At 30.3% G+C, this 72,089-nt stretch overlaps 2 protein-coding genes across 2 annotated transcripts; both read left to right on the forward strand.

Moving 5' to 3' along the window:
* The first annotated feature begins 16,959 nt into the window (after nt 1-16,959).
* On the forward strand, nt 16,960-41,442 carry LOC147810099 (beta-ureidopropionase-like). Its single transcript, XM_087164976.1, has 12 exons — nt 16,960-17,215; nt 19,128-19,222; nt 19,855-20,016; nt 22,327-22,381; nt 24,823-24,937; nt 27,719-27,800; nt 28,714-28,745; nt 29,303-29,329; nt 32,221-32,279; nt 39,600-39,726; nt 40,646-40,734; nt 41,382-41,442. Exons 2-6 carry the CDS (start codon nt 19,130-19,132, stop codon nt 27,744-27,746), a joined length of 453 nt encoding a protein of 150 aa, XP_087021102.1. The 5' UTR covers nt 16,960-17,215; nt 19,128-19,129; the 3' UTR covers nt 27,747-27,800; nt 28,714-28,745; nt 29,303-29,329; nt 32,221-32,279; nt 39,600-39,726; nt 40,646-40,734; nt 41,382-41,442.
* Nucleotides 41,443-44,813: 3,371 nt separating this feature from the next.
* Nucleotides 44,814-56,647, forward strand: LOC147810100 (histone deacetylase 7-like). The gene is made up of 8 exons (XM_087164975.1): nt 44,814-44,917; nt 45,318-45,451; nt 46,819-46,869; nt 46,974-47,041; nt 47,725-47,882; nt 48,487-48,542; nt 49,727-49,814; nt 55,032-56,647. Exons 2-8 carry the CDS (start codon nt 45,369-45,371, stop codon nt 55,044-55,046), a joined length of 519 nt encoding a protein of 172 aa, XP_087021101.1. The 5' UTR covers nt 44,814-44,917; nt 45,318-45,368; the 3' UTR covers nt 55,047-56,647.
* The last annotated feature ends 15,442 nt before the right edge of the window (nt 56,648-72,089 follow it).

Below are 72,089 nucleotides of genomic sequence, written 5' to 3' on the forward strand. Positions count from 1 at the left end.
TAACCGTCGTTGAACAGCCGACTCAATTTTATGGGTTTACGACAACTAATTTTCAGCTCCGTAGTCTTGTAATTTTGAACCCAATCCAGAAGACAAGGGAACTTCTGGATCGAGTATTGGGAGAAATTTGCCTTCGTTGAGGACTTTTGACGGAGTTAACCCGCTTTTGCGTTTCAGGAACAGGAAGACCACGAGAACCTCCCATGGTTAGCCTGACGGCCAGGGGGCTCTAACTCATGATCCGTCTACCACTGAGGATATTTCACGTCAGCACTGTGGTCGGTGCAAGCCGGATGTGGAGTTCGTGTCGACTGGGATCCAAACCCGGTACGCCTGATTGGAAGGCGAACGATCTATCCCCTGTGCCATCGCGGCTCTCTAAGCTCAATTTAAAGCGTAAGTCGGTGCACCGGTATAGCAGCCATCATCTTGATGCATCGGAACTCTGATTAAGCAGCCAACATGAAAAGACGCACACCATGTAACGATATAAGGGTTTAACTTTTATTTTTTAAGTTTTTATTTTACTTTATAACGGAAAATTTCAGATAACCAATTGGTCTATTGTGAATTTTTTAATGTATATTAATATATATACCTGGTAGCATAGGTATATATGCTATGGTGGACAATTTAAATCTTGACAAATAATAAAAAATGACATTTTTGAAATCTCGTTGAAAAGTGGTAATAACTGCTTAAAAGTCATTTAAATTTACGATAACACCAGAAAAAACTCGTGAAAAAGCTATTATTTAAAATCACGTGGAAAAGCGTAGAAATAACTATTTGAAAAAAATCCTTCATATTAACGATGAAGCTTACAAAGAAAGTGTCGTGAAAAAAGATTATTTAAATGTGTGATTCAACTTCAGGATTAATAATATTATCACATTAAAAATTTCAAGATTTTTAAAACTTTGCGAAAATACGCTGTTATAATTATCGAATAATCCTGAGATATTAGATGAAATCGACAGAAGTAAATCGCGTCAAAAAATGATTTATCAAATATGCGATCAATAACTCACTAGTCAAAATATCGTATTAAACCTTATGGGATTTTAAAAATTGCAACGACATAGGTAGCTGTAACCGCCGAAAGAACGATAGAAACGTCACTTGAATTTACGATGAATTTTTTTTATTTTAAAAAAAAGCTAGTTTAGAAATGATTACTGAAATTTAAAATTCGTGTGTCATACTATCGTTTTAAAAATATTGGGTATCTTTAAACTGAGCTGAATTCCGTACAATAACCACACAAAAAGTGATCGAGAAATTAAAAAGATTTTCTATAGAATCTGTGAATATTGAGCACGTCAAAAACTGATAACTCAAAAGACCAATTTAAAATTTTCAATATTTTTTTAAAACATTTTGGAGAAAAAAAATTTTTTTTTGCATGCCTGCCAAGTCTTCTGCACACTTGATTGACCCATCTTCACTTGCTGTTTGGTGAACCCCCTCCTCATTGCAATACATGCAACGTTTTACTCACCATCTATCGCATTTTAATTTCTTGCCCATGTTTTAACCGTCATCGTCTTACCTTTTTTTGCAGTTCTATTTTATGCATAAGAGATTTGTTAAATAAAGCTCATCATCCTAACGTCTTTGCATTTCTCTTCGCGATTGGTATTTTATATTGTATGTAATTGCTTTTACCCAGTTTTATTCGCATTGTATTTTATTAGAACATACCGTTTCAACCAGTTTTATGCAATTTTAATCAATTTGCACCTTTGTCTGATTTTATTGACTTCTGAATGTTTTGCGTGTCATGTATAGTTTTAATAATATAATGTATTTTGGCAAAATAAATAAGCTTTATCTTACATTAATTGGAGAAAAAAACCGTTTGTTTGGCGCAGCGTGTCCTTCTTTGGAGCTTGTGCCATTAAATCCTAAATTGAACGCCAAGTCTCCTGTTTGAGAACTCCTGTGTTTCATAACTGTTTCCTGTTTATCAGTATATTCTCAAATTTCTCCGTATTTGTTGAAGAAATTTTAAAAAAAATTGGCGATAAAATATCTGCTGGTAGCTTCTCTCATTCCTCAACAAATAGTGCTATTGCCAGTACTGCAGTATGTTGAGTGTTAATAGTTTAAGTAGTTATAAATAATGGTTTAAAAAATCTTCTTTAGATTAATATTTATATACATCTATCTATCTATATTATATAAAACGCTAATACGTACGTATGTATCAATAAAACCGATGATATTTCTTTTCTCGCGTTGGCAACAGTTTTCATCTTTAATTGATAGGCTTCGGCGCGCAAGAGCACGTAGTGAGCATCATATGGCTAATCTATATTATATAAAACGCTAATACGTTTTAATTGATAGGCTTCGGCGCGCAAGAGCACGTAGTGAGCATATCATATGTCTAATCGGGTGAATTCTCACCGAATTATCAAAAAAATTCTCACAAAATTATCTTCATCGAAGCCGATGCTTTACATCCGGCTTTCAGTACTATTTCATATTGTTTTACAACACATGGTTTTAGCCCTCTGGTGGGAAAGACTTTAAAACAAAACTTGCAAAAGTTACTTTTCTCAACAACTGAAATTTAGAATAGTGTGATTAAGAAAAATATGTGAACTGTTTGCTATTTCAAATTAATATTGAAATGCACAGGTTTAGAATTTTCCACAGTTAAAGTTTTCGGAACTTCAGTGTTCAAAAAAGTATACAAAAGCTAGACGTTAAGAACGTATTCAATGCGCGAGCAATACGAGCATCGGATTGCGAAGCAATCCGAAATGAACTGCGAAAGCAGTTCCGGGGGTTGGTGAGAGCCAGCGAGCAGGGGGCGAAGCCTCCTAGTATTTTTTACTTCACTAAATGTAAGTGTTTATATTATTTCCAATTTTGAATTTCTCTTTTTCAATTACATGATTATGCATGATGTATCAAAACTTTACTCATAGCCTAAAAAAGTGTAGCTACAAAATCTCCGTAATTTTTTTTCTCCAATGTTGGCAGGTATGATTGTGTTCAAAAGCTTTCGCAGGCTGCACATACGCAGTCGGTGGGCCGCAGATTGTGCACCCTTATGGAAAAAAAGCATCCAAATGTATTAAACTTTTCCAATACTTTTCCAATACTTTTCAATTCATTCAAATGCTTACAAATGAGCTGCGATGGCTCAGGAAATAGAGCATTCGCATTCCAATAAGTTGAACCGGGTTCGAATCCCAGTCGAAACGAATTCCGCATTCGGCTTGCACTGACCACAGTGCTGACGTGAAATATCCTCAGTGGTAGACGGATCATGGGTTAGAGTCCCCTTGCCGTCAGGCTCACCGTGGGAGGTTCTCGAGGTCTTCCTCTCCATGTAACGCAAATGCGAGTTAGTTCCATCAACAAGTCCTCCACGGAGACAAATTTCTCGATTATTAGAATTAGATAATTTTTTTGTAATTCCTAGAATATTAGATGTTCGAATAATTGTATCTAGCACTGATGTTATTCATTCTTGAACTATTCCTTCATTAGGAGTAAAAGTAGATGCTATTAATTAAATCAGTTATTTAATATTTTTAATCGAAATGGGTTATTTGTAGAACAATGTTCAGAGATTTGTGGGGCTAATCATAGATTTATGCCTATTTCAATAATTCCTCAAATTGAATTTATGAAAATATGATTATGAAATAGTGGCCGAATTTAGGCGATAGTCTCTTAAATTAATTATGTAATGAGTAGTTAAATTAATATCAGTTTATCAAACTAAAGATGATTTTTATTCCACAATTAATACCTTTATATTGAATTATATCTTTTATTTGTAGTTTTGTTATTATTATTATTTATAAGAATTTATGGTAATTATTTAAATATAAGAAATTTTTTGTATAATATAAAAGGATTATAAACAGAAAAAAACACATGATATTGATAAATTTATTTTCTGTGTCTGATCCGACATCATATTTTGGTATTTCAATTAATTGAATAATTATCATATTAGTATATATAATTATATTTACTAGATTTCTTAAGATTTATTGAATATATTTAATTAGAATAAAGAAATTTTTAGCGAATGTAAGGGAAGTATTTAAGAAAGTAGCTGATTTAAAAAAAAATAGTGCGTGGAGTCCCTCCGCGCTGAAGAAGTGAAACTTCGTAATGTGGAAATGAAAATAAGAAGGGGTAGAAATTTATTTTTAGTGAAATCATATTGTTTCTTTAAGACAAACTTTATTAACAATGCTTACAATTCACAATTGATCGCATCTTTTAATTATCATTTTCGAGTGGAGAAATATCCAAATCTATAACATTTACAATAGGATTATGATAACTAAAGTAAGATACGAAATGTTTGAGTTCTATTTTTTCCATATTTCTTGTAAAAACTGCATCAATGGTAGTTGGTTGTTGGATCATTCCTACCATTTATCATTTCCAATCCAAATTTGTCTTTAAGGAAACTTCAGGTAACGAGAAATTCACATTAAAATCTCCTGCAAGAATCACCGTCCGCTCACAATAAACTTCTTCACCAGTAACGTCTGCCAGAGCTTGTGAACACACAGTGGATAGTGGCAATAAAGATTTTGCAATAAATAATTTAATATCCCTCATGGCTGCATTTGGTGAAATATAAATGGCAATTAGAAAAGAGAAATCCTAACAATCAATTGATATTCTGAAGAGACGTACCTTGACATAACCTTAAATCCGTCGCATTGTCCGTGGGATTGTTTTCACTCATTTTTTACAATTGTTATCCACTAAGCTTGAAAATAAAAAATACTACCCTATTAAATTATATGTGTATCAAATCAAACTGAAATATTTATAGAAAAACAGTACTTTTATGACTTCTATTATTTTTATGCTAGTCAGAACCAAGACAATATGGAAATGAATGAGGGAAAACTGAGTCCTACCACGTGATTTCCCGGCCAATAAAAATGTAGCGTTAAACGTTTAACGCAACCTTGTTGGAAGTCGCATAAGAAGTAACACTTCAAAAATATTCTGGAATTATTTGTGTAAGATTAATTAGCTTTATGTATTATATCAAATTTGATAGGTTTATTTCCATTTATTTTTACTGGAACGGCTCATGTTATATTTACAATAGGACCAGGAATTGTAATATGAATAAGCTATTTTATAATAGGATGATTTAAAAATTTTATTTGTAATGCGGCTCATTTAGTTCCTGAAGAAAGTCCTTTGCTTTTATCGCCTGTATTGATATTAATTGAATTGATTAGACATTTAATACGATCTTTTACTTAATCTATTCGACTAACTGCTAATATAATAGCTGATCACTTAATTATTGGATTGTTTTCAAGAATCAGATTATTAGGGTCATTAGAATTAATTCCTTCCTTAATTTTTCAGAGATTATTATTATTATTATTAAAATTTGGTGTAGCTATTATTCAAGGATCTGTATTTAGAATTTTGTTATTATTGTATGCTTTTGAATATAATTAATTACTGGAAAAGCATTATCATCCTTACCATACATTAAATATTTCTCCTTGACCATTATTTATTGGAATTAGAATTTTATCGTTTATATTAGGAAAGGTAAAGATATTAATATATATATAGAATATAATTTATTAATAGTTAGATTTATAGTAAGAATAACAATTTCGATTTTACGGTGACGAGATGTAGCTCGTGAAAGAACTCATTTAGGATATCATTCTAGAATAGTATTGAGAGGACTTATATTAGGGATAATTTTATTTATTATTAGATAAGTATTTTTTTTAAATTTCTTTCTTTTGATCATTTTTTCATTCAAGATTAAGACCTACTATTGAAGTTGGTTCATTTTGAACTCCTACTGGAGTAGAAACATTAAATGCTTTTCAAGTTCCTCTATTGAATACTGTAATTTTATTGACTTCAGGGGTAAGAGTAGCATTATATCATCAAGCTATTTTAAATGAAAATTGAATTTTGTTAAAAATTCTTTATTAGCAACTTGATTATTGGGAATTTATTTCTTGATATTGCATGGATTTGAATATATAGAAACTTTATTTGGAATTAGAGATTCTGTATTTGGCTCAACATTTTTATGGCTACTGAATTTCATGGATTTTATGTTATTGTAGGGACTTTATTTTTAATTGTAATATGAATACGATACGAGTAACAAAAATTCATTTTTGTAGAAGACATCATTTTGGGTTCGAAGCTGCAGCTTGATATTGACATTTTGTTGATGTAGTGTGGTTTTTTTGTTTTCTGTAGTATATTGATGGGGTTCATAAATAAATAAGTATAATATGTACATTTAATTTCCAATTAAAAGGAGAATACTAATAATATTAATTATTATAATTGTTGTAAAAATTTTAATCATAATTGTATATATATTATTTTATATCATATAAAATAAATTATAGAATAGAATCATCTTCAGGATATGAATGTGGATGTAATTTTATATCTAAAACTCGAGTTTCTTTTTCTTAACGATTTTTTTTAAATGGTATTTTATTTTTAATCTTTGATGCAGAAATTGTATTATTATTATTATGTTTTCCTTTTTTAATATATAGAATGATATTTTCAAGAATATGAATTATATTTGTATTTATCCCAATTATATCCCAACTACTCACCACCAAGCAGGTCACCCACTAAAAGAAGAAAAATTTAACAATGAAATAAATCGAGATGCTTACATTGAATAAAGTATTTCTAAAATCGCATTTTTGAAAAACGAATTAAGTAGTTTTCTTTTTATTTTCTTCAAATATGTGATGATTTTAAATTTAACGCTCGAGATTTATTGAATTAGTTGGTATTTCACCATTGTGAGAAGAGTCATTAGGCAAAAATGCCGTTCGACAACCACTTTCGGCGCGTTTTTTTTTTTTAAATCGCCAAATTTGAGAATATTTGCGCTGCGTTCCTGAGAGTGATTTATTGTATTAGACTTTTCTCAGAGAAACAAATTAGAAATAAATACAAACAAAATTTTCTTATTTTTATTTAATTTGTGACATTTAAAGTAAAAATAATGATACCTTATATTGTCACATATCAATTTAATATTGATGAAAAGCTTTATAACACGATAAATTACGAATAATTGCATTTTAATTACGAATAATGACGCGATAATTTACGAATAAATGCATATTATTGTATATTCTATCACTACTTTTTTCTCTATAATTACATATAATTAAACATCTGATCCCAATGGTGGGGTTTAATCACAATCCTTCTGAGTTATCAAAAGTTTATTAGTTAGAATGTAATGAATGTAAAATTTACCAAAGTTGCTCAAATTTAAGATTTCCTACCTCTATGAAACAAAATATTAAACGAAGTGGTTACTCTTGAAGAATTAATATCAAAGTTTTACACAATGCTTTCCGGTTCATTTTACTTCAAATTTCATTCGCGATCGCAACGAACTATAGGGGGCGTTGTTGTATGAGACGCTTACCTGCGATTTCCATATGAACCGTCATTCAGTTACTCTGGAGACGTCGTTAATGTAGCGTGTAGCATTGCAACGTTCCTTCTTTAATGTGGCTTATTAAATTTAAAAAAGAAAAATGCTTGATCTTCTTTCTTGTACAACCGAAAACAAAATGGTATCTCTTTTTATTAGAGAAGGAATATCCAAAACACATCGGAAAAATATTTGTACATTAACAGAAAAAAATATGTATATTCTTATAAGAGTTAAAACCTAATGCCCGAGAAATAGTTTTACTAAATTTAATGATATAACATGAAAGGCCTATTTAAACTTTACATTCCATAGTTTTAAGAATCATATTACTTCAAAAATTAAAATGAACAAAAAAGTATACATAAGCCTCATAATTTTATGAAATTTAATTTAGTAAACAAAGTTTTTTGACAACAATTTTTATCAAAAAATTTCAAGTTTCAATAAAAATCATTATTTAGAAACTAAGAAACGTAAAATAAAGAATGCTGACGAAACAAAAACAAAAAAAAAACAATTCTTTTTTGTCGCCATTTTTAGTGCTACGAATATTCGTCTTTGGGATTTGCCAAAAACAAAACAAGATGCAATTTTATTTTTTCAGGAGGGAAATATTTTACCGAAAAAACGAAAATGTACCAATTCCCACAACATAAAACTTTATCTTGGCAAACGTACGTTTTGGAAATGTTATTTCATTTGGAATCTTATTCATCAGAGTTCATATGGCGATATGATTGTTTTGAATCTATGCTAAACTCTATATCGGCTCATTTTCCATCGAAATCCAATTAACTATTTTGATTTTAAATAAAGTGTTTTATTTTATGAACTGTCGCAAAAATTTTAAGTGTAGATTGGCGGCACTTAAAAACCGCCAAATCTGTAGCGGCGGTGGCGTTAATACGTCGTAAGTACCGAATTTTTATTCCATACTTTTCTGAATCATATTATTTCAAACATTGGAATATACAAGAAGTATACATAAACACATAATGTTATACCATTTAATTCTTCAAAAGTATTTTGAGAACAATTTTTATCAAAAAATTATAAACTAAAAAACGGAAAATAAAGAATTCTTAGGATAAAAAAAACGATTTTAAGAATTATTAACATTGAAATAAAAACTTTCATATTGTTTCTTTTTTTATTATTCTTATAGTTCTTAATCAGACGTAAAAAACCATTCTGTAGAGAACCATCATCAAATGAAAAAAAAATATTTACAAGCAAATATTTTATTGTAAAAATCATTGCACTTACCTGATTTATGATTCCCGGAGAATTCCAAAATGATAAGTTCCTTGTTTGAAAACTTTATTCTCAAATAATAGATACATAGTTTATACCTTCATTACTTTTAGATAACATACTACACAGCAAAATTTTATAATTGATATGAATTTGAATATGTAGCTAAAAACAGAATAGCTGAATTCTAGTTGAACTTATTCTTTCAAAATTAAAAAAAACTTACCAAGAAAACGATTTAAATTAATTAAGAATCAGCACAAATGGCACTATTTCAAGTAACTTGGATAATTTTTTATTGTTGTTTTCCGAATTATATGGATACAGAAATATATACTATTCTATAACGAAGAAGAATATGCTATAACTATTACAATTCTGTATGTTCTGAATTCATATTTATTCACTGGAATGACGAAATGCAATGTTGACTTCAATTTAATTCGTAATGAATTGAAGACAGAAGAAATGCATTTTACCTTAATACACACATCTGTAACAGTATCCGAAATCGGAAGTCATCAGTTGCAAGTTTGTTGATAATAGAAATTAAAAATAATTGAGGAATTTTTCTTCAAATGTTTGGCGTGTTCTGTTCCTGAAAGATTTACTAATATTCTGGAGATTTTTTTCAAGTTCTTCGGCCTTTTCCTTAGGGAAATTTTGTTTCTTATTTGCTGCTAAAAAATGGCGTCTGATTCAGTCAATGACTTTGATGGAACTAAATGAAAACGTGATAAATTAATGTCCGATATTTACAGGCTCCCGCTAGACGGCGTACTCGAGCGTTGCGATCGCGAATTGCAAGAATTGGAATTTATTTACCGTTGAATGCGGATATGAAAAAAAAATCCAAACCTGTTTTAAATACCCTAAAATGCGTTGAAAATGTAAATATAAGAAACAACTCCAATACTCATCAGGTTATAAAACTGGTTTTGATGTCTGATTCGTAAGATTTCGATACCGTTTCAATTTTTCTTAACACAATTATCAATTTCGGATTCCCCATGTAAAGTCTAAAAATATTAAAAAGATAATTGGTTGGCAAAAGCATAAATTAAATAAATAAACACATAAAGAGATAAATTTAAAAAAATAAAAAACAGACGATAAAATTAGAACACAAAAAGAAAGTTGTTGATTATTTTTAAGATTAGTTTTATTGTGGAATTTGAGTTTCCGTATATCCCGTTACGGGGTTTTCTAGTTGTTTATGATCTTGTCACTATCCCGTTACGGGTACTGTATATTTGTTACTGTTTGTGTTGTTTGTTAATAAAAGTTTTTTATAATAAAAAAACTGAACAGTTCTTGATATAGCTTATGATACGTTACAGCTATATTTAATTGGTGGCAGCGGTGGGATTGACTTACCATTTGATTTAAAGGAATTGTGCTTCAAATATTATTCTTTATGGCTTTCTTGGGACGAGCAAAGAAGTGTGATTTGGTAGAATTATGTAAGGAATTGGGTGAAACTATTATTGAAAATGTTACAGTATGTGAGTTGATAAATCTAATAAAAAAATCTGAAAATTACGAAGTGAATCTAGTTAAAGAAATATTAGAAGCAATTAAAGAAAATCGTATCGAAAAAGAAGAAAGAAAACGCCAAGAAGAAAAAGAAGAAAGAAAACGCCAAGAAGAAACAGAAGAAAGAAAACGCCAAGAAGAAAAAGAAGAAAGAAAACGCCAAGAAGAAGAGGAAGAAAAACTACGCCAAGAACGGCAAAAACAAGAAGAACGCCAATTTGAACTCGAGAAATTAAGGCTTAGTGCCCAATTAAGTGGCCCTTCAAGTCAAAATATTGGTACTACTCTGCGGAATAAGTTGGATATTCATAAGTTAATGCAGAATTTTGATCCTAAGGAAGATGAAATTAGTCTTTATTTGGTAATTTTTGAGCGTCAAGCAAAACGAGCAGAAATACAAAAAGAAGAGTGGGTTACTCATTTATTATCTTTTCTTTCACCGGACATAACAAAATTAATAGCAAGAGAATCTGAAGAACAAACGTACAACTATGATCACGTTAAGGAAATTTTAATGAAGAGGTTTAAGCTAAGTCCAGAAAAATTTAGGATCAAATTTTTTCAGCACCAAAAGAAGTTCGATAATAGTTGGAAAGATTTCGTTTTCGAATTAAGAAACTATTTAAACGAATGGGTTCAAGGATTGGAAGTAAAAGATTTTGAAACCTTGCTGGATCTAATGGTTACTGATCAAACTAAACGAAGAGTTTCCAATGAAGTGCGTGATCATTTTATAGACACTTGGTCAAAAATAACTTCATCTACAAAGCTGGCAGAAATACTTGACGAGTACGAGAATGTTCGTGGAAGTCGCAAACGAATTGACTTGCAGGTAAATTCTGAAAATCGGAGATTCAATTGGCGAGAAGAAAATGCCACACGGAAAAATTCACAGGGAGCTACTTCAAAGAATAGCCGAAATGAAGAAAATAAAAGAAAATATGAGTACAAGCAAGCAAATTATGATCAATTTGATAGACGTACGCCTTTAAAATGTTACGAATGTGGATCTACTAATCACTTACGACCTCAGTGCCCGAAGCTTAAGTGCCAAAAGCCACCCGCTCAAGTTAATCGAATCGGAGTAGGACACGAAGAAGACAAATTACTAACTCCGTACACTCTTATGGCGAAAGTAAATGGAGTTAGGATGCCAGTTCTTCGTGATTCAGGTGCGACTATTGATATCATATGCAGAAAATATGTGACTCCAGATATGTTTACTGGCGAAACTGTGTGGGTACAACAACCATTAGATGAAGGCCCAACTTGTTTGCCATTAGCAAAAGTTTCGTTATCTGGTCAGTTTGGCAACATTGTAACCAAAGCGGCTGTGGTTAGAAGTGAGTTGGATAAAGGTCGATATCTCCTTGGGAATAGAACAGCGGCTAGATTGCCAAATCTGCAAATGACGCCAATGCAAATTTTAGAGTTAAACGCAGTTAGTACCAGATCGCAAGCTCGTTTAAAAGCAGAAAATGAAGAATATGAGCCACAAAATTCGAACGATACCGAAAACTCTTCCGAACAAGATAATAAAAATCAAGAAATTATTTTTGATGAAAAAGATGACGAGCCAGTTTTAGAAACGGATGCCGTCAGTTCAGAAATGGAAGAGATATTACCAACTCTAAATGCCAACTCTGATGAACTTTCTTTAATACAGGTAGATCACGATGAATTCGTTAAAGCTCAACAGGAAAGTGCTGATTTAAAATCAGTTTTTAAAACTATGGAAGAAGTTATTCAGAATCAAAACAGTAAACATCGATATCTGGTTGAAAGAAAACTTCTTTTTAAATGCCAAGAAGGACGATTAGGAGAAGAAAAAAAACTTTTAGTTATACCTGAGAAATTTAGAAGCCGAATTTTAAAGTTATGTCATGAAAGTACTTCCGGACACCTTGGCGTAACCAAATCCAAAGATAGATTGGCGCGATATTATTTTTGGCCAAAATGATATAAAGAGATGGAAGAATTCGTACGAACCTGCGATAGTTGTCAAAAAGCGGGGAAACCAAATGATAAAAAAAGGCTCCTTTAAAGATTGTACCTGTCATACAGGAAATATTCTCAAAACTAAACGTTGATGCAGTTGGTCCTCTTCCCACCACGCCAAGTGGAAAAAGATACTTGATTACAGCCATTTGTATGTCGTCAAAATATCCAGAAGCAATCCCAGTGAGTGATATAGGATCTGTGTCGGTGACTGATGCCCTACTTAATATTTTTTGTAGAACTGGTTTCCCACGAGAAGTCCAATGCGATCAAGGAACTTCTTTTATGAGCATGCTAACAACTGAGTTTTTTGATCGATTTGGCATAAAGGTTCGGCATAGTTCCGTTCATCACCCACAGTCGAATCCCGTAGAAAGATTTCATAGAACTATCAAGCGGATCTTACGGGTACTTTGTTTGGAGTCTAGTTCTGACTGGGAGAAGTTTTTAAAATTTGCCCTTTTGGCTTTGAGAACTATAACACATGAAAGTACAGGATTTTCGCCAGCAGAGTTAGTACACGGAAAAAATTTGCGTACTCCTGAAACTTTGTTGTATGAACAGTGGACCAAAAGAGAAATAGACGAATCTCCTGCGACGGAATACGTTTTTCACCTAATAAACCGTTTAAAAAGATGCCAAGAAATTGCAGTTAACAAGATGGAAGATGCAGCGTTAAAAAGGAAATCGTATTACGATAAAAATAGTATTAGGAGAGAGTTTAGTGCCGGAGATTTGGTTCTTGTTTTGGCTACATCTAGAGCTAATAAATTGTCTGCTCAATGGATTGGCCCGGGGAAGATAGAAAGCAAAATGTCTGAAACTAATTATTTAGTGAATATTCCAGGAAAAAGAGAGAGTTCACAGATTTATCACGTAAATATGCTTAAACCATATTATAAACGGCTTGCAATAATTAATTTTCTATCCTGTGCAGAAAACGATTCTTCATCTTTAGAACAAGATATTGACTTTCCACAAGTGTATATTTCACCAGATGAATTTGATGTATCTGAAATGATTAAAGACAGTCACCTAGATAATCGCCTTAACGGACATGAAATCAACCAATTGAGGAATATTTTAAGAGGATATTCGAAAAGTTTTTCAAATAACCCAGGAAAAACTAACTTAATTGAGCATGACATTCAACTTAGTACAAATAAGCCAATTATTTCCAAGCCTTACCGAACTTCACCCAGACAAACCGAAATTTTAAAAACTGAAGTACAGAAAATGTTGGACTTAAAAATTATTGATTTAGGTGAGAGTGATTATACTTCTTCTATGATCCTAGTAGAAGCACCAAATAAAGATCCAAGGCCCTGCATTGATTACCGTCGTCTCAACGAAATAACGGTAACACAATATTTCCCACTTCCGAACATAGAAGACCGAGTTGAAGAGGTAGCCAAGGCAAAATTTATCAGTCTTTTAGATTTCGCCAAGGGATATTGGCAAATTAAGCTTAGTCCAAACGCTCAAAGATTAGCTACTTTTGTTACCAGTTTCGGAACTTATAGGCCATTACGACTTCCATTTGGGTTGAAGAATGCCCCTTATTTTTTTAGCAAATTAAAGGCACGACTACTAAAGGGTTTAGAAGAATTTACAGTGCCATACCTTGATGATATAGCAATTTTCTCAGATACCTGGGATCTTCACTTAGAACATCTTAATTGTGTATTGCAGCGTATCAAAGAAGCAGAACTTACAATGAAACCTTCAAAATGCCGTCTTGCGCAAGATCATGTTCTTTATCTGGGACATATTGTCGGACAAGGCTATAGAAAACCCTCTGATATAAAAACACGAGCAGTTGCCGAATTTCCTGTACCTAAGACCAAAACTGAGATCAGAGCATTTTTGGGACTAGCGGGCTATTACAGTCGATATATACCAATGTTCTCTGTTCTGGTTGCACCATTAACAGACACTTTAAAAGGCAAAACAAAAAAGGGAGAAATTACCTGGACGATTGAATGCGAAAAAGCCTTTAAGAAACTAAAAGAAAAATTAACGAGCCAACCTATACTCTTCTCTCCCAACTATGAAAAGGAATTTATCTTGCAAACAGATGCTTCGGAAATTGGTATGGGTGTGGTATTAACAGAACTAGATAATGAAGGCCATGAACACCCCATAATATATCTGAGTAAAAAGTTTAATGAGTCCGAAAAAAAATATTGTACTACGGAAAAAGAATGCGCCAGTATAATTTTTGCCATCAAAAAATTACGACACTATTTAGTTGGGCAAAAGTTTACTATTCAGACTGATCATCACCCGCTAACTTGGCTTAAAACAAATGCTAGTTCAAATGCCAGACTTATGCGTTGGGCTTTAGCATTACAACAGTTTAATTTTAAAATTGTGCATAGAGCTGGTACTAAGAACAAGAATGCAGATTGTCTCAGTAGAGTATCTTTAAGTTCTTGATTTGAATTAGACAAAAGTTAATTGATGGGGAGGAATATGTAAATAATGTTTGTTTTTCTTATTGATATTGATACAGATTAGTCTTATTTCCTTATTCATATGTATGATTTATTTATTTTAAAAAAACTAACTCGTAAAGAAAGTAGTTGCTATTAAAGTTTGAATTAAAGCTCTACTTAAAGTGAAAATATAAAATAAAAATGTATTGAAGTTTTTGAAATTGAACCAGTTAAGTTTAATTTAAGAAAGTGTTTAAAAATGATTATATTGAAAATGAAACATAGGTGTTAAGCGAATTTGTTTGTAGAGAAAAGTGCTAGTGTTCTTAAATATGTTATTTTTTATGCATATAAATATTAACAAGATTGAGTAGAATCTAATTATGTGAAGCTTAAAAATGTTAAGTATATTGTTTGGATTAAAAAAAAAATAGTCATACCAAGATAAAAAAAAAATAAGCACTTTGAAAAAAAAATCTGGTTAGCTTCAGTTTTGAGATATTGTTGTATATATGTAAATAGTTATGTTAATTTGTATTTATTTTGTGTGAAGTTAAATTATAATATTTATTTACATTCTAATTTTATTTCGAATATTTTACTTTGATATCAAAATTGAGTTACAAGTGAATTGTCCATTAATGTTTACTGCAAGAGTCTAAAAATAATTTAGAAATTTTAAGTTTTTAAGTTAATTATTGTACATCACTTCTAATGCAAAAAATGTATCTTGCATTTAATTTGACAATTAGAAAATTTAAATTTAAAAGTGAAATGTTTTGATTATAACATAATGCATTGGTTTCAACCTAAAGTTTTAGAGGACACAAAAAAGTCCATAATAAACTTTTCCCTTGTTTTCTATGGAAAAGTTCTTCCAAGGGGAGAGGAGTTGTAAAGTCTAAAAATATTAAAAAGATAATTGGTTGGCAAAAGCATAAATTAAATAAATAAACACATAAAGAGATAAATTTAAAAAAATAAAAAACAGGCGATAAAATTAGAACACAAAAAGAAAGTTGTTGATTATTTTTAAGATTAGTTTTATTGTGGAATTTGAGTTTCCGTATATCCCGTTACGGGGTTTTCTAGTTGTTTATGATCTTGTCACTATCCCGTTACGGGTACTGTATATTTGTTACTGTTTGTGTTGTTTGTTAATAAAAGTTTTTTATAATAAAAAAACTGAACAGTTCTTGATATAGCTTATGATACGTTACACCCATACTAGGATACTTTGGATACTTTCCCATACTTTGGATAAGGGTTAATTATACAAAACACTGCCTGCAAATATTTTGACTTGTTAGTTAGGAAATATTTTTAGTGTAGGATCATAACTAAAGGTCGACATGTTTTAGCTACAACAGGACAATGGCAAGGTAGTAAATGAAAAAAATTTCCCAGAAGGGAACAAACTCAAAAGGTAACATTTGTAGATATCTTAAGCCAAGCCACAATTTATAACTATATTTTTTGCTTTATTTTAAGCCATTCAAAAGCAAAATGTCCCCGTATGAGAAGTATACGACATAACTAATACATTTTCAGCGCTCAACTTCATTGTGTATTTGATACCTGAGGGTTGTTTATGTAGATCACTGTTTATAAATTTGTTTTGTAAATGAATTCCATGATACTAGTGCTAAAACACGATAATATATTATTTAGTCTTGTCCTGAGTTACTTATATTACTTACGAATACGTGATTTATGTAATGAACTGTAAGGGTTTATTACTTATTGAAGAATAAAGCTTTATTATCTATTTAATCTTTAGGGTTCATTATTACAGTTTATTTGATATGACACATAAAACCATGGTTAAAACTGTCAATTGTCAAAAACTTGCCAAACCGGGTTTTTTTCTATAGTGTGAATTTGCTGACTTGTGAGATAAATTTTATTTCAGTTATATCTAATCACAATTTGTTCAAAAAATTAAGATTGGGAGAAAAAAAACACCAAAATAGTTCCCAAGAAATACGAAATACTTTTTTTATTTATTAAAGCAAGGGTTTGTCAGAAATCTCAGGCAAAAAATAAGCCTTCATTCAGAAATAATAAGTAGTATTGGTTATGATAAATGGAAGAAAAATACGTAAAAATGACATACTAATGGTATGTACAAAAGTCGAGGAAAAGTATGTACTACAAATGTATTTCCTCAATTGTCTAAAAAAATACTTTAAACATTTTGAGGTATTTTTCAGTATTTTTTCTTTTATTTATTTAATTTTAATTATTTTTGAATTTTTTAGAAAACTAGAATTTTCTGAAGGTGTTTTAGCTGAAACCACTAGCAAAAATCTTGAACTGAAAGGTTATGTTTTTGATACATTACCTGAAGATCTCCGAGCTCCCCGTCTTGTTCGAGTTGGTCTTGTACAACATGCGATTGTAGAACCTACTACTGCACCAATATCAAGATAAAGAGAAGCCATTCATAATCGTATTCGGGAGATTGGTGAAATAGCAGCACAGTGTGGAGTTAATATTATATGCTTCCAAGAAGCATGGAGTAAGAGAATGCTTTTTTCATATTTCTAGAATAGTTTACTATTAGTTTATTAGTTAGAAAGAATAGTTTTTTTATTATTGGGAACATTAACCTCAGAGCATTTTAATATAGAGTGGGAGAATTAAGGTTTTTTTTTCAGGAATAATGAAGTGGTTTATTTTATGTGTTACTTAATAGAAAAGCAATTTAATAGAAAAGATGGATTCATTTCAGATTGATCTGGTAACTTGTACAAATTTTTAATGAGAACATGTTTTTCAACTTTTTTATGTCAATAAATACTCAATCTCCTTTCATTCTAATAACTTTGGGATATTCATTTGAACTTTTATTGTCTGTTATTGATTTTTCCTATATTTACCTTATATGCTTAAAAAACATATTGTAACACATTTTATATATTTCCCGATTTAATTAGTTTGTTGAAAAAAAGTCGAAAGAAAGTTTTTTATGTAAAAGACTAGTTTAAAGAAGTAGGGAATTTCAATTAATTTTTAGAGAAAAAAAATCCCTTTTGTTCATCTAGGGGAATTCATTCTAAAAGCCCATAGTTGATACAGAAGAACGATATAGTTTGATACCACACTAGGCATTGCATATTTGCTAGTTTTTAAAATTTTTTAAATTTTTTTTTAAATCATTCTTTGGAGATCCATAAATTTATATAAAAAAAATAAAGAAATAAATATTATACATTTTTTTCTTCTGTGTCCAGTTGGGACATATGTGATGCCACTATAGGCATTTCATATTTCCTAGGTTTTAAAATTTCGTATATTTTTTTTAATCATTCTTAATCGAATTTTAATTAAATTAAACCAATTATTTAATTTTTATACATTTTATAAAAAGCTAATAAAAAATAATCTTATTCTTTTCTTATCAATCAATGTAACAGCTAACATTTATTTCAATACTAATGTAAGACTCATAATTTACTGTTGCAACTAAATCAAAAACAAAAATCTATTTTTAACTCTTTATTCTTTATTTCTTACCACAAAAATGTTTCAGTTACATGGTTATACTAATTCTAACAGTCTTTTTGGCGATTCGCTTTTGCCAAATTATTTTCAAATTTAATATTGATTATGAGGGGGTAGGCTTTATTTTTGGCTATGTTATCTTTTGATAAATCACCAACCATGGATCTCTTCAAGTGATCCTAACTGTTCACTGGGAACAATTCATTCACTTTTAATTTTGAATTATTAGTAGTTGAACCAGAGGCTTCGGCCTCCTGGTCCCAACCGTTAAATGGATATCTTTACAAAGTATTCTTGACGTGAAGAGAATAATTTTCTTGATCCCTTTGAGGGACTTCTTTTCTTTATTTTTATAATTTTAGAATGTGGCTATGTTCAATTTAAGTTTTACATTTTAAATCAATTTTTTCTAAATGATTTTATTAATTTTTCTGGGAAAAATATCCTTACATCGTATCCAAATTGAAATGTATCTGAAACGGCCATAATACTATAATTTTACAGGGAAACTACCTCCCACTAACCCCTATGGACTAAGAATTTGAACTAAAATGCTACTACATAGTTATTAATGTTTTGGGATTATATTTCTGGTGTCATAAAATCCTTTTTGATGATACAAGTGTCATAAGCATGTTTGGTTTGAATTGTCAAAAATTTGTTTAATGATCTAAGAAAAGAAGGCAAAGGTTAGTCACTGGGGAAAAAAGATTATGTCTAAAAACAGTATGAAACTGTCAAGCATGAAAACATACCAAACCTATGCTTAATCTAGCATACATATTTTTTTTTACAAAAATCAAAATTAATAAACATTAAAAAATTTTATTGTTGAAAATATTAATATTTTGTGGATGTAGTAATTATCTGAATATTAATTATCTGAGTAGTAAACTAAGTGTGATACAATGTTTAATATTTTATAGCAATGCCCTTTTCCTTTTGCACGAGAGAAAGATATCCGTGGTGTGAATTTGCTGAAAATGCAGAAAGTGGTCCTACGACACTATTATGTGCAGAGGTAATTTATAAAGGTTTTATTTCTATGAAAGAAATTAGTATTATATATTTTAAATGTTTAATACACATATTTGATTTTTAAGCAGTTTATCTTGTTTATTTATCTCTATTGAAAATAAGTTATTTTTCCTCTTCTTGTATATATAATTGATATAAAAAAATAAACATATAAGTAGTAAAAGTATTTTTTTTTTCATAATGACACTTTTGAAAATTCTTCCACTAATCAACCATCAATTATTAGGTGAATATCGAAGGATTTATGAAATTTCCATAAAGGTATACTGATAGGATGCTAATTAGAAAAAAATATATGAATAATTTATGAAACAAACACAGTGACATATGAATAGTGTACTATCGCACTCTGTCCAAAGAATAATTTCCCCAGACTCCTACAAAGGAATGTCTTTTCCTCACAGCCAATTCGTGCTGACTCTCACATATCTTTATTCACTGCATCTACACTAGATCACTGCTCCAGCACAGCATGGAGGCATGACAAATAGTTTAATATAACACGACAAAATGACTAATGTGGTTTCACAATATACTTGTCACAGTTAACATATTTAACATCCCAAAATAAAAAACTATTTCAATACATTAATTGTGTTTCTTTATATTTTGTAGTTAGCTGCAAAACACAATATGGTTATTGTATCTAATATTCTTGAAAGAGATAAAACTTATGGAGATACTATATGGAATACTGCTGTTGTCATTTCAAGCTCTGGACCATATTTAGGAAAATCTCACAAGTATCATATACCACGTGTTGGTGATTTTAATGAAGTAAGTGTTCAATTACTAAAAAAACATATTTTTCTTAATTATGTTTTAAAGAAAAATTGTAGATAGTTTGAGATTATCAGTTAAAAACACTTATAAAAAAAGTTGTCTGTTGTTGTTTTATTATCACTGTGTTACAACAACAACAAAAAATGCTTCAATTTATGCATAGTTTCATGTTTAGCAAATATTTCTTATGAGCAGAGATTCGGTCATGTCCTACATGCTCCAATCAACTAGACTATTTCAGTCGCCTTCTGAAATCTCACAGGAATTGACTGTATAAATTACATTCTTAAACTTGACAATTCAACTTGTTTCTTAATATAATTCTGGTTAGAAATATGTTATTTAAACATATTTTAAGGAATTTTTTTTTAAAAAACTTAAATTTAAAAGATATTTTTTTCAATATGAAATTTAGTCAAAAACTATTAAATGTACTATTATAAATTTATTCTGTGATTTGAAACAGTGTCTGGCATTTTATTAAATTCATACCTGAAGCATTTGATTCCTATAAGCGGATGACCACTAATAGTATAACTAATTTGTATAAGAACAGAATAATATTATTTTTGCTCTACAGTATGAGCATAACTGTAAAATAGGATTCAGTTATTCATATTTGTGCAAATTTATAAAGCTTAACTTTCTTCTGGAAATTTCAAATAAGTCAGTAACTAAAATTTAATGTTAAAAGAGTTGAAGCTAATTCTAGTAAAAGTCAAAGAAAACCTTTTCTATTTATCTGTCAGAATAGGCATAAAACTGAAAGCTAGTCCCTATTTCGATTAGAAGAAAATTCCTCATATCCTGACATCAAACCCTTCTGCATTCTGACAAACCCAGAACCTCATGTCTAGAGAGGTTAAAAATAATTTGACGTATAAGGGCAAGAGGAAAAGAACCTAGCGTTGTAATAAAACACCTGATAATGGACAATTTCTTAGAAAGCAGATGAAAGGGATTGTAGTGCACCTTTCGACTTGACAGCTTTATCTCACTTTTCAGATTAACAGTTCTATCTCACTCTTTGTTTTGATGGTCCTGCAGTGGACTAATCGTTAAGACACGGTTCCCAGTAGAACACCAAAGTCAAGCATCAATGGCTGCGGTCAGTAAGCGGGTGGGTGACAACTTTGATCAGCCTGCTTAGGGACCGAGGGTGAAGGTATTGGTCCTCCTTAAACTGTTCTTCCATAAAGTGCTTGACTTTGGGCAGTTCGATGGGCTACCAAAGCAGGGGAGCTATCCCCTCTGCAGAGGATCAAAATTGCAATGGCATGTCTTCAGATCATTCTCAGGGATGTTCCCTGACCTTTGCCAATAGCCCATTGTGCAGCTCTTGTGTGACGTAAATAAAGTACCTGCCTTTGTTTTGATTTAGATTTCTTGCTGTCATGAGTCTGTTAACAAAAAAAATTTGAATAATGCCGTAATTGATTTTGTATTTAAATATTTGATGATAAACAAATGGTTCCACTAACAAGTTTATAAACTGACAAGGACTTTAATTTGCTAACTTAAAATTTAATCTTTCAAAAATCACAATGGCCAATTTTCAATTTTCAAAAGCTCTAAAAAATCATTGAATATTATCTTCTTGAATTGTGAAATATTGAATTAATAAAAACTGAAAAATTAAAATAAAATAATTAAAATAAAATTATTTATGATTATTATTCAATGCCAAATTATTATTTATTAAAATGCCAGTTTCAGGTTTTGAAAATTCATTCTACTTAAAGAAAATTGACAACACTTGCATGAAATTAATTAATATTAATGAAACTAACTGAAATGACGTTAATTATATTTTGAAATGTTTTACATTTTTAGTATAATCCAGGTTAATTTTATATGCAATTTAATACCTACTTAAAATCAGTTAAAATTATTTTGTGCATACATTCCTCCTCTTAATGGTTACTGTAAACATTACCTATATCATATGTTATAGATTGTATATTATTGTTTGAGCTAATTTTTGAGACTTAAGCTTTCATTTTTTATGTCAAGAACTAATTTTTGATAATAAAATTTATGATAGTAAAATTCATGACAATTCAACATCTGCTCATATTATTACAAAAATGTAATATTTAAGGCTTTTGACACTTTTAGACATAACTTTTTGAATTAGAATTTTGACCATGATAGTTTAAATCATGTTTAAGACATTAAAAACAATAATACGAATGAAATAAAATTAATTACCAACTCTATTATTTGTAATTACCTGCTAAGTGTATTTTTTAATTGCAGCAATTTTATGTTATATTTTCAATATATATGAGTATTTTGTTTTAGTCTACTTATTACATGGAAAGTGACTTACGGCATCCTGTATTTCAAACTCGTTTTGGTGAGTATGTATAGTTTTCTTTTAAAATATATGATAATGAGTTCGCCAGTTTTTCTCTAAAGGAGAAAAGCTGGCGAACAAGTGTCAAAAGTAGAGAGAAGTGGATTCGAATTCAAAGGAAGGCACTGGCCCACCCTGGGCTGTCTAGCCAGATATGATGATGAGTTTTTAATGTACACTTTTGTTTATTCCTCTATTCAACTAAATTTATCCAACCTCAGTCTAAAACGTGTCAACTGTGCTGTAAGCATAGGTTTGATCCACAAAACACTTGATGACTCGATTACACTGCTTAGAATATAGATTTGTCTCCCTAGTCTGGTTTTACAATCCAGCATTACATTACATTAGTTGCAACCTCTCTTTTACTTTTAAACAATTTTTTTTAAATCTTGTTTTTTTTGTCGTTTCTTATAGTTTTTGGAAAAGATTATTATTGCACACTTTTTTTTTATTTTCTTAATTTTATTTAACTCTCTATATATATGTGTGTAGTTAAGGGTTTATAATAATTTAAAGCTAATCTTAAATATGATAGTATGTTAATTTTTATATCTATTTAATACTCTAAAATTGAATAGCAAATTTTTTTAGAACCTTTTTACATTTTTATTAGTAATATTTCGCATTACTCATTTAATGTATTTTAATTGGAATTGAAATGGGCAATCTTTATACAAAAATAGCGCTTATAGTAGTAAATATCTGTGGTTAAAAAATGCCTGTCTTTGCTCGTATTTAAAAAAAATTAAATTACGAGAAAAAAGCAATTTTTTTGCTTTCACAATACCTAGATCTATTTTTATGTTACAGTGTGTTATAAACCTACATTATTGTAGAAATCAATGTTTCAGTTTGTAAAACTTGCTATTTATGAAAACAATAAATCGGAATTCTTAAACAGTTGTAAAATATTTCAAGTCTAATTTATAATGAATACATCCCAAGCCTGACGTACTGACACAATATTTGTAAAATGAAATGCTTAATTTTTATTTTAAATTTTTTTATGATTGTTTTTTTATTTAAGCTAAGAAAAGAATTTTTAAAAAAAATTGAAGAGTTATTTCAAATTAAGAAAAATGCTTGTTGCTAAAGAAATAACAGTTATTTCTTAAATTGTACTGCATAAAATTAAAGTATTTAACAAGAAAAGCTTACACAGTCTGCTTAATTGTAATAGACTTTTTTTTTCTATTTCATCAGCATCAAAGTTTTTAATTCTGTTTTAGCTTTTTGTTTGTTTTTAATGTTAATTTAAAAAGTATTTAGCAGAATTTTTTTTGTCTTTTAGTGATGGCAATTTTTTACACTATTTTACTTTATGAAAATTTAAACTTGTGTTTCTAACTTAATAAATTTTTAAATTTTTTAAATAAATAATTGTATACTGTATTATTTGACAGCATGAATTTTTAAGATTGAAAAATTTTTATGATTGCTGAATTTTTTAAATTGAAAATTCAAATAGCTTAGCTCTGGTATTTCATAAATGCATAGAGTATAAAGAGGGAATCTTGTGTAAAAATGTATCTTTGAATTTAATTAAATCCCTAGAAAAAGTATGTTTGATATTTATACTTAATAAATTTTATTTCATATTTTCTCTCAGAAAAAGAAATTGTGAAAAAAATGCACTATTTTTGATTTACTGAGTTTTAAACTTCAAATTATAAATAAAAAAAAAATGAACAATTCAAACTTGTATTGAAATTTTTTCATGGATATCATTAGGAAATTCTGGAGAAATCGATGCAAGTTTAAACTATAAAATAATATCAATATCACTGAGGTATAAAATTTTTTTGTTGCATTTATACAAATACTTGATCTTGCCTAATTTGGGTGTGGGAATTTCTAATCGGAAATAAGTTTGGCTTTTGAAGCTAAATATTTTTTTAAAATCACATTTTTAGTTAATTTTTTTGTTAAAATGTACAATTTTTAAGGCATTGTACATAATAAGGAGTCATGTAAATGTGAGAATGATTTTCTGTGGCAGTTAAGATACATAATCAGGATTAAAATTGCATAGGCACTTCCCTATTATAACCTGTTCAAAAGTATACAAAGAAACAGTTCATAAAAGAGTAGCACTCCAAGCGGAATATGATTTTCCTATGCAATGTTTATCCAGATGATGTGTTCTATCTCCCTTAGAAGTTTGTCACAACATATATGTGACCCCTTGTTTATTTTTACATTTGAATTGTACATTTTGCTAAAAATGTCCATTTAAAAAAGAATTGCTTGTAGAGAGAATCCGATTGCTGATTTGAAACTGGCGTTCTGAAAAATCTCATACAACAAAAAAAATTTTTTCCTTATTGTAATAAGCTTATATTAAAATGAATCCGTTGTATTGCGTCTATAAAGAAGATGGACTTCCTAAATTATCCTACAACTTATGAAACAAATTATAAAATTGACTTCATTTTCAGGAAAAATTGCAATCAACATCTGTTATGGAAGGCATCATCCGCAAAAGTGGATGGTTTATGGACTTAATGGTGCTGAAATTGTTTTTAATCCATCAGCTACTATTGGAGACTTAAGGTAAGCTAAACACATATTTTTTTTAGTTTGCTGTCAAAAGTAAAAGAAGTGTATTGATAAAACTTAATGTTTTAAGTATATGCATGTCTTAAACATTCTAAGTGAATTTTTTAATAAAATATTTTTCTAAATCAGTATTCTCAAAATATATTACAGGTTTTAATTACTATTGGTGGTTATAGTTACTGATAATGTCTTTCATGATAACTGTTATGTATTAAGTAATACAGTCAATTGTTGATAATAATACATAATTAATAATATATAATGTGACCAGAGATTTAATAATTGTTGTATTCATGAGTGTATTTTATTCGGTATCATTGCTAGGCACTTTCATTAAACTGCAATTTTATGGAGCTTTAATTTTTGATAAACTCCCTGAAAAGAGAAAGTTTTTGTTCTAAACATTGGAAAGCAGCACCACTGCTGCAGAGATATTCGTTCCCTTTGACCAGAGATAAATTATCCCAGCTGTCTGCGGCTAATTAGTGGAAACCATTAACAGCGCAGTCGCAAAAGTTGAGGTGACATTTCATTATCATTCGAAGAGCTTTTTTGGCTGCTAGAACATAACCATCTAGATGGTTATGGCTAGAACCAGGAGAAAACAAACAAGCTCATGTTGCGGGGCGGCATATGGATTTCTCCTGGTTGACTATAACGTATTTTTTTAACTATAAATATTTCTTTTTTTCCCTTAAATTTAATATTAATTAAGTGCCTTTTCGTTTATATCATGTTTAAATTATATATGTATTAAATATTCTCGAAATGTTATGTGCACCAACCTTATCACTAGATTATCAAAATTATGCTATCTTGATTTTTACATAACTAATAAACTTAGTAACTCTAATAATGTTGACTATCATTTCAGCCTGAATGAACATCTTTCTAACAAGGTCTTTATAAAGCAAATATTTTTGTTTTGTTTTGGATTTAACATCCTAGTTTTTACTTGGTAGCTTAAATTAATCTTTACTTGTCTTTTTGCTTATGTTGTATCTTAAGTTTTTATCTATACAATCACAATACTAATCATAATAAATAGATACAACATAACTAGTTAATATTTTACTTCTTAAAAAATTACTTTCGAAATTTCGTTAATATTCTCTCTTGTTGATTAATCTTATAACAATAGTATAATAATTTTTAAGGTTTTATTTATTTAATTGCATGTTGTAAATGAGTAAATTTTCAACATTTCTAACTCTAAAATAAATTTAAGTACTGATATTAATGAATTAAGTATTTTTTGTAGTGAGGTAAGCTAATTTTATGCATTCACATTTCATAGTTTTGTGTATAACTATTTATGAAGCCATGATTTGTGAATTGGCAGATTTGAAATAATGAAATTATATATAACTATATTTAAATTGACGAGTTTCACTAAGCAGGCTTGCTGGTAGTGACCAGTGGCATTAGAAACAACAACAACAATATAAATTTTAATTTATACTTTTAGAAAAATGTTATCAGAAATACATATTGTGAAATTGTATGTAAAAAAAAAGAAAGAAAAGAAAGAGTTTAATTTTTTATATATTCCATTCCACTAACATACCTGCCAACTTTTGATCCCTTCCATTATGATTTTTCCCAGTGGTAGTAAAAAGGAATTAAAATTTCAATTGTTAGTACAAAAATAAGTTGTACTTCAAGAAGCTTCAGCTGACAACCATGATAATAACACATATTAACATATATGCTTAATTTCTTTAAGAATACTGGTTATGAAAATAATTTAAAATATAAATTTATAAATGAGAAAATAGTGTATATTTACTACCACTTTAAATATAAAAATAAAATTTTACGCCAAATGCGTAAAAGCTGGCAGGTATGCACTAACATATAACAAATTGCAAATTAAGATTGTTTCAAACTTGTTAAATCAAATAGAAATTATTTATTCCTATTTAAGTTTTTTTTTAAATTAATTTTTCCAAAATCTATATAACTTTTAATTTAAATTATAGTTAAACTGCAACTTTCAAATTAAGTTTTCGAATGTTTTTTTTTCTTCATTTTTACATCAAATATTAGAAATCAATTACATCAGAATACATTGATCTTTCTTTTCTTTTCTTGAATTGTTTTTTTTTCGCATAAAATTTTTAACAACTTTTTTAAAACAAAACATAATAAGACAAACAATTTTGATGTAATAAGCTAAAAATGTTTTTTTTTCCCACTTAATTCAAAGCAGTTTGCTTAAAGAGTTTTAACCCAATTTTCCCACCAATTAGTCTGTTTATTTTCATCTGTAAGAAATTGGTTTCTCACTATGTTGCTCAATTCAGAGAAAGAAAAATTTCTTTTTCTCTTAAAGAAAAATTTCTTATCACTCAAATGCTAGTTAATGCTACTATTATAAAGCACCAAATTGCTTCTTCCTTATCAAGGTTGCTATTAAACTTCTCATTCATTCTGATGCAATTTTCTCCACTAATGTTTTTGTAAATCTGTTTCTTACTATATGTATACATTTATACTTATTTAATTCATCTTAAATAAGATTTTTTTAAGGCTTATTCTAAATAAAATTAAATGTATCATTCTTTTAACAAGAATACATTAAGTGGCAATATGGCTAAAGTAATTGTGATCCAAGGCATATTTATATTATTATTTTTTCTCTTATCCACAGTTTGTTAACATGTTTAAATATAATGAAACTTTTTTTTTCCAATTATTTCTTTTGTTAAAATCATGAATGATTTTGAACAAAAAGTATGCATAATATCTTTAATTGATGTAATATATTAATAGTGAACCCATGTGGCCCATAGAGACATGATGTGCTGCTATTGCCAATGGCTATTTTACTTGTGCAATCAATCGGGTTGGAACTGTAAGTAATTAGTTTTAATGTTCATATTTAATTTAATTTGTATTTTTTTCTGTGATATTTATTATTCTACTACCTTAATGTCAGTTGTTTATTTACATTGTAATATCGTTATAATGGTTTTAGTTAAAATAGGTTTTTATGTAGATGTTTTATTTAATTAATATGTATCACTTTCAAATTTGATTTATATTTTTGAATTATTTATTTTTCTGCTTTTTTATTAGTTATTGTTTATCTACATTGCTATATTATAAAAATGGTTTCCATAGTTTAAATTCATTTATATATACGTTAACTTTTAAATTAATTATTTTTTTTTGACATTTCTTGGTAAATTATATGAGCTCCAATGTATAAATAAATGCTCCCAGCATTAAATAAAATTGTATTCAAATATAAGGAGTCTTGAATACACCACTGGGAATTTTTTTTGTACTTAAAATTCTCATTTTTCTTTAATAGAATCTAACAAAGATAGTAACTAAAAATGAAAATTATGCCCTGTGCGATGATAACTGAAAATTGTAAAAATTTTTTGCTTGTATTGTGTTTCTACTAGAAATTTATTGCATCAAAATCGTCATTATTTATATTCGTTACTGTAAATTTATTCAAAATCGTTAATAGGCAATAAGTATAAAAGTATAACCTCTTCGATTCTTTTGGAAAATTTTCTTGGTTGTACACATTTTTATTTATTTATTACAATCGTATTGTGTTAATATGCTGGAATAGCCTGGTATTCTCTTGTGTAAAATCAATTTTAATGTTATTCGTGTTTTGATAGAGGCATATAAAATTGTGTTGATTTTGTAAATGGATTAGAGTTTTATTTTTTACCCCTCTCTTAAACCTTAAGTTCTCTAAAGTGCCAATTTAAGTTCAAATGTAAAAAGACTTTTCTTTGTTTCAGGAAACTTTTCCAAATGGGTGATGGAAAACCAGGTAAAATCTCATTTGATATAATAATATAATGAAGGTATTTGTTAAGTTCAAATTGTACAATGTTTTTAGTATTACTAGATTTTTTTTAAATGGAGTAAACGATAAATAAATGTTTCTGAAATTTTTCTCTTGTGTAGATTTTAGTAAGATGTGTTAGAACTATCTTTTATACTTTTTATTTTTTTTTTGAAAAAATAAACTTTCATCAATACTAAGTAAAAATACAGTGAAATTTCATCATTATAAAAAAAAATTTAAAGTTTTTTTTCCTCCTCATAATAATTATTAAAAATAAAAACCAAACTTCCCATGTTTTGTTGCAATTAAATAATTAAACATGCTGGTCGTCATCTTGAAAAAAGCTGTTGGATATGCATTTTAATTAGGTATACTTGATCAGTTACGATAGTTTTTATCATTTAAAAAAATTGTCACTGTAAGAAAAACTTTGTTTAGTGTTTAGTATTGTCAAATCTTTTTGAGTATTTTGCTTTATTTTTAATATTATTAGTGTGTTATTTCATAAAAAAATAGCGTCATTATATTTTATTTTTCAGCACACAAGGATTTTGGACATTTTTATGGTAAATATGATTTATCAGTCTTAATATTTTTGTGTATAAGCGATTCTTTAGATAATGTGACATTCGGCGAACCATAATTTATGGAATATTATTTTAATGTAATTAATCTGCACACTATCGACATACTTTTTACATATATTCAATGAAGTAAATAAATATGTTAATTGAGACATAGAAAAGTGTTACCTTAAAGTATTTTCTTTTTTATTATTTCTTAGGATAATTTCTTTCAAAATAAAATTTGGCAATGTTAAAATATTCAGCAATTAACCCTTCAGAATATAAGCATAAATATATCCTTTTTGATTTACATATTAAGATAGTACATATCACAAAATTTTACAATCTATGCAATACTGATACAATACTGAAAAAATTGCACATTATATTACCGTTCGAAATTTTTTTTTCTTAAAAGGATTTATTTTATTTAATTTATTTATAATTTGCATGATTATTTAATATATTAAGTATGCAAATATTTCATGAAATTTCAAATTCTTTCTTTAATTAAGAATGATCATAATTTAATTTTTTTCTCTTCTATGATTGGTTCATTGTATCTTTTAAGGGACAAAAGTGACCTAAAAGTGAAAATTAATTTAAACAACAACTAAAGTTAAGTCATTTTACCATTTTAGGACAATTAATTTTTAAGATACATTATTAACATAATATTGAAATACGGGAGGGTTTTTATTTGCATAAGTTGAATCAATTGTTTCAAAATTAACTATTTTCAAATATCTGGCTTGGACCTGTCATCTTAGTGCAACTATTTTGCATAAAACTAGACACTTCTTATTTGCAGCTTTGAAAGTGAGAAAATCTCTTGTCAGATCTACTAATAAAATTTTATTAATGTTTATACTTTTTTATTTTTAAATAAGTTCTGAGTAACAGAGAATAAGGATTAAATTATTTAGTAGACTCCAATACTTCATAAGTTCTATATTTTATTGCTCATTTAGTTCTTTTTTAATACGTAATTTAGAGTCCATTTATTTTCAGTGTGATAAAATTTAAATAATTTATTATTATGAATGTTTTTATCACTCTATTTTTGACAAGGTGTCGAAAAATGTTTATTAAGGGAGGTCATACGGAACATTCTGTGTGTAATTTTTAACGTTTCAAATTTTCTTGCTTTTGCTCACGATAACTCCCGCACCACCATCTAAATAAATAAATGAATTTTAATAATTAAATTTTTAAAAACTTCATTTTTCCAACATTCAATATCTGTGGTATAAGAAGTTTCATTTCTAAAGTGTTCTTAAAATATTTATATTTCCATTTAATGTTATAAATTAGAACATGAAAACCATTTTAAGAATTTGAAATATATTTTTGAGTTCAAGAAATACTTTCACTTGGTTACCATCACTTACAAAATTTAAAATTTACTCACCACCACCTATTACGGCCTCAACACTACCTAAAAATAAATATTTCAAGATAAATTAAATCGAATAACAACAGTAATTTATGTAAACCAGGGATACAATAAAATTGCGTAAAAAATTTTAAATATTTATCTAATTAGAAAAAATAGTCTTCTTTAATTAAAAATTTCATGTTCCAACATTCTATAGCTGGTACAAGAATTTTCAAAATTACTAAAATGTTCTCCAACATATTAGACATAGTATCAATTATATCATAAAAATCATTTTTAAAAATTTAGAATACATTTTGAAATAAGGAACTTTTTTTACATGGTTCAAAACATTTACAAGCATTAAATTTATTCACCGTCCCCTACCCCCTAAACATGCTTCCAAACCACCTGAAAATAAATTATTCAATCGTAAATTAAATCGAAATGACAACAGTATTTTAAATAAATCAGTGATACAACGGAATTGCATAGCGAATTTTGTGTATTTCAAGAATTTCGTATAATGAAAAGTGGAGTAAATATGGGACTCTTTTTTTTAATTGTTTTCTTTGATACATAGTTTAAATTTCAATATAGAGCTCTGAATTTACAAAGTATATTTGAAAAACTTTTTCCAATATAATAAGTAAAACATTATGGAAAATATTTAAATAGAAAATTCCACATTTCAAATGTTGGTAGAACTTGACATTACTAACTCTGATCGTAAATTTTAAGTAAAGAAATATACTTCAGATATATCTTAAGTAGCAATAGCCGTTACTGAAAAAAGATGGAACATTTAGAAGGGAATAATGTTACATATTCGAGTGGTCTGCAATATTTTTTCGAATAAAGTAGTACAAGACTAGGTACATGATGAGAAAAGAGTCGAAAGCTGTAGATTATGTTTTGTTACAGCATCTTGATTTTATTAATAATTTATTTTTAAAAACAATGTTTTTTTCTCAAAATAATTAGTAAGAGAAGCAATTAATCATGTCGAGCAAGTATTAAGAAAATCAAAATTGAACATAATTGCAATTGAGCAATTTAAAATTTTCTTTTGAAACTTTTACTACCGAGTACAGAGGTCAGTACAATCCTGGAATCCACTAGCTGCATTTTGTATTTTTAAGATGGATTTTAAAACTGAAAAAAGAGGATTTTTTTATCACTGATATTTTTTATGTGTTCAGCGTTTTACAAAAATTATTCTAAAGAATACATTAAATCATTCCTGTTTGTTGAAAAAACTAATTTGTTTTAGCATATGATTTCCCTGAAAAAGGCTGTAAGTGCTGAGGGGATTAACTAGAGTTGGTTTAATAAAGTAAGAATTTCATCATGACATGAAAAAAATTACGTGAACTCATGGACTAATACCAGGAATTATTTTAATTACGCGATTAATTTAGCTCTTTGTTTGAAAAATACGACTTTGAAAATGTCTTGTATTGTTAACAAAAATATTCTTATTTAGAACTAAAGTTTACTTTTTGTCTTTCAGATTGTATGCTCTCGAATCCATTCAGCAATGCAAGAAAGTTCCTTTGAATAATGAGCAGGGTAAGAGTTTTACATTTAATTACACTTTTTTAAATACTTATAACTGTGATTGCAAATTATCTTACAACAATGTGTCATTTTGACAATTCAAAACACACTTTTAAGAACTTGATGTGTTCAATTATGTCCAGATTATCTTACAACAATGTGACATTTACACAATTCAGAACTTTTAATACTTGATGTGTTGAATTTATGTCGATGGCTTTATAAACATGGGTGCCACTCTTCAATTCTGGGGATTCAGCTGTTGCTCGCTTTTTGTAATTATTCAGGTCGCTTATATTCAGCTGTTGCTCGCTTATTGTACTGCTCTTTTCACTTTTTCCAAACGTTTTGAAATGCTGACCAAAGTTAAGATTATTAACTCATTGGGATACTCTAAGAAATTTGTTGAACTTATAGATTAACATTTTAAATCATCCTTATTCAATGATAAAGAAAAATATTCCTTTTACAACGATAATCTTTATCATTAATTACTTATATTCATTATCTAATGATAATTTTAATAAGCTCATAAATTTATAGCCATTTAATGAAAAATGTTGAGCTCATATAATTAACAAGAATTATTTTAGGAAGTCATCAACTCAGTGTAATTCAATTAAAAATTCTGTTCTTGAATAATGCAGGAATTCCTTACTAATCACAGGTTTACAAGTTACGTGAATAATTACAAGTTTTGGATTAGTTTATAAAAAATTATAACTTATAAGAAATATTCAAATTTTTGACTCGAATAAAAATATTGCTATGTTAATATTCCTACTTAAGTAATACTTATTGCATACCTTCCTATTTGATAAATTGCATTTTAAATTCAGGTGTTATTTTTTGAATAACGCAAATACTAGACCGTTGAATTAATGTATGTGAAAAAAATACTTATAAAAAATCGAAGGTGCACCTGCCCTGTGACGTTCTGTGACGTATAGAAAAATAAGAATGCTTACAAAATTTTAAGTCAGTTATCGATTTTCTATCTCTGCTCAGTACTATTTACTGATTTAATCTTTAAACTATATCGTTTCATACGCGCTGAGACAAGAACAAAAATATTTTTTTTAATAGAAACTAGTTTTTCACAACAAGCTAGCTATATTAAGCAGTAACTGAAACATTTGGCTCAGTTTAGACAGTACATTATACATTTAATTAATAATAACAATCATTGTAAATGTAATTCGTTTGCCTCTTTAAAAAAAATTGAGGCTATTTTGCAATGACAATTGACCAATTCTTGAATTAGCTTCACAGCTCTTTCTGACAAATCATTCACTACTTTGACAGAAGGGAACATATGTCTCAGATTCTTGATAATTAGGGATCATTATTCCATTCGTTAATATCTTTTCTAACCAGTCAGGGCCAAATCCTATGCTGTGAAACAAAAACCAGGATAGTTAATCTTGTAGTAAATATTCTGTGAACACCTTTTCAGATACATTTCTATCATCTTTTCTAAGGACCAAAAGTTTCAGAAGAAGGGTTAAAATTTGGGGAACTACAAGTTGATACTCATATTAATTAATCAAAATATAAATATTAATATATTCATTTTACTATTACTAGAAAAAAACTCTTGATAACAACGGTTGGCAGCTGTGTTAAAGTATATAAGAAAAAAAATGCATGACTTGTTATAACGTTACGGTAAATGACCGAAATTTGTGATTTTTTGCCGACCCAATTTTTGCGTTTACGACTGCTAATGTTCAACAACGCAACCTTGAAATTTTGAACCCAATCCAGAAGACAAGGAATCAGGTAATGGGAGAAATTTGCCTCCTTGGTGGAATTTTTGATGGAGCTAACCCTTTTTCGCGTTACATGGAGTGGAAAACCACGAAAACCTGCTTCGGTTAGCCTGACGGCAAGATGACTCTAACCCATGATCCGTCTACCACTGAGGATATTTCACATCAGCACTGTGTTCTATGCAAACTGGATGCGGAATTCATATCGACCAGCTATCGCGGGGATTCGAACCCGCTGTTCATCTCATTGCAAGGCGAACGCTCTATCCCCTGAGCCATCCCGGCCCCGAAATTGGTGATTGTTGCCTTCCACCGGTGCATGTTGATAACACATAGTCACTTTGATAAATGTCCGAAATATACTCTAGGTCTAGTTATGTGCCATTGCCCGGTATACATTTGCCCTGTATGACATACATCAGTGTTTTTTGTAAGGTCAAGTGCCACTGCCTAGTATGCATTTGCCCGGTACTGTTTCTCCTAATCTATCCTCAGCAGGTATTAAAATCTCGAATAAATAAAATAATATCAATGAATAAATTAATATTAAATAGGGTATAACAAGTATTTCGGACATTCACCGATGAACGACATTCTGCTGATTTCGGTCATTCATGGTAACAATAATGTTGGCAACTTGCAATAGAAAACTTTTTTTTAACGGTCACAAGCGATAAAAAAAACGGTCCAATTTACACATTGATCAGAAGTTCTAAATTAATATATGAATTTGTTCAATTATGGTAAATGTCCGAAATCTATATTAGGCCTAGTGTAATGAGAAAAATTAGACTTTATAAATATGGGCATGTAAATAATTAAATGTATAATCTATATCAATAAAGGGTTATAAATGAATTTTTAATTCATGTGATAAAAAGTTTCATTTAAATTCCAATGATTCAATATCCAGATCATTTCCGAAAACACTGGAATTAAAATCGAGAAAAGCAGGTTTTTTTGGGTCAAAAGGGTAAACAATAGTATCAGTTATTTCGTTTTTGTTTTGTAACTCGTTTTTTTTTTACTCCTAAATAATAATGTGCTACTTCAAAGGCATTGGTTTCGTCTATGACATAATTATAAAACTATTATTGATATATTAAGAGCAATCATTATAAAACACCCTATATTGAATATTAATATTGTTTAAAGCAGAATCATTTTTGTACAATTTCCGTTACTAAGGTTATTATAGATGATGCGCTGATTCGAATATAACTAATATCAAAAACCTTGTTTATAAACTCACACAATCTTTTATCGCATACGATTTATTAAATGCCTCTGAAATTATAGTCCACTAGAGTTAATATGGCAGTGTTTGCAATATTTTGTTTTAATGTGTCTGTAAAAAAATAAGTGTATCAATATAAACTAATTTCACATAGTTTTTGTGTGATGCGCATAATTTTTTACATATTGCTTTTTTTCTGTTACCCATGCGCAAACAAATCCAACAACTTTCATTTATTTATTTGATTTTATAATTATTTTTAGAAAAACCCACTTTTTTATTCTAAAATAAAATAATTGAATTGATGATTGAATTGAAATAGTTGAATTTTCACAGACTATTATAGATTCATTAATAATTATTAAACTTAATCTTTCAGCTAAATTTGTTATTTACTAATCTCAAAATGTAAACTTAATTTATAAACTTAATTAATGTGGTTTGAGGCCAAATACAGACCTTGGGGGCTCAATGTACACCAACAGCCGATGGTTAATTGGAAAAAATCTACTTAATATTGTTACAAATTATTTTAATTGCTTTGCAACTTAATTTCACTGAATTTTAAAAAGGACGCAAAAACTATTATATTAAAATTCCAAAATGCAAAGATATTAATTTATGTTTTATTGAATATTTCATTTTTTAAAAGCATTCTCATTAAAAAAAAACTTTAAAAATATCTAGTTTACAAATAAAGTAATTTTTATAAAGTTAACAAAAAATTATTAAAAATTCAAAACCTACTACATTTAAATATATATTTTTGAAGGCACAGTGTGCCAAAATTTTAAATGCTTTAATAATCGAAAAAACTAGAATATATGTCGTTTCTAATTTTTATCTTTAATTTGCTTTTAATTGTCCGTTAATTATCTTTGCTTTTCTATTATCTTAAAATTCATATTTTTATAAAATTTATATCGAAGTTTCGTGTTCCATTGGTGTAACTACGGAATATTTAGATATTATCTATATACAGAGTGTATCCCGATTCCCTGTGAGGGTTTGGAATGCTTATAACAAAAAATATATTATCAACACGTTAACGAAGTTTGTTTTATCTGACAAGGAAACACCACATTTTTTTTAATCATAAATATGCAATTTGAAGCTTCAAGTTTCAAGTCAATTTCTTGTTGCGCTCTCTGCAACATGCAACGATCAATGGTCGCGAACGCGGCTGTGTTTATTCATTGATATGCTGCAACTGTAGTTAATACCACAATTGCAAGAAGTTATGCGTTCCTCATTTCTCACTGAGAGAGAACACCCTACTCAATATCAGACAGACGTTTATGATTTCCTAAATAATGAACATCCTAGTACTTGGATAGGACGGGTCAGATGACGACCCCCCCCCCCCGAATTTTTCCAGGGACATCCAGACTTAACACCCAGTAATTTTTATGGGTCTATATCAAATAGTAAGTGTTTGCTTTGTGATTAAACTGCGATATGATAAAGGATCACAACCGCATTCGCTATTATAGATATGTTACAGATTGTTGTTGTCTTCGTTTCCATGGATCTTCAGATAACATCAAAGGTCTAGTCTAGACTATAGCGGCCGCCAGCTTCGGCACCTCTTGACTGTAGAGAACAGCTCTTAGATTGTCCTCAATTGGTACCCATCCCAAATTTCAAAACATGCGTGGTGAGGGCGTGTCACTCGAAAATGTGTTTTGGTGCCAACATGACATCCGGGCAGTTTTCTCTCTTCTATAAGTGAACTCAACAATTCTTTCACAAAATCTTCCTCGTAGTTTTCGTTTTCTACCATGCATTTCTTAAGTTCGAATAATTTCAACGTTCGCAACGCCCATTTCGGTAGCAATAGTCAGCAAATCTTCTTTCCTGCCTCTCGCAAGGAAAGTCATCTTTTATTTAACAAAATAAACAGTTCGAAATTGAATATAATTATTCAAATAGATCCATAAAAAATCCTGTGCGACAGTGCGGTATCTGCGGTTACTGAGTATGGACTTATTGAATAGTCACCAAGATTAAACTTAATAACATTTATTAAAAATTAGGAAAACAAAACATAAACAAATGAGCTTAAGCCGGATAAGCTTGATCGTTGCCGGTTAGAATATTAATTACTCCCTTTAGGAAGGAGGGAACTACCAAAAGCAATGCGATGGCAGCTCTGAATTAACACAAATAGTAGGCAAAATGATAATGTTACAATCGTCTGATATTACAATCGTTAAGATGTTTTAACTGTAAGGTTAACAAAGGTTTATTCAGTTAACATAGTGCTAACGTTTTTTACAATAATATACCGTTTAAAGGTTAACAAAAGTTTATTCAATTTACATAGTTCTAACGCTTTCTTACAATAAATTAACGTTTAAAGGTATGTATTAAACTTGTGTTTTCTCGAGCATTAACGAGCAAACATTTGTTCTGGCTTTAACTTCTCTTGGTATATGGATTAACGAAAACTTTTGTTGAGCTAATGATTCCTTAGACTGAGTAATGTTTAGTGGACAAAACTCAAGCTTTCATTTCTAGGTCAAAAGTAAGCTAATACATGATTTGAACACAACTTTTTTTTCAGTTGGAGTACTAACGATGATTTTTTTGGACTAACGTATAATTACAATGACCTAACGTTTAAAAAAGTTCAAGCTTGTTATTTTCAAGTCATAAATTAGCTGAAACTATTTTGGCCGTAAAACTTCTTTTACCGGTGAACTATCGAAAAAAAAATTTACATTGCGGTCACAACGACGTGATTTCAAGCTTAAGATTCCAAAATTAGTGGGTTATCATTTGGAGAAAAAATTTAACTTTCATGGTTAAAAAGTACAGAAATTCTATAAATTGAATTTTAGCCCAACAGCGTTTAACTAGGTTTGAAATTGATCTAGAGTATTTTAGTGTTGAAAGGCGACGGTATACGGTCAGTGATGATGCTCCGTATATGGTCAAATCAGCAGCAGCAATGGAAATTTTTTATCCCAGAATGCTTCATATTACATGTTTGGCTCATGCTGTTCACAGACTGGCTGAGACTGTTCGAGAAGTATTCTCCTCTGTGAATGATTTAATTTCTAGTATCAAGAAAGTTTTTCTCAAGGCACCTGTGCGCATAAAATTGTATAAAGAAGTGTATCCTGATTTGCTCTTACCTCCACAGCCTGTGATAACTAGGTGGGGTACATGGATTGAAGCTGCACGTTTTTACGCTAACAATTTTGATGCAATAAAGTCAGTTGTAGATGCAATTGACAGTTCCTGTGCTTCTTCAGTTTATGTCACAAAAGAATTACTACAGGATATCTCTTTGCAGAAGGACTTGACCATAATTGACACTCACTTTTCTTTCTTAAGTGGAGCAACCCCTGGCTGAGGCCATATCCGAAATTGAAAAAAATTCAACAGTGCATCAATGCTCCTCCAAACTCAGTTGGGAAGAAAGTAAAGGAAAAATGGTGTTTCGTTCAAAACAAAAATTCGGGTTTTGCACCAGTGAAGAAGATAAATGATTTTCTTAATGGAAACGGAACTGAACTTCCAGAGAAAGTAAAACCAATGAATACGAAATTGTACAAATTTTGTCAAATAACATCGGTTGACGTGGAGAGGTCATTTTCTGCTTTCAAAATGATCTTTGATGACCGACGACATCAATTCACTCTTGAAAATTTGGAAAAACACTTAGTTGTGTATTGAAACCAAAATTATTCACTTTATAAAATCTTTCCGGAAAATGCGATGTATTTTCTTCTCTCATTTATCATACTTCAGTTTTAGCCTTTTCTTCAGAAATTTGTAGATTCAAGTAAGAAATATTTTGATTTTCTTCCTTTTAACAAAAAAATGTTTTAGCTGTGCTTGTTGGAAAAAGTAAGTAGTAGTATTTAAATAAGTTGAACTTTTAATTTCTATTTTAAATGCATATTTCTAGTTTTAAGAGCATATATTCAAGTTTTTTAGTGCATATTTGCATGCATATTTTGTCCGTTTTTTAGTGCTGTCTACTTATAACATACCCTCCAAGTTCTTTAGACGCTAAGTTGTAAACACCCTCATTACTTGACCCTTTGCTTACGGTAAACCACGTTGTACCATCGCATGTGGTCCACATATTGTACCAGCCGTAAGCAAAGGGTTAAAGAGGTCAACAGTTCTTGTTCACTTCTTTAAAACTCTCACTTTAGGCATATGTCTCTTTTGCTAAGGGCAATACAATGGTGAATTAAGTTTTAAGTTAATTTAAATAATGAGCTTTCTTTCAATTTTATTTTAAAGCAACTTCTATTTTTATCATATTCTATACTGAATCTTGAATATTTTTTATCCACTCTACAGAAAATTGGTAAAAGTGCTGTACCAGCTGGTTCTGAAGTACAGGAAAGAGATATTTCCACCATAAGACTAGGAATGCCTCTTGCATCAAATGTCTTACAGTCTTTAACATATTACCCAGCATTACCAGGTATACTCTCTAATTCTTAAAAATCTAGTTGTCCAAGTAGCAATTAATCATGCAAATATTTTTTAAACGTAATAAATTTTTTATTTTAAGTCAAATTGAAAAGATATCAGCTTCAAACTATTGCTTTGTTTTACAATAACTTTGATTCTTTGTTAACTTAAATGCAAAAATACTTCGCTGAAATCGATGCATAGTATATGTTTAAATTATAATAAATATATTAATGTACGTGAAAATTTCTATATTTCTTTTAATTTTTTTTGTTGTTAAACTTAATCTGTTTGTAATTCTTGCATAAGTAAAAATACATTAATAAATTTAATTTATTAGTTATAAATGCTTTAATATACAGCATGTTACAAAATTTGACTCACAAATTCATAGGGGTGATATTAGATATGAAAAGGATAAAAACGTAACACAGAACAAGGGATTACCAACCACGTTAAGAGGGAAATGGGATTTTACAGTCTACAACGACATAAAAACGATTCTCGAATGCACATGGAGATGACACCTATGCTTTTGAAGTCTGCCAAATCAATGACAAACCGTACTATTCTGTAGTGTGTCCACAAGTCTTGCTTAAACTAGTGATTGAATTTGACTTCATATGAAAAAGTCGCATGGACTGAGAAATAGGTCACGCTTGCCCCATTCACGATTTCAACCCTCTGAATATCGTTTGCTGCACCATGTTCTACAATCAGTTTTTATTCTATTAGTGTCTTTTATTATCCCTCTGAATTGGTTAGTTGAATTTTTAGTTACTCTGTATAAACTTTATAATATATATTCTTCTAACATTTTTGTTTATAGAAATAAAAATAGATATATTCAAGCATCTAAATTAATAAATTTATGTATTTTTTAATTTTTTTAAAATATTTATTTTTATAAATAAAAATGTATTTTACAGTGAGACTTCACACCTACAACAAGTATCCAAATACTGGACTGGCATCACAAGTATCCTACCACAATCACTGATGCACAAAGATTACATAGGTATGTTTGTATAATCACTGGATTAACTTAGAGTTCATGGGTCATAGCGTTTTTAAAAAGACCTTAAAAGTGCTTATTTTCGTTTTTAAAAAGCCCTTGCTTAATTTTCACTTTTCGAAAATGAGATGTTGTCGATTTTTGCTGTGTATTATGCAAAAGTGTGGTTTTCACGTTGTTCTATTCAGAGTTTTCACAATTAATTCAACCACCATCCATGCCGTTGACCCGTAACGTATAATAGCGCCAAGCATGTTACATGTTTGATGAAATACTTGGGACTGACTACTGAGTTGGGTTCGATGAGATTCTTGCACTCTCAAATGCAACTCTGCTGCATTTTGCAATTTCAGGCTTCATTTTACACCTACTGAAATCAAACCAAAAAATCTCTCTATCTTTTCATGGTGGCTAATATAATCAAGAAAAGAGTTCTTTGTCAGTAACTAGTTATTTTATCATGATCATATAAAGTCTTTGAAATTTATTTTGCATTTTGTTAATGTAATAGTGCTTAAACTTTTTTTGAATGCTTAAAAAGTACTTTAAAGGTGCGTATTTTTTGTTGAGATATTTCAATGAACTGGAATGCATTTCAATCTGTTAGTTTCATGAGTTTATTAAACAATCTACCTCTATTTCAATTCTAGAACCATTCAAAGTTCTCTTGGGAGAACACAGTCAGCTCCACTACCTCTTGGTCATCCAATGCTACAATCACAAGCCATACTTTTATCACCTCAACAAAATGAACAATATGCTCGCGAAAAGAGACTCTGTGAGCAGCAGCAACATAATCTACTCAAACAAGTAAGAGGTCTTCTGATTGATTTAATTTGCAACTTCAAGAATTAAAATATTTTTTGTCTAAAACTTTTGTACATTCCTTATCAGTTTTTTTATTTTTAGTTCCAAAATAAATACTTTTGGAACTTTTTAAAATTGTTCTTCTTTTTCTAAGTAAAATCTAACTTGAATTTATAAAATATATACTACTATTAACAGGTTATGGAATATCAAGAAAGAAAAAAAATGCTTTTGATGCTTCTCTTTTCTTCCAAATAGTTAAATTTTTAAGAGAGTAGTTTTTATGTCGTTATCCCTCTCTAAATAAAGAAATCATTTCTAAATTATTTCTGTCCCAAACTTAGATTAGTCATCCGTCATCATCACGCTGTTGCTATTCTGTCTCAATTACACAATATTTCTCTGTATACACTCAACTGCTAATGACAACGCAGGAGCTATGTATGATCTTAATGTAACTGTCAAGGCCAGCGATCAAAATCCAGTGAACTTAATACAGCTCTCCAGTCTATACACAAAACAGCAATGAATCAACTAGTGGTATTGTTCATAGATTCTATCACAGATAAAATTCTGGTGAAGGGGTAATGTAGTGTGTCTACCACTACAATTATTTAATTGCAGTTCACTAGTATATAAGACATGTTAACTCAATTCTATGTTGGGACACCATTGCATGGATGAAAGTTGACATTGTCGATAACATTTGTCTTTGTGTATTATGTATCTAGGTAAAAATGTTATAATGATTTAAAATTATTCTCCATACAGAACACATTGGTATATAAAGAATGGGAATATTTTGTATGTAATCTGTCACCTCAATTACAATTTCCAAGGGGCCAAATGATTTTAAACTTGCAAATTTTTTTCAAAAAACATGTAGAGGTTGGTTACGAGCGATACCCTTTGAGTTGGTCCCCCTTTCTGCTTTTTTTTCAGTTTCTTGTGAGCCACTACTTGAAAATTGTCAAGACTGGGCGATTTTTCTTCCATTGATCACGATACAGAAATCTTTCCCAAAAAATTATTGATAAATACTCTAGATCAGTGTTTCCCAACCTTTTTTGTGCTGTGCCCCACTCAAGCCTTTCTAAAATTCTTATGTCCCCCTATGTGACATACACATAATTTTTAATATTAAAGAATTGAATTGTTCATATAAGAAACTTAAAGCCTCAAGTCTCCCCACTGTGTTATATCCAGGTGATTTCCTTTTTTCTACCAGTAAATCATTTACAGCACTAAATCCACATTCAGTTAAATATGAAGATGGAAACGGTAGCAATAGTTTTTTTGCATATTTGGTTGAATTTGGGTACTTGATTTCTGTTTCCTCACAAAGCCATGCCATCACTCCTTTTATAAAATAAATAGTTCTAACTGATTTATCATTTTGCATTTCTGAGAGTTCTTCTTGATACTGCATACTTCATATAACAGACAAATGCACTGACATTGGCTGCATCATCCGTGTTGAAAAATCTATTTGTTTTAAATCAGAAAATCATTCTTTTAAATCAGCCGATAGAATTTTCAGATGATCGACAATAACAAGTAAAACGGCATCATTTACTTTTAATTTTTGGGGACAATTAAACTGATCCAAGTTTTTGTTTTCAGACTTAACTCAATAAGGGTAATGAAACCAAATATCTTCGTTTTTGTATCAACAAGAGTTTTATTTGTTCCTTGAAGTTGCTTATTTAATATATTTAGTTTTTCAGAGATATCGGCTAAATAATTCACAAATTCCTTCGACTATTAACAGATACTTCATATCAGGTTTGTCGCTTAAAAAATCACTAAGAGTATCAAGCAGTTTCATGAATCTTTTCAAGCAGTTCCCTTTAGAGAGCCATCTTAGTTCAGAGTGAAGTAAAAGTCTCACATGGTCTGCATTTTGTTCTTCACAAAACAGCTTGAAGAGGAGCTCACATTTGGCATTAGCTTTAATAGCATCGATACACTTTATTACTGAATGTAAGTACTTCATTTAGAGCAGGCGAGATGTTTTACGCTACCAAGTTTTCCCTATGCACAACTTTATTCCCTATACAATAACACAATGCACAAGAATCATTTATGGATTCTCATCTTTCATCAATTTTAAGTAGCAATTTTTCTTGCCCATCATATTAGCTTATTATATAATATCATTTTAGCTTATTATATAATATCTTTGGAGGAAGTGGTGCTTTCTAATCAGCATTTCTTCAGCAAAATGCCCTTTATCAATATATTTTACGTAAGTTATCAATACTGCCGCACTGTCTATCAAAGTTGATTCCTCCATTTTCACTGAGAATTTTCTTGTTTTTAGCTTGTCAACAAGTTGTTTTTCAATATCTTCACTCATTTCGTCTATTCTTCTGATAACAGTATTGTTATTGAGTGGCATAGCTTTTACATCTTTTTCAAGAACCGTTTTAAGAAATGCTGATATTGACGGTTTTATTTAATTCTCTCCTATAGTATGATTTCTTCCAAATTTAGCGATGAATAAAGAAATTTCATAACTAGCCTCAAGAATACAATTATGGGTTGAAGTGTGAGCAGTAAATAAATACTTTACTGTTGCATTGCAGGCATAAAAGACATAGTATGGTATTGATTTCTATCACTGAATGTTGCGAAACACTACAGAAGTTGCGACGGGCCATTCAGATGCGAACGACTGCATTGTTTAGCGAAATTTTAAAGCGTCAAGGGGTCTACGCGGAGCCTGCCATATGCCGCAGGGAGGTTAGTTAACTTGACGACGCCAAAAACCCAGTTGATATTTTGGTCTCATCAAACGAATTTATAATATTCATTGACCGCAATTATTTAAGAATTTGCTTTTTTTCTTACAATGTTGGCACCGAAATCTAGCATTGTATTTAAATGGCCCGGAGCAAATAGGTAAAACTCTTGTCTTGTCCATTTTCGAACTGCCCCCCTTAACAATCGAATTGCCCCCCAGTGGGGCGTGGGCCCCACGTTGGGAAACACTGCTCTAGATGCAAAACCTGTTGCTTTTAATACAAAGCCTGAAGAATATATCTGCTGTATTAAAAAATTTCGTAAAAAGTTTAGAAGTGAGAGAATATTCCTATTGAAGCTAATTGATATGTTTAATTCATAATTTTTCCGGTTTCACAACTAGATGACTCCAATGTTTCTATTATTTAACTTCATGAATTGAAAACAAATATAAAAAAAAATTATAATTAAAGAAATACATACTTCAATATATATGTGTAAAAAAGCTGATTTTAGTTGATCATTTATAGGTACCTGTACATCAGGCATCATTTGGGAAGGCCTCTGTCTCGAACCTCTTGTTGCTGCTCTTAGTCCGATTGGAAGTCGTCAGGAAACGCCTTCTCCTCATCAGGTGCAAACCTCTTTCTTCAAAGAATAACTTTATAAAAATTATATTAAAAACATTCTGGCTACTGCAGAGTAATACTTAAAAGAAAGAAAAACAAGCTATTGAAATCAGATAAATTATTAACAAATTAGATCAAGGATGGATTAAAATTATAAAAAAACCTTGGTTATTTGAGAATGAAGCTGAAAGCTGGTTATTAATGAAGGGCAAGTACATTCCAGTAACTCTATTTAAACTGGCTTTTGATGATTTTAATCCCTCCTTCATTCTGATTGACTTTGTAAATGATTTGATTACAAATTTGTTTTTAATCATTTAAGTATTTATTTGCGACTCCTTATTGTTTAATAGTTTGAGCTCTGTTTTTTTAAAAAAAAAAATACTAAATTTAACTTTTTAACAGGTGTTGTGTACGACAGTTTAATGTTAAAACATCAATGTGATTGTGGTAACAATGCTCATCATCCTGAACATGGTGGTCCCCTACAAAGTATATGGGCAAGGTTACAGGAAACCAGTCTCCTTAATAGATGCGAGGTAAGAGGCAATTTCGAATATTAAAGAAATCTCATTTATATAAAACAAATAAATACATAATTTTTATTTTTGTCCATTAACATTTTCATAATCTTACAATGCCACATTTTCATAATTATGCAATTATTTAATGATTCGATGTAAAATTAAATGGTGCAACAAATACAGATAAGTAAATCCCATGGCTCAAAATAGTCAAAAGATCTCAACTTAATTTTTTGTCATGTTCACAATATTTGCATTTATTTTCATTTGGTGTTTTTAATAGCCTTTGTCTATACTAAACAAATCTTATCATTGCCAAAAATACAAAAGTAAACTCATTGGATATCTAATCAATCAAATTAACTCAAGAGAAAATTCTAGTGTAGATAAAAATATAAGAAAAGTCTTACCTAAGGAGAATCCACAAATATTAGGAGTTTAAAGAAATACAAAAAGTTCCATGATAGAACTCAAATAGACTGAGTGTCATAAAAAATAGACTCATGTGAACAAAATACTGGTCATATTTAAAAAATTGCCTTTATTGAGGAGTTTTGTATTTGGATATTTTGTATTGCATTCTAATTATTACAGTTAACCATATTTTAATTCCTCAAAAGTATCCTTATAACTTAGTATATAGAAATAAATAGAAAAGTATTAACTTAATAAATAGAAAAGTATTAACTTAATAAATAGAAAAGTATTAACTTAATAAATAGAAAAGTATTAACAAATGTATGCCATTTTTGGGAGGGGGAAATGTAATTATTCATTTTTTATATATATATATTTTTTAATGCTTCCGAAAACAGTTTCACTTTTGCAAGATGCTGAAGAGCTTAAGCTTTTTTAGCAACTTCGATGAAAAATATACTAAAGCATTCTTGAACGAAATTTGATAGCTATATTTTAAAATATGCTATTTTTATATCTCTAAAATCTTATATCTCGCTATATGATGCATAAACTGTAATGTTAATTTCTTTTAATCATAAGTTAATTATTAAATTACTGCAATAACCAGTCATTTTATAAATAACATTTTCCTTTGCCTAAATGAAATAGAATTGTTGAGGTATGTAATCATATAAATTTTTAATTATTTCAAAAAAGGATGTTATTATGATTTAAAGAAGACTGGAATGTAAGATCATTAGAACTACAGAGGTTATAAGTTTAACAAGCTTATATTAAAAGAATTCAATCACATTGTAAATTTATGAAAGTAGGCAAAATACAGGCAATTACATGTAATTAAATTTCTGTAATACTTAATGACATATATTCTAATTGGAAACATTTTATGTTATAAAATAAATTCTTATTCATTCTCAGTGTTTAAAAACTTTTAAATGATAACTTTGTTCTATTCTTTCCAGAGAATCAGATCCAGGAAAGCAACACTTAGAAGTAATCCAGTCTTGTCATAGGTATGCTTTGAAAAAACTTTTAATGTGCATTTTTATAATTTATATTAAATCCTAAATTTACAGTTTATTAAAATATTACATTTTCTTTTTATTTGCTTGTTTAGTGAATCATATACTCTCTTATTTGGGGCCAATCCTTTGAATCGACCGAAACTTGATGCCAGCAAATTAGGTATTAAAATGGTTTTTGTTTTGATAACAGTTTTATGATTATTCATTCATACAAAGGTTGAAATTTTTTTTTCGTTATATTAAGACTAGATTACAATATATGGTGAAACTAAACAGTTTATTGTTGTAAATACTTTTTTTAACAGTTTTTAAATTTCACCGAGATGTACATTAAGTTTAAATTTTAAAATAAAAAGAGCCAAATCATCCAATTCTTTTGTCTGTTTCAAACAATTTCTTGTTCATATTTAACTTTAATTAACTTAACAAGATAAAAAATTGAATGAAAGATAATCATGAAGCTGAAACTTAATTATTTAAGCACTGTTTTACTTCTGCAATAACATTCTGTATCGGCAAACTATATGAGTTTAAAATATAAATCTTTTCTTTTTTCAATAAAGAACTACTTAACCTCTAACTGCATGGAAATACATTTCTCAGTTTAAATAGGTATAAAATTATAGATTTTTAATTTAAGAAACTGAATAATATAATTATTTTATTTAATTGAAATTATTGTTTGTAACCCTTTTAATTTAAAATGAAAATTTTAAAAAAATGTTTAAAATCTGATTTTAATGTAATTTGAAACTTTTCTTTTACTTCAAATGACTTTTATAAGTTTATAATTTAATGATAATAGTAATTAAAAATAAAAGTTTAATATTTAATAAATTGCAGCTGATCTTCCAATGAAGAATTTTGTGATGTTGTCTTGTGGTGGCATTGGTGTAGATTCTGGCACAACCTGGAATGATCTACACACAGCAAGTGCAGCAAGAATGGCTGCTGGATGTGTTGTTGAATTGGCCATGAAAGTAGCAACAGATGAAATAGAGGTGTTATTAATATCTATATTTTAATGCTTGATAGTTATGCAATACAATGATAAGCTTATTATCAATCATCATACAGCAAAATGTTACTATATAAATAACCTTGAGAAAATGTTTTGCTCTGCTACATCTTTTAAATCAACTAATTAATTTGTTCATTACTTCTATAAGAATAATTTTGTTTTTCTTACATTGTTTCTTTGCATATTTAATTTCGTTCTCCTTCAAACATTACTTTTTTCCAAGACTAAAGCTTTTAGGGATACTTTAAGTCACTAAAGGACAAAACTTACTGAGGAGTTGAAGACTTTAGCAATAAAATGCAGTAGCACAAATAATTTCATCATTACATAGTTTAACTAAGGGGAAAAAGCACCAAACCGTTGGTTAAAACAGTTTGGTGAAAGAGAGTAACAGATTTAACGGTAACAGCACTTTTTAAATGAAATACTTATTTTGATATTTTAAAATAATTTATATAAGAAGCTTCGAAGATCAATTGATGTTTTTTCCAAGTATATTTTCTGTTTAGTCTTTTTTACAAGATTTGTATATAAATCTACAAATAGTCTACTTTTTTTCAATAAAATATTTTATTTATTTGTAGAATGGTTTTGCTATCGTCCGTCCTCCTGGACATCATGCAGAACATCAAGAAGCAATGTAAGTTTTTCCTTGAATGCTTTTTATTGAAATATATATGCATATCGTATAATAATAACGTATAAATATATCATATAACAATATATAGATTACAATAAAGATATATTTTAACAGAAATAAATTGCATTTATCTTTAACCAAAATCAATTGCATTATGCATTTATATGCAGATATCTAATTAACCTGTAGCAATATTACAGTCATCACTCTAACAAAGATAATTTATCGTGTTACATATTTTCTATACAATAAAATAAACTTTAATATTTATAATTATTTTAAAATTATCGTCTTAAATTCATGAAAGTATCAGAAAGAGTACCAGAGAGAGAGAGAGAGAGAGAGAAAAGTATCAGAGTGATAAAAAAAAAAGTTATGCCATGCATGAAAATCTAGGGTTTGGTCTCTAACTTAAAAAAAAATGCTATTAAAATAAAGGGATAATTCATAAATTAAAATTATAAAGGAAATATAATTTGAATTTAAGTGGGAATAAAGTAATTAGGGGGATTAGGGTAAGAGAGCAATTCTCATTTTTACATGGAGACTTCTATTCAAGACAGGAAAAACAGTGGGATTGTTTCATGAAAAGAATTTTTTACAGAAATGTTTCTCAAACCTTCTAGGAAATAAAAAAAAAGCAATTTCATACAAGACTATGACTTCAACTAGTAATATGGTAATTGTCAACAAATTCTAGATACTGGTGGACTTCTTAAAAATAGCGTATATTAATCTTGAAATACTTTACTTTGTAAATAGTTTTGAGAGTTCATCATGTTTTGTTTCTTGCACTTTTTTTATCCAGTTTGTAACTACAAAAATAATTTTTAAATTTAGCACAAAAGATTAATGCCCTCATAAAAAGTTTAAAAATGTATTACAATATTTTAATTAGTTTATCAATCTATTTTTAATGTTTTACTAAATTTAAATATACTCAAAACTGCCTGGGATATATTTGTGGAAATTGTTTTAATATTTTCTTTCACAAAGCTAAAGCATTTTTAAAAAAGCTATAGCCTAGTTATAGCATTTTTAAAAAATAAATAAATAATAGTAATTAAAACATTTTCATTTACATTGCCCTTCAAAATTTTTAATATATTTCTATATTATAAAAGTAGAATGAATCTTCTCTATAAACTAAGATTAAATTTTTACACCATTCTTTAATATTACAGGGGTTTCTGCTTCTTTAATTCTGTAGCAATTGCAGCGAAACAGCTAAGAGAAAAGCTGAAGTTTGAGAAGATACTCATTCTTGATTGGGTAAGATTTGTTTGTTAAACTAATGTTTTAGAAAAATATCTTTGTTGTGCTTATTTTAACAAGAAAAGTGAAGCATCCAGGAAAGATCACCTCTATGTAGCGACCACATCTATTTGTAACCACTTTTGAGAATCTGAAATTATCGACAATTTATTCAAGCTGCTCATCATTCAGCGATAAACTTTATTGGTTTTTATGACATATGAGTTTACATAACATATGAGTTTACATAACATATGAGTAAAGCCCGAATTTTGACGAGATCGGCACTTATTTATTTGTTGCTTTACATTTTTATTTTACTTTATAACCGTCGTTGAACAGCCGACCCAAGTTTGCGTTTGCGACTACTGATGTTCAATTCCGTAGCCTTCAAGTTTTGAACCCAATCCGGATGCCAAGGGAACTTCTGGATCAAGTATTGGGTGAAATATGTCGTCGCGGAGGACTTTTTGATAGAACTAACCCGCATTTGCGTTACATGGAGAGGAAAACCATGAACACCTCCCACGGTTAACTTAACGGGTAGGGGACTCAAACCCATGATTCGTCTACCACTGATGATTTTTCACGTCAGCACTGTGGCCGGAGTTCGTATCAACCAGCCATCACTGGGATTCGGAAGCGGTTCACCTCATTGGAAGGTGAACTCTCTATCCCCTGAGCTTCCATGACTCTTTCTACAACTAATGTTATTAATGACATTTTTACCACGATTGTTGCATTGGATATTGGATATATTGAGCGAAGTATTGATCGAAATCAAGTATTGAGCAAAATTTGCCTTCCTAGAGGACATTTTGAGGGAACTAACCCGCATTTGCATTACATGGCCAGGAAAGCCACAAAAACCTCCCACGGTTAGCCAGACGCGATCGACCACTGAGCATATTTTAAGCCAGCACTGTGGTTAGCGCAAGCTGGAGCCGAAACTTGTATCGACCTACCATCGCTGAGATTCGAACCGGGTTTACCTCATTGGAAAGCGAACGCTCTATCCCCTGAGCCATCACGAGCCATGTTTTGCGTTTTTAGACACTTCTGCTAGTTCAGTGCATTTTTTGAAGTTTATTTTTACATTATTACTAGCTCATTTTTACAATATTCACTCATTTTAAGACCTGTAGACAGTTCTAGTTGTAATAGTTTAGAGCCTTTATTTATTTACAGTTTGTACAGAAGTACAGTGTGTTTAAAAAAAATGAAAATGTTTGTTTCTGAATTCGATTTCACAGTGCATCAAAATAGTTAACTTTTCTTTCGTTATTTTTGAATTAGTGAATATTCCATTTTAATATAAATGTTTGAATACAATTGTATGCTACTCGTATATGAAATTTTAAGCTAGATGTATTTCAGATTTAATTCTTGTATTTAACTCTTGTACAAGGCAGAGATGCCTACTTGCTCCGGACAGCAAATATATATTTTGAAGTGGTAGTATATCAATTGTGATTCTTGGTTTAATAAACTCAATTTAGTCGATTTTTATCCACCACTATTTATAAATAATTCGTAGGCTTATATAATTCACCAAGTTATAGTACTTATGTCATGCTATACCTTTTAAAAAGCAATCAAAAATAGTCAAATATTTTCAAAATTAACTTGGTAAATATTTACCGTTTTTTTTAATTATTTTGGCGTGTCCGGAGCAGTTGGCATCTCTGACAAGGGATTTTTTAAATAGGAAAAACTAACTCAAATTTTAATATTTATATGGGTCTGCCTGCCACTTTACTACTTTCGTGAGTAGTTTGTTGGTACTTCTACGTTAAATCATCAGAAAAAAATTGCATCCCTAAAAAACGAAAAAATTTTCCTGAAAAGCACAAGTTCTACCTAATTTCAAACAATAAAAACCACAAGTTTGAATTTTGACTCCATATTGATAGTCTTTTTAATACATCGCTAATAAATACGTTAAACTATAAAAAAAAATTTAAGTAACAATTTTATGGCAAGTGTTAGCTAATATTTGACCTAGAAACTTCAAGTTTGAGTTTTGCCTCGAAACGCTGAACCCTTGTAGATGATTATTAACCTTAAAAAAAATCGTTAACCAGAATTTTTTTTTTAACCAAAATGAAAATAAAATTACGGCTAAAATAGATTTTTATTAGCTTTAAAAAGTATCTAGTATTTTGCAACGAAATTTAAGATTTTATCATGCAATGTTTGCTCCTACGAGGACACTTTCAAAAAAACTTTTTTGCGCACTAAAAATTCCTTTTTGCCAACTTGACTTTTTGAGTTGACTTAATAGTTTGAGGGTGGTGATCTCAAATATGCTAATTAATTATTGCAGACGATATTTTAAGTTACAAAATGAAAAAACATAAACACGCACTTTCTCTAAAATAAAATACCTCTTTTTCAGCGGATTCGGATTTCCATACCCTCCAACTTATGAGGATTTTGAAAATAATTATTTCTAGTGGTAGCGAACCAAAGTAGAAATTTTTAAAGCAAATGGATCTCTCATAAAACTTTTATCAGAACTTAAGAATCTAGCCATATTGCCTGCACTTTTATAAGTAATAGTGGACAAGTTACGCTAAAATTAATTTTTTTTAAATGTTAAGACATTAGTTTTGCTACCGTCGGAAAAGAAGATATCTGAAACTACGGAAATTCCGTAGCAGTTGGAGGGTATGGGATTTCTGACCCCAAAACAGGGGGGTAGCCGCAATCTAGGAAATATGATCCCGATAGTTTGGTCAGGAGAGCGATCCAAAGTTTGTACCCCTTAATATTAATTTTACTTTTTGTGTATTTCGCATGTCTCAAAACCTTTTTAAGCGAATTAAAAAAAATTTGCTCACAAATGTAAAATTCGTTCTTCCATGGATAATTCCATGTAAAAAATAAATGTTAGAAAATTTTTGATATTTTATTTTTAAACATTGCTTATTAATATAGTGGGAAATTGAATTGTAAGGTATGTAAAGGTTGTAAAGGCGAAATCGGCTGAATATAGAAATCAAATTATCGTCTCCTTTTAAAACTATTTCGATTTCTCAAGAACTAAATTCAGCCGATTTCTTTTAAATTTTGTATTTGGCTTTGAAATAGCGTAAAGGTATTATGTATTTAACTATTTAGAATCTTTTCAACTATCATTTAATAAAATAATAACAAATAACAAATATTTACTAAAAATAATAAAAATATTTTTATTTTGGGAGTCAAAAACGCGAATCCGTTGAAAAAAAGGTATGTTTATTCGGGGAAAATGCGTTTTTATGTCTGATTTCGTAACTTAAAATATTGTCTGCTCTAATTAGTATATTCGAGGTCACCTTCTCTAACAATTATGTTTGGGTCCTTGACCGTTAAGATCCGATCATTATGTCAAAAGTTTTTCAAAGTGGTCCGTTTTTTTCCTGCACACATAGCTGCCAACCCTACTGGATTTTTAGGGAAAACTACTGGAATTCGCGTGATTCTCACCCGAATAAATTAAATTTTTCTCGTTTTTGACGTTTACTGAAATATCCCTATGTTTAGGGAAATATTTAAAAAAAATCCTTATTAAAGGAAAAATAGTATTTCATTGGATCTGAATCAGGCTGATTGAATCCAATATTATTAAATTGCTTTTGTTTGTAAAATTAACAACAATTCGTCAATATGGTAGGGTCATTCTTTTTTTACTATTAAAGTGTAATTCAGAATTTGTCCACTAGAAAACAGAACTGATTTTCACACAATGTACCCCTTCACTTTTTCTTACATTTTGAAATGACGTAATATTTTTTTTATAACCGTCGTTGAATAACCAACCCAATTTTTGGGTTTATGACTAATGATGTTCAACTACGTAGCAATTTGGAACCCAATTCAGAAGAACTCCTCGATCAGGTATTAGGTGAAATTTGCCTTCGTGAAAGACTTTTTGAGAAGGACCCGCATTTGCGTTACATGGAGAGAAAGACCTCGAGAGACTGGGATTCTAACCCGTCTACGAAAATAGGAATAAAATTTTACGCTTAAGTAAAGCCTTTTAAATATTAATTCCCCCCATTTAAATATTTATTCTTGTCACCAATTTATTTTTTTTAAACTAATTCATTTTGATTTTTCTCGACTTCTACTAAATAAAAACTGTTGAAACTAATAATAAAAACTGTTGAAACTAATAATAAAGACAGTTGAAATAATAGGAAGGGTTCATGACAATCAGTGTTCAACTACTTAGCCTCGTAATTTTGAACCCAATCCAGAAGGAAAGGGAACTACTGGTTTAAGCATTAGGAGACATTTTCCTTCGTGGAAAACTTTTTGATGGAACAAACCCGCATTTGCGTTATATTGAGAGGAAGACCACGAGGACCTCCCACGGTAAGCCTGACGGAAAAGGGACTCTAACCCTTGATCCTTCTACCACTGAGGATAATTTACGTCATCACTGTGGTCGGTGCAAGCCGGATGCGGAATTCGTATTGACCAAACATCGCTGGGATTCGAATCCGGTTCACATTATTGGAAGGCGAACGCTCTATCCCCTGAGCAATCACGAGCCATTTGTTTCAAATTTAAAACACTTCTGCTAGTTTAGGGCATTTTAAAAATTTATTTTTACATTATGACTAGCTCATTTTTACAACGTTCTCTCATTTTAAGACCTGTAGACCGTTCAAGTTGCAAATAACTTAGAGCCTTAGTTTATTTATAGCTGGTACAGAAGTAAAGTGTGTTTAAAAAGATGAAAACATTAGTTTCTGAATTCAATCTGACTGTCTATCAAAATAGTTAACCTTCCTTTTTGGTTATGTTTGAAATACTGCAAAATATATCTCATTTTATTTAAATATAAATGTTCTAATACAATTGTACGCTATTTGAAATTTTAAGAAAGATGAATTTAAGATGTAATTCTTGTATATTTACTAGGGAACTTTTTAATATTAAAAACAAACACAAACTTTAAAATTTTAATATAGATATGGGTTCAGATATTCCCGAATTCCGTCCACGTTCAGAAGACCACTGTTTTCTACTCAAGTAAACGAGGATTTTAAAACTGTCTATTCAAATAGATGAATAACGGAAATATAGATTTTCAACCAAATATCTTTTCATTTTTTAATTAATAAGGAAAATTTTATACACAATCTAACTTCAATGGTGATGAAAATACTATTGCTCCATTAGTGCATTTTTTGTTCCAAAGTTCTTAAAGGGTGTAATGAAACTTTTCTCGTGTTGTTCTAGGCAATCCCACTCTGACGATGGATCTCCAGTTTTTTTTCTCTCTCCAAGGATACAGAATAACACAGGGATTCAATGGAAAATAAACAAGTTTGAAAAAGATTGTTAAAAGTGAGAAGAAATTCTACAGAAATGGCAAGTTGCTTTCGAATCGCATTAAGGAAAAATTTGCAGAGAGAATTTTAAAAACAACTTTTGTATTTTGCTCAGAGTCAGCTGGATCTGTGCTTGACATTTATCTCATACGTTTGACACGATGGAGCCGGATATGTTCCGCCATTTTTAGGTTATAATAACTAAAAAAGTGATATATTATATATTATATAAAATGATATATTGTGTATACTAAACCAGTTGATGTAAGTAAAATATATTTTGTGTTAGTGTCATCTTTCACAACGAAAACAAGAATGCTTAGGTAAATTGGATAAGTAAGTAATTCTCTAAATAAGTAAGTAATTCTGAATTCTTTCTAAAAAGATTCTTTCACTCAGAGAGTTTCTTCAATGGTATACCTGCAAGTGACGTAGTGTGCGTATCTCGATCCGCATTGGTTAAACGAAACGTGGAATATTTTACGTTAGCCGCTGTTCATTCCATTCTATTTCGAATTAGTCAACTTCATCAAGTATCTCTTCAGTAACACATAATAAGTTCATTCACAAAGATTTAAATTCTTTCCCTATATACTTACACAGAGTAGAGTACATGTAGAACATAGACTTATTCATCAAAGTTGCCAGGTACACAAAACATACATATAACATCGTTATAATAAAATACATAAACAAACAAAAAATGCAAGATAAATAAAAGTAGACTAATTCGATGTGCGATACGGTGCGGTAGATAATTAACATCGTTAATTAACATTCTTACTTATGTAGAGAAACTTAACTTTAATACGCCCTTTTGCTCATTAAGATTAGTTAGTGCACATGTCATTAGTTCACATGTGTGGATAAGTTAGGTTTTCTAGTACAAGTACTCAATTGATCATAGGTTCGACAATGAACATATGATAGCAATAAACGGTCAATAGGATTAACATTAGAAAGTGATTTAAAAAGTTAACAGTCGAGGTTTAAATAATGATCAAATAATGTGCGGCAGATTACTAATTGATGGTAGTTTCAGCAACCGTTTAAGAATTAATCAGTTTAAGTGTCTAACAAAAAAGTGGTTTAGATAATAGGGTGATCGAGCTTTGCTTTGATATTAGACATGAGTAGAAATCTCGAGTTTATCAAAATTGTTTTAGAAAAATTTCACATGATAATAACAACGATCAACATTCGATTGATCCTATGTGAGCAAGATAGAGTATTAATAAATAGTTATTTGATTAAAGTTTAACAAATGAGACTCATTAAAACGTTAGTTAGTATTTGGAACGGTTTAATGAATTGTCAAAATTACAGTAGGCACAAAAAATGATGAAATTAATAATCAAATAATTGAGTGCAGAACAAATTATATCAGAATCAAGTACTATTGATTAATCAGATGCATCAATATGGATTATAGGGAATTCAAACAAAGTAATGTTAATGTAAGATCGAATATTCATCTTGTGATAGATGGTACGAGTAACTATAAATAATTCTAGTTTTTACGTTTAACAAAGAGCAGTGGTTTATAAAAGTGTTTAAAATATAGCAGGTAGTGCGTTCAAGTATAAAATTAGAAAAGTGTTCAAATGAATAGTCTATCGAGTGCGATACTCAAGATGGTAAATTAGAAAACTCTTATTAGTTAATAGACTGCAGATTAACGAAAGAAAGTATGTAGATAAATGTAATAACAGAGAGATCGAGTAAGGTACCATGGATAGTAAAGTCGATTAAGGATCAAATAATAGTGCTTTCTTGTACTGTTGAAATGATAGCAGATTCGAACACCTATGAATGAGTTAAAGAACCGATATAAAGGGAGTGACCAAAAAGAGAATGGGACTAATTTATGATCAAATGATTGATTGTTCAAGTAATGATGAAATAATAATGGCGTTGTTTTCGAACATTGAAATGAGAATTGTTTAAAAGACAGTAGGTTCAAAGACTAATCAAATGTTAGCGATCGATAAGAAGGAAGTGGGTTCGAGTATTGAATGAAATAGAATGCGGTCGATTAATGATAGCATGTTTGTAAATTCAAGTGCTGATTAAATTATATTTCGTTCGATTCATAATCAAATGATAGTAGGTTTAAGAACCTATAAGAAGATAGCGTGTATAGATCAAAACAGAGCGCATTAGAGTACAAATAACAAGAGTGTTCGATTATCGATGAAATGATAGTGGATTAGAGAACGGATTAAAAGATATTGAGTTCGAGGACCGATTGAAAGTTAATAGATTGAATACTGGTCAAATAATAGCAAGTTCGATAACCTATTGATAGTTATTGATTCTATTACACAAGCCTGCGAAATTGAACTTTTTGAAAAATACAAGAGAAGTTATTGTTGATTTATATGTTATTTGATGTGCTGATTTCGAAAATGACCTTCATTTTCCCCAATCACATCAGGATTTTTTATAAAATCGATATTAATGTTTTTACTAAAATCCTATTTGGAAAGGATTTCTCTCTAATAATTTTGCATGTACTATCCGGTAACTGTTCTCTTCATTCATTTTGATCTATGTAAAATTTAATCTTGTGAAAGAAAATTGATTTTTGAGCTATCAACTAATTTTTTATAGGTTAAAATGAATAAAAAATACTGTTACCAGACAGCAGAAGTCACCTCTGGTCAAGAGAAAAACAATAAGTTCTTTGTGTTCAAACTTGTTACATCAGTTTCTAGAAGAAAATCACCAACATACCATTTTAATTTGTTTTTATTGAAATAACTTACGTAAAATTGACGATTAACCAAGAATAACAAATATTGTGTATGGGTGCATGAAAGTTTGAAACAAAAAACAAAACAAGCAAAAAAAAAAAGAGAAAAATTTCTATTGAAGTATATACTCGTTTTCCTCTGAAACTTATTTTTGATGATCTTCTTTCATGCTTAATCTCAGGTTTATCCCGAGATATCATCCAACAGTAGTCAGCGAACATGTTCTTGTCCCATCTTCCTTGATATTTATGCTAAATATCTCTGATATCTTGATGGAACCTTTCCCCTTGTTCTTCGCTAACTGCTCCTAAATTTTCAGGGAAAAAGTCCACATGTGAGTGAAGGAAATGCATTTTTACACTCATGGAGCAACCCAACGTTTTAAATTTTTCCAGCATTTTCATTACAATTTCCTTATAATTATCCACAAATTTACTGACGACATCTTTGAAAGCAACCCAAGCTTCTTTTTCCGTTTCTGTCATGTTAGTCTCAAATTTTTTATCCTTCATGAGTTTGCGGATATCTGGACCAACAAATATTCCTTCTTTCAACTTAGCTTGGGATAAACCTGGAAACTCTTTGCACAGGTATTTGAAACAATTGCCATCTTTTGGAACAGCCTTGGCAGACTGCTTCATTACACGTAATTTTATATGTAGCTGAGGTAACAATACTTTTTTCGGATTAACTAAGATGTTTCGAATAACGTTCTTGGTGCCTGGGTCAAGATTTTTTTCTTTTCTTTTTTGACCCAATGTTGAGTCTTGTCACAGCTGTCCCACTCACAAATGAAACATGGGTACTTTATAAATCCCCCTTGTTAACCAAGAAGCGTGGAGATAACTTTCAAATCACCGCAAATGGTCCAACTGTGGTCGATATATTTTATTTTGTTCAGGAAGAGAGCCAGGTTTAGATATTAGTCTTTGATTTTTTCGGTTATACCCACAAACATGGCAGGAACAAAAATAACAGTCATCAAAGTGGTTTTGGGGCTCTCTCCACGTCATAGGAATTCCAAATCGTAAAGCAGTCTTCTTTCCTTGATGCCATAAGCTTAGATCATTGAGACACTGCACACAAACTTTATGAGGTGCCCAAGATTTGTCCTGATCTCCGAGTTTCATGTCAAAGTATGCGAGATAAAGTTGTCTTACACAGTCTGTAATGCTCCTCATGCGATTTTTAACTACACTATATTCACCGCATGTATAACAAAAGTCATCTGGGAAATTTTCACAATGTCTTGGAACTCAAAGCCATGTTTTACGAAACGCACAGAAAAAAGCAAACTTTAAAATGACTCCCTATAACGCTTGCTAGTGTTTCTGAGAGGTCAGCGAACTCAGATAAGGACTCTCGCGACGCTATTGGAAGAGAGAGATTGTTACAGAGAGAGGGACGGTGACAGGAACTAGTGATAGAGGGGTACTTTTGTAGATTTGACCAAAGTAGAGTGCTGGTCAGTCAAGAAAGGAGGAAATTCAAAAATGAAAATTTTTTTATGGCCAATTTTCATAAAAATTCCAGTGAAATTGAATTTTTCTAAAAAACGTGACGTGATGGACATTTTTCATTGTTATTTTCCATTTCAGCACCAAAAAATACATTAAGTTCAGCTATCAGATCCCTTGTATTTTTTTCATCGCAGGCCTGTGTTATTAATCAAATGATAATGATTCGAGTACCGATAAAAAATGAGTAGGTCTGAGGGATTCTAGCGTGCTCTAGTTTGGATAAAAAGAGAGGGAGTTTGAATATATAAATGAGGTTTTTAAGAAAAATGCTCTTTCTTCAAAATAAATAAATGTGGAGGCACAAGCTGTCATTATAATTTATTTCGAAGCCTGCATAAAATGTAGTAAACCAAACCTGATGTAAATAATAGTTGATAATAATAAAGCTAACAATTAAATGTACATTTACATAGATTTTGAGCTAGCTGTGCAGACTCCGCGGCGCAATTGGCTAATTCGTTCGGCTGTTAACCGACAGGTTGGTGGTTCGAGCCCACCCGGGGGAGGTGTGTGTTTTGTTGTTTATAGAGACAAATAGCCACGTAAATCTTTTGAAACATCAATATCTTTCCTATAAATAAATGGGGCTTCTTTTTCAAAATAAATTAAATGTGCAGGCACAAGCTTTTATTATTTATTTCGAAGCTTGCATAAAATGAAGTAATTTGAACCAGATATAAGTCCCGCAGTGGACTGATCGTTAAGACACGGTTCCCAGCAGATCACCGAAGTCAAGCATCACTGGCTGCGGTCAGTGTGCGGGTGGGTGACCACTTGGATCAGCCTGCGTAGGGACCGAGGGTGTGCGGTATTGGCCCTCGTTAAACTGTTCTACCGTAAAGTGCTCGACTTCGCGCGCAGGTCGTCGGGCTACCGAAGCGGGGGAGCCATCCCCTCCGCAGAGGATCGAAATTGTGATGGCATGTCTTCGGATCATCCTCCAGGGATGTTTCCCAGACCGTCGCCAATAGCCCATTGTGCAGCTCTAGTGCGACGTAAATGAACAACAACAACAACAACCAGATATAACTAATAGCTGATAATAACAAACCTTCAAGGATTATGGTACTGATCTATAAATAGAAGAGTGCGAGAAAGCCATTAGCTTGCCAGCGGCTAAGACGATGACGCCTCACCAACGATGAAATTAACAAGAGAAATAAAATTTTTCGCTAGGCGAAATTTTTTTTAAAAATTCGTTAATGTTTAGTTGGTCCCTGTGATCAACAGAAATTACCCGTCGAACTAACCAGCATTTGCGTTACACAGAGAGGAAAATCTCCCACGATTAGCCCGACAGCAAGACGACTCTAACCCATGATCCGTCTACCACTGAGGATATTTTATGTCAGCACTGTGGTCGGTGCGAACCGGGTGTGGAACTCATATCGACCAGCAATCGAATGGATTCGAACCCGGTTAAATTCAATGGAAGGCGCATGATCTACGCCCTGAGCCACCGCGTCTATGGTTGAATTGCGAAAAAGTTAAATAGAACAATGTGAAAACCACGCTTTTGCATAATTTGTGACGTAAATCGACAAGGTAAAGGAAAAAAATCCAGCACCGACCACAGTGCTGACGCAAAATATCCTCAGTAGTAGATGAATTATGGATTAGAGTCCCCTTGCCGTTAGGCTAACCGTGGAAGGTTTTCGTGGTCTCCATGTAACCCAAATACAGGTTAGTTCCATAAAAAAGTCCACCACGAAGGCAAATTTCCCCCAATACTTGATCCAGGAGGTCCCTTTTCTTCTGGATTGGGTTCAAAATTACAAAAGGCTACGGAGTTGAACATTAATAGTCGTAAATCCAAGTAATTGGGTGGGCTGTTCAACAACGGTTATAAAAAAAATATGAATTGCCTATTCGAATGCAATTTTATTTGCAGTTTGCTTTATTATTAACATAAGAGCTTAGATTCTATTACTTTATTCTAATATTACTATAATAAAATAAAAAAACAAAGTTTAACTTCATATTTTCAATGTAAAATTAGATCTAAACTTTTACACAATTTACTCTATAAATATTGCATGCAATTTACTCTATAAGTTCCATACGCAAAAATGTCTTTTAATTCTCTGGATATTGGAATAAACTAAAGAGAAAAAAAATTAGACGAATGTTCTATTAGGCGTTAGTTCAGTTTGACGACGCCCAGTGGCTGAGTGGTAGCGCTTCGCGCTCCCGAGTCGCAGGTCCTGGGTTCGATCCTCGGGCCGGGCAAGGTTGACTCAGCCTTTCATTCCTTTTCAGTGGGTCGATAAAATGAGTACCAAGCATGCTTGGGAACTAAACACTGGTTCACTTTGCTTAGTCTGTTTTACGTTTAATCACGCCAGAATAATTTGTGTTAAATTATAGGGTCGCTCTTTCAAAATAACATAATCAAATTCATTACTTTTTGTATTTAATTCATTTTACAATAAAATATTTCTTATATTATTTATTGAAGTTCAAATCTAAAACAAAAATAGCTTTATGTTGCTAATTAAAATCTTCCTTAAATTCTTTCATAGTTGTTTCAGCATTATTTTTTTTTGTAATATTTCTAAAATCTGTTTGAAGTCATTAAGATAATAGCGTTTGAATCTTCAGCTGAAGATAGTTGTGGCATCAGAGCTATCGCTATTTCCCCCTTTTTTTCTTCAAATAAAAGCTTTCTTTTCTTTATGATAACAATAAATACACAAATGTCCTCGACAAGGGTATTCGAATTCCAAGTTATAAGCACCGCTTCGATTTGTATTAAAATACATTTAACAGACATGTGATTGCCGGACAAAAAAACTTATCTTAGATTTTTTTGCTCCTTTTTTTGTATAGAGAAGAGAAATAAAAGACTGATTTTTATGCACGAAAGTAACATGCATGAAACTTAAAAAAAAGTTTTATTTAAAAGAAAAACAATTATTTAATATTTTTTCCCCTCATCAATGCATTAAAGAAAATATGTATTGAAAAAAAATATTACATATTTCTCCTTTTTCTCAGTTTGCGAGTCGTCATCGTATACAAAAAGTAATAAATAAATAACGATATGTATTTATGACGAAATCGGACGCGTCACCCAGGGGTTCATTAACTGTACATTTCGAGATTCTCATTTGCAATAAATATTTTTAAAATATCGAGATTTCAAAAAAAATAAATGAAAATCTGTAATGATAACTGCTGAAAAATTAACTGAAATAAACATAGAGAATTATCGCGTCAAAGAGTGAATCAGTTGCATCATTCAAATTTCCTTATCATAATAATATCGGGATTTTTAAAAAAAATCATAAGAAAATCAACAGCGATAACTGCCAAAATAAACCAATCAAAACCATATATGGCAACGTTACTTTTAAAAAGTAACGAGTAAAAGTACAAGTATTTTTAAAATAAGTAACGAGTAAAAAGTAAAAAGTTCTTATTTTAAAAAGTAACGAGTAAAAAGTACAAGTAAAAGTACAAGTACTGAACAAAAAAAGTAACGATTTAAAAGTACATTTCTAGGAAACCGAAAATTCAAAGTAACCTAAAATTTTATTGAATAATATTCTTATGTTCTTTAATGTTTTTTCAAAATTTTTGTTATTTATTTAACTATTTTTAATTTTGAAAGTTATGGACATTAATTTATTTTTAAATTCGGAATATTATAATATCAATTTATAATATAATCGCATAATATAATTTTAAAATCAAATATAATTTTAATATCAAACTTTTTATGGATTTGCATGAAAAAGAAACTTTATCTATTGATTTTAATTTTTAGTTTATCATTTTTATTTATTTAAATTACCATTGATTTAAAATTGTTTGACTCTATAGAAACGCGTTTTAAAAGCACAAGCATAAACAAAGCAAACATAAGTTGAAACAGAACAGTCTACAGTTTTATTCGTAATAATGGCTAATGCTGAAGTCATGCGAGAAAATCATTTTCCGAACATTTCTGCCTAACGGAATAATTAAAATTTGTAAACGAATTTTAGTATAAGCGGCTAAATTAATACCTTCGAGTTTTCAAGAGTTAAAATAGTAATTATAATAGTTTTCTATGGCACAAATAGTTCTGGACTTCTTAGAGATTTGACTGGGCGTTGTTTGATAAGGTCGGGCATAAACATAATTTTAGTAAAAAATGTACTAGGTAAAAATGTATTTAGTAAAAAATGTGTTAAGTCATTAATGTATTATTAGTGAGTTCAAAAAGAAATTTAAAAAACTTAATAACAAAATCCAACATTTTTTATTTACAATGTATTAAATAAATGCATAAAACTCGAAAATGAATGAAAATAACTTGCTAATTAATATTTTTATTCATTTTGCAAAATAATTGCATTTCGAAAGTGGTGACACTGAGTCTGCTGCGAGAATTTCTCAGAACGTGCTTATCCACGCTGAATAAGCGCTCCACGGGAAGTCAAGGTATTTAAACACGAAGTTAGCTGTGAATGCATGTATATTGCACATTAATTTTATAAATTAAAAAAACATTATCATTTTTTTTAATTCAATTTTTTTTAAGAAAGCTTACCGAGTTTTAGAAAGAAGTAACAATTTTATTCGACATTTCCGCTACAAATACTTGTACTTTTTCCCTAAAAAAGTAACGAAAGTACAAGTAAAAGTACTAAATTTAAAAAGTAACGAAGTACAAGTAAAAGTACGTACTTTTTACTTGTACCGGCGGTACAAGTAACGAAAGTAAAAGTACTGCCATGTATGATCAAAACACAGCATGGATTTAGCTCAAATTGAATGAGTCAAAAAGTGATCAGTAGTTATTATCTAGATTACTCAGTCAGTGTGCGTAGCCAAATCTTTCAACAAAAAATATGCACCTTTTAAGCACTTATATATTAAAACATTTTTAAGCACTCTAAACACTAAAAAAATGCAAAATAATTTTCAAAGACTTTACATGATGATGATAAAATAACTAGTTTCTGACAAAAAAAAAACTCTTTTTCTTGATTACACTAGCCGGAGTCATTTTAATTGATGCCTAATTTTATTCATCGATACACGGTTTGCATAATGCCAGCACAAGTGGCATTTTCGCAACAAGAAAATGGCACAGAATAAAATCGCTTGTCAAAAATCATGGACCTTCAATAACATTTTGAAGTTAATGGGAATAACCATTAAGAACCATTTTACTGTGGAACAGGGGGGGGGACGCTCCGTGGCAGAATCGTTGCGACACATCAACATAATTGCAGAATGTTAGAGTTTTGGCAGAAAGATTCTTCCTTCGGGAAGTAAAAAAAATTGGTCTTCTTTTCTGTAGAAATTTTCGTTCTATTTTTTTTTATGCAGTTATTACTATTGATTCCCTCATAGCTTTTAAAATCCGATACTTTTAATACGATATTATTGATTAGAACCTGAATCTCGAAATAAAAACATGCATTTAGTTATCCCTTTTGGAAGACTCCGATTTTTTTCGGTAGTTAATGCTACGTTATTCACGTTTTTTTTTTTTAATGTGATGATGATTTACAAAATGCGAAAAAGGAAATAATAAGTGAGTTTTGCCCCTACGAAATACGAGAAAATTGCCCAGAATATTAGAATTAAAAAAATATTACATATTGAATTTTAAAATTTTTTTTATTTTATCCTAAAAGTTTTTTCGTTTTTTGAAGTTGACGCTTCTGTTACTAGTATCATGTACATTTGTTATTTTAAAATTATCGTGCAGAAAGATATTAGAGAGGTATGTCGCAGAAAGCCCCAAAAAATGTTGCCACATGGGCTCCCTAGAGGTTTCACTGTATAATACTTAAAATATTAATTATATCTTCATCTATATCTTATCCTAGCAGCACAGTGGCCTACTGATAGCATACTAGTGGTCCAATTCGTGCATACGATAATTTTAATTCCTTTTCTTCTTATTTTTATATTTTATAAAAATAAAAAAAACTTTTAAATACACAAATGGGCGACCTTTGTGCTAAAATACAAACTAAGGTAAACAACGTTTAAGAGCACAAAAAATATTTATAAATGTAGACAGCTGTTTCGGATGCTGAAAGGGCAAACTTCATCAGTGCAACAGAAAGAAAGGAGCTTGGTGCTTGGTATTAGTGGGATCTCAGTATTTGGCCCGAAGGTCCACCAAATGATTCATCATATTCTGGTAGGTCGTAAAACTAGTAGTCTTGTTCCTATAAGAAATGAGATAAAGAAAATAATTCATGGCAGTGAACCGTGACGTCAGGATAAGTAAAAAATCCTGGTAGGAAAGAGTCCAAAATTAATTTTGGGTCTCTGGGAGTAGAGAACGAAGAAGCTTAATAAGCTCCTCACCCTTCAGCAGTTCTTTCATCTCCTTGAAGAGCTCTAAAAATCTGGTGGCGTTGTCGGCAACTTTCACGGGATGAGACTTCTTCGCTTTCGGCGGTTTTTTGGGTCTTGCACCGCAGCCTGTAAAACAGGCCGGGTGCTCACCGTTGCAGTTGATGCAGATGGCTGGGGTCGTCCTGGGCTTAGTACACTCGTACGAGAAATGTGCTCCGGCGCATTTCATGCAGGCTGGGTTGGATGCAGGACAGTTTCGTTGAGTGTGTCCGAACTTCTGACAGCGGTAGCACTGAATCTGGTATCTGCCTCCTCTGAAGCGTTCTATTCTCACAGGTTTTCCTAAGACTGAGCTGATGTTGAAGATGTTTCTGGCGGTGCTGTTCTCTGATTGGATGACCAGAAAAAGTGGGAGGGGCCTAAGCTCCTGACCACTCCTCCTTTTGAGTTGAACTATCTTTTCTGGAAAAAGTCCAAAATCTTTAAGATATTTTTCCAATTCCTGAGAATCGGTATCGATATCTAATCCTCTGATGAGGGTCTTGAGCTTTTTACTCGATGAAGAGTCACTTGAAGTTGTAATTGGAGTGGGAGGGTTCTTCCTCTTTCTCCGGTTTACACTTCAGGTTATTATAAATCAACCTCAGGTGTATTTTGTTCGACTTCAGGTAATTATTTTTCAACCTCAGGTATCTAATTTTATGCTTGTAGAGGTAGATATTTTTCAACCTATGGTGTGTCATTTTACACTTCAGCTTATTATAAATCTACCTCAGGCGTATTTTGTTCGACATCAGGTAATTGTTTTTCAACCTCAGGTATATAATTTTATGCTTGTAGAGGTATATATATATCAACCTGTGGTGTGTCGTTTTACACTTCTGGTTGTTATAAATCAACCTCAAATGTATTTTGTTCTACCTCAGGTAATTATTCTTCAACCTCAGGTATATAATTTTATGCTTATAGAGGTATATATTTTTCAACCTAAGGTGGGCCATTTTACACTTCTGGTTGTTATAAATCAACCTGAAGTGTATTTTCAACAATTGGAAAGGTTATTTTTAATTAGCGCCATGTATTCCATGTTCTACCTTGAGTTATTATTTCGTAACCTATTATTTCGTATATTTTTGTATTTTTAGAAGTATTAATTTATCAACCAAAGATGTTTTTTTTAGCACTTAAGAAGGTGAGATGTTTTACGGACCACCTAGTTTATTAATTTTTAGACTCACTATATAAAAAATATATTATATATATAAAGATATTATATATATTATATGAAGAATAATGTACATTACATTTTTTTCACTAGTAGAGATCCTTTATCAACCTGAAATTTTTAATATTAAACCTTCGGCAGTAATTGCTTCTTTTGTTAAGCTATAAAAGAAAGTTTCAAATGCATAATTCTTCTATAATTTTAATAGATTGATTTAAATCATCTTAAAATAACACTTATCCAAATTCTACAGTTAGTAAAAATTATTTATGGGAACTCATACTCGTATTTTTAGAAGATAGTTGTCTAAGGTGCTTGAATTTTTAAAGCTATAAAACTACAAATTTAAATAATTAGTCAGCTGAAATTCAAAGTACTTTTATTTAAAACTAAAATTTCACTTTTTTTACAAACCAACAAAATTATTTTAAATACTGTTTCCGTCTACATGTTGAAACTTGTAATTATTGGAACCTAAAAGGAAAAAAAATATAAATTAGTAAGAAAGTCATATTTACAATAATAGTGGCAGGTCTTAAAATATTAAAAAGTACTTTTTTTATCATTTAAATTAACTGGATGAAATTAATTTTCCTTTTCAGATAAATATCTTCTGCCATTTCTATTCAATCCTCGTAGCTAAAAAGCATGACATGTATCACAGCCACAAAATAAAATACACTGAAGACAGTATTACCATTAACAACATTTACAGAAATTCAAATATACAGGGTGTTTATAAAGTCTCGGACCCATTTTGATGTTTAATAACTCATAAAATAATAAAGGTAGATCAAAATTAAAAACATAAATGGTTAGATAGACTCAAAAACTTTCATGAACCTTATCAATGAACTTCCACGTGTGCCCCCTTCGTCGCACGGAGAATATCAAGTCGATAGTCAATTTCACGCCAGGTAGCGGCAAGCATGTCGGCATCCACAGAGGCTATTGCGGTTTTAATTCTGGCTTTTAGGCCATCAATGTTCGACACGATCCTCCTGTAAACATTGTCCTTTATAAATCCCCAAAGAAAAAAGTCCAGCGGCGTTATATCAGGTGATCTGGGTGGCCAAGGAATTGGACCTCCTCGCCCAATCCATCTTCCTGTAAAATGGTCATTCAAATAACTACGAACGATGATACCCCAATGAGGTGGTGCACCATCTTGTTGCAAAAAGACATATGGCTGAAGCTTTTCTAGTTGTGGAAATACGAAGTTTTCCAACATGTCTAAGTATACGACTGATGAGATTGTCTTTTCTGTAAAAAAGAAAGCTACCTCTCGTGAAATTGTCTATCGACTTGATATTCTTCGTACGACGAAAGGGGGCACACGTGGAAGTTCATTGACAAGGGTCATGAAACTTTTTGAGTCTATCTAACCATTAATGTTATTAATTTTAATCTATCTTTATTATTTTATGAGTTATTAAACATCAAAATGGGTCCGGGACTTTATAAACACCCTGTATAATTCCAATCTTATTATGCAATTTTAACACTTTTTATTTTTCTATACATCTGTAACATTATGGTACTTGTAAGTTTAATAATTAGATTTCCTTCCCTTTCTTTTTTAAAAATCTTTAAACTCAATAAACCTAGTCTATATTTTTCAACTTTTTGTCAGACTTCATGAAACTAGCAGCTTTTTTTTTAAATTTTTGACGCTGATTCTGAAAAGGACTTATGTTATTGTCAATCACATCAGAGTTTCTTAAAAAATAGTTATTTTAATAATTTTTAATCAATGTAATCAAGAATCTACAATAGTTTAATAAATTGAAATTTTAAAGTTATGTACCAATTTTTATTCTTTTTTTACACTAAATCGAATAGAACAAATTACAAGTTGATAAGGAGCATTTATTTTAAAGTTGTGAGTAATTTTATGTGAGGAAAATGTCTAAGAGAGAATGATTTGAAACAATACTTTTAAAATAAGTTGAGTAGAATATCTCCTATATAACTTATAATACCGAGCAGAATAAAACTAATAAGTAGTTGTTACAAACACTTGTTTAAATATAAATACACATCCCATAGGATGAAACTCAAAATAATGCATATTACTTCCAACAATAAATGTTTTTATTTGCAATTGATTTTATTCAATTCAGGATTAAAATTGCATACTATACTGACTTATTTCTAAAATATTTAAGATTTCCGAAATTCACACATTTTTGAAGTAGTGAACCATAAACAGCTGCATGAAAAAGCTCATAACCTTGAAACAAATTGTCATATAAACTTGAAATCGTATTTAATTTCATTCTGCCCAATATTCTAATAAGTAATAACAATCTGCTTAGTAAATAATTAACGTGGGTAAAATGCGAGAAAATAACATGTAGTGAAAATAGCAGTTTTGTGATCAAACATGAAGAAGTGAGCTAGTACAGTTACTAGTTTTCAATTATGAAATATCTAGCAAACTATTGTTATCAACAATTACATAAATTCTGTAGTTTATTAGGAGAGATTAATTTTTCTTTTAGGTATAAATTCAGAACTATATCCTAGGGGAAGGCTGAGCAGTAGCTTGCTTGTCTCTTCTTCTGCGCCGCCGTGCATGTGCTATTTACAGCCTAGGCCATCTCAGTAATATCAGGGAACTGTGGATAAGCTCTGTATATATATATATATATATATATATATATATATATATATATATATATATATATATATATATATATATATATATATATAAACAATAATATAAACTTTGCAACAAATATCCAAACGATAAGCATACAGCTATAGTAGAATTTCAAAGCAAAATTGCTATTTTAAAAATCTTTCAATTTTCAATGATTTATTTATAAGAGAAATTGTGAACATTTTTCTCAATTAATCAGCGTGCATATTGCTACGTTAAAACATATACATTTAAGCAAAATAAAAAAATAGTTCTATTTGGCTGAACTACAAACAATAAAATATACTGTGCATAACCTGCTGTAACGATTCACCAATAATGTTACCCAAAACAGTGGCGAGAAATATTTCAGTTATTCTCTCTTATTGCTAAGCCTACAACGATAGCCTCTAAGAATATCCTCCAACTTAAATTATAAGATCAGGACGCGTCGTTAAAACAAAAATAATAAAATTTAAGTTTCAAAATTGAAGCATATTTGATTAAAAGTGATAAAACTGAATTAATAAATGTCAAGCACACTTACCGAATTTCGAATAGACTTTCGATTGTCAACACACTCGCCATTTGCCGGCTCGCATGGAACTCTGGGAAGTGAGCTAGTTAATATGAAGTGTACTTTAAGCAACCTTAAAACAAGCTTAGGTATAAATAAAATGACTTCAACACCTCAATAAATACCTCAATCTCTTTAGTTGAAATAAGGTATATTTTTTATACCTCATAAATACCTCAATATCGTTAGTAGAAAAAAGGTATATTTTTTATACCTCGTAATTACCTCACTCTCGTTAGTTGAAATAAGGTTGATTTTTTTATACCTCATAAATACCTCTTTTGTTACAAGTGTAAGAGAAACAACCTCGTATACCTTAAAAATCATCTTATTAGTCTGGATGATTTGAAGTGAATTTAAAACAACCTCAAAATAAGCTTAGGTATAAATAAAATGACTTCATATACCTCAATAAATACCTTTTTATCGTTAGTTGAAATAAGGTAAAAATTTTTATACCTCAAAAATACCTCTTTTGTTACAAGTGTAAGAAAATAAACCTGGTTTACCTTAAAAATCTCCTTATCAGTCTGGTTGATTTGAAGTGAATTTTAAACAACCTCAAAACAAGCTGAAGTATATATAAATCAATCTCGTACACCTTAATTACAACCTTTACGAGGTATAATTCTTATTGCTGTTTTCTCTGCAACCTTAAATATACCTCAAATATACCTCAAAACAACCTTAATACCTCAAAAATACCTCAAATCAACCTTAAATATACCTTAAATTTTCATAAGGGCAGTACCTCAAGTCACTACTTAAATCCTCGGAGTAAGTTTGTTTTGCTTTAAAACTTGACCCTAGTACCTCCAATCACCGCTGAAATTCACGGAGTAACACATTGAAACTTGATCCCAGTACCTCCAATTCTCTAATTATAGCTGGCAATCGCTGATTTTTCATTAGAACTTGATCCCAGTACCTCCAAACACCGCTAAAATCATCGGAGTAATTCTGTTTTTCTTAATAACTTGATCCCAGTACCTCCGATCCTCAAATTTCTACTTGAATCTTCGGAATGACGCTTCAATTGGGTACTAGAACCAATATCCTCCAAAAAGACCTTAAATCCGCGGAGTTACTGATTTTCACTCATATCTCGAACCCTGTACCTCCGATCACCGCTTAAATCATCGGAGTAACTCTTCAATGGAGTACTGGAACCCTTCTCCTCTGAATCACTGCTTAAATCCTCCGAGTAACTTTGTTTTGCTTAAAACTTGACCCCAGTACCTCAAGTCACTGCTTAAGTCCTCGGAGTAACTTTGTTTTGCTCAAAACTTGACCCCAGTACCTCAAGTCACCGCTTAAATCATCTAAGTAACACTCCAATTGAGTACTGGAACCCCTCTCCTCTAAATCACCGCTTAAATCCACGGAGTAACACATTGAAACTTGATCCTAGTACCTCCAATTCTCTAATTACAGGTGGGAATCGCTGATTTTTCATTAAAACCTGATCCCAGTACCTCAAATCGCGTTAGAAGTCGTGGGAAGACTGATTTTTCATTCAAACTTTACCCCAGTACCTCCAAACACCGCTGAAATCATATGGGTAATTCTGTTTTTCTTAATAACTTGATCCCAGTACCTCCGATCCTCAAAATTCTACTTGAATCTTCGGAATGACGCTTCAATTGGGTACTAGAACCAATATCCTCCTGAAAGACCTTAAATCCGCGGAGTTACTGATTTTCGCTGATATCTCGAACCCTGAACCTCCGATCACCGCTTAAATCATCGGAGTAACTCTTCAATGGAGTACTGGAATCCTTCTCCTCTGAATCACTGCTTAAGTCCTCGGAGTAACTTTGTTTTGCTCAAAACTTGACCCCAGTACCTCAAGTCTCCGCTTAAATCATCTAAGTCAGCGGTTCTTAACCTATGGGTCGCGACCCAAAATTGGGTCGCAAAGCATATTTCTTGGGT

The sequence above is a fragment of the Parasteatoda tepidariorum genome, chromosome 5 (genome assembly GCF_982258835.1).
Source record: "Parasteatoda tepidariorum strain Cologne lab strain chromosome 5, Ptep-v5.0, whole genome shotgun sequence".
Taxonomy (NCBI): Eukaryota; Metazoa; Arthropoda; class Arachnida; order Araneae; family Theridiidae; genus Parasteatoda; species Parasteatoda tepidariorum.

What these genes read in the sequence shown, in the direction of transcription:
- LOC147810100 (XM_087164975.1), top strand. Translation starts at nt 45,369, where the DNA reads ATGCTCATCATCCTGAACATGGTGGTCCCCTACAAAGTATATGGGCAA. An exon ending in GTCTCCTTAATAGATGCGAG is followed by an intron (nt 45,452 to 46,818) that starts GTAAGAGGCAAT and finishes TATTCTTTCCAG; the next exon opens with AGAATCAGATCCAGGAAAGC. An exon ending in TAGCAACAGATGAAATAGAG is followed by an intron (nt 47,883 to 48,486) that starts GTGTTATTAATA and finishes ATTTATTTGTAG; the next exon opens with AATGGTTTTGCTATCGTCCG.
- LOC147810099 (XM_087164976.1), top strand. Translation starts at nt 19,130, where the DNA reads ATGCCCTTTTCCTTTTGCACGAGAGAAAGATATCCGTGGTGTGAATTT. An exon ending in GTGTTGGTGATTTTAATGAA is followed by an intron (nt 20,017 to 22,326) that starts GTAAGTGTTCAA and finishes ATTTTGTTTTAG; the next exon opens with TCTACTTATTACATGGAAAG. An exon ending in GCTACTATTGGAGACTTAAG is followed by an intron (nt 24,938 to 27,718) that starts GTAAGCTAAACA and finishes ATATATTAATAG; the next exon opens with TGAACCCATGTGGCCCATAG.